The sequence below is a fragment of the Echinops telfairi genome, unplaced genomic scaffold (assembly GCF_000313985.2).
Source record: "Echinops telfairi isolate 266 unplaced genomic scaffold, ASM31398v2 ScPeMD7_9;HRSCAF=40, whole genome shotgun sequence".
Taxonomy (NCBI): Eukaryota; Metazoa; Chordata; class Mammalia; order Afrosoricida; family Tenrecidae; genus Echinops; species Echinops telfairi.
The window spans coordinates 91,055,973-91,128,061 of NW_022103906.1; the positions used below are offsets into that span (position 1 = coordinate 91,055,973).

Below are 72,089 nucleotides of genomic sequence, written 5' to 3' on the forward strand. Positions count from 1 at the left end.
CAATCCTCCCTCCAAAGGGTTTTTCTATGAACTCTGCTTTGGAATGGTAAAATAGCATCCCTCCCTTTCCTTCTTACACCACACTTTTCCCTTTTAACACTAGATAAACGTCACTTTTTTTTTTTTAATCTCTGGAAGTATTTTAGAAATTGTTCTCAACAAAAGGGGAATGAAAAAATTACCAAAATATATACTGATCTTCCCATTTTTTATTTAACTACACATTGTTCTTATTTTGTAAAACCCATTCAAACTGCAATAAAGCATAGATTCCTTTTAAGGCAGGGGAATAGGGGGGAAATGGGATTAAATGGTTTGGTCTATATGGTATCGGCTAGAAACCTTTTTTTTTAATTTGGCAGTTTTAGACACTGTCACATGCATGTCCACTTTTACAAAGAAACAAGTCTGGATCCTTTTTGATAATAATATGAAGGTGATAGAGGCAGGTAATTGTTGGACAGGGCGGGAGGGAAGGAGTCATGTGCTGAGTAGCCAGCACTAATTCACAGCCCACAGGAAACAGACGATATGACAACAAACTTCCTATCTACACGTGACATTGAAGTTTATAAAAGCATCATATGGAATCCTCCTATTATTAGTGTGACTGTCAACCGGTGCAATCCTTTCAAAAGCAATTTGGTGGTGACGACTCTTAAAAATGTTTGAACTCAGTAATCCCATTTTTAGGAATCCAGTCCAAGAAAACCATCCACAGATGTTCCTGGCCACATTATGTGTAACACAGGAAATATGTCAACAACCTGAATACAAAATAGAGAATGAGTGCCTACCACCTATTGGCCATTTTGCTAAATGTTTAACATAACCTTGAATGATCATCACCATTTTTATGAGCAAAACTCTTAAAAGAATTGAGGACATTGCTTTCTGTTAAGCTGCTAGTATGGATTAGTGCTGGGATTCAAGTTCAAGTTAAACACTGAAATTCAGTCTTTTCAATCCTCTTCAATGCTTTTGAGTTCAATGGCTACATAAACCACAGCACATTCAATGGACTACGCAGTCATTAAAGTATTTACAGTGAGAAAGATGCTGTGTTAAACAGACACAAATGTGTATATACAGTATGATCTTAAGTTATAGACCAAAACATCTGTAGAAAAAAAAAGGACCAAAATGTAAGCAATGAATTTCTCTGAAGCTTAAGAGTACAAAAAGTAGAAGGGGAAATTAATCAGAAGTTTCACACTCTGTGTAGGAGAGAGACCCATTACAAATGAGGGACCAAAGCAAAGACCATCCATCCAGCTTTCAAGCAAATGTCCCCAGGCATGAAAGCACTGGATGCTTTCATTGGGTTTCCTGTACTTTCTCAAGTGGGTCTGTCCCATGAAGGGGCTCAAAGTGTCTTCACATTAGCAACAGAGTGACTACAGCAAGCAAGAGTTGGAGCAGCAAGTTCATTAAAATCAGAAAAACAAAAACCCAGGTACAAAACTGTTCCTATTACTAGGAAAGGATAACTCTTTCATGTGAAAGCAAAGCTTGAGGGAGAGACCACGCAGAGAGGAATGAGCCGTGACTCACAGACCTCAGGCCTATTCCTGTTGAAGTTGGGGCAAGCCTCTGCACTTCTTTGAGCAAGGAAACGCCAACAGCATGCTAGACACGAGATGTGTGAGTACTTATAAACTCTTACACTATAGACTTAAGCTGAAGCTGTGGGTCAGAAACACCAACACTGGATAGTCAATATTCAACATTTTGGGGACTTATGGGGACCTCTTGAGCTCCCTATTAGTTAGCGTCTATGGTAACAAAGGGGCCTGAACATACAGTGGCTCAGGGAAGATCAAGCCACTGCACCTGGCAGTCCAGAGAGACGAGGCCTTTCTTTCACAAGGTTACCCAGGTTCCTTTGGTCTTGCTGTCAGTCCCTGGGGGGAAACTGGCTCGCAAATAACACCTCCAAGCTCTAGCTCCGGGCAAAGGGAAAGAAGGCAGGCGGGTCCAGCTCTTGTACTCAGACCCCACTCACTAGAACCATATCCCCAGCTGGGCAATCTTGTACCAGCTCAAACTCAGAAGTTGCTATGATGAAAGGCAGTCAGCATCTGTAATGGTTCAGTGACCACGTCTTAAGCAGAATTTAGCAAGTCTTCTCACCTTTAGCACTAACACAGAGACCTATAGGAATTAGGATCGTGACCCTTTCACAGGGGTCGCCTAAGATTCTATTTCTGATGGGTCTTACGGAGGAACCAAAGCACCACTCCTCTATCCATCTCCAGGAGGGTCCGCCCACATGCAGATACACCCACTTATGGGGTCACCACTACATGAGGAACTGTATTGAAGGGTACATGAGGAAGGTTGAGAACCACTGAATTAAGGGAAAGATTAACGGAAATGTGGGCAGAAAGGACAAATCTGGTGTTCTAAAGAACCCCTACCTTAAGTCTGTGGCTTCCTCTTTGGAAAATTGCCTTCTGGGTAGTAATTCCAGTTAGGCAGTCATTTGAAGAGGAAAAGCTCAATTTCCACCCAGCAGCCCTCTCTGGTCAACCCGTTTGAACTGAGACTCAGCCCCCAAAAGCAGAGCAGAGAGAAAAAGCAAGAAAACCCAAGCTCAATCTCCAGTTCTACCAACCATGCCATGGGAACCTGGATTTCCCTAAGTCAGCTTTGAGTAAGATAGTCATGAGGATCTTTTCCAGTCGGGTTGTAAAACGGTCTCAGTCAGTCAGTTTGCTATCAACAAAGAACTCACTTTTAAAGCCCCGAATGATGTCTGTGAATAGTGCTAAGTTCTGCCATCACTTTACCTTTAAGGACATCTCCAAATAAAGGGTTCTAGAGACAAGTGAAAGAATAGGGCCTTCAAAATTATATCCCCCAAACTATGAACTCAGTATTTGGTTGTTGTTTTTTCCCATGGTTGGTTTTTTTTTTTTTAATCATTTTGTTAGGGGCTCATACGACTCTTATCACAATCCATACATACATCAATGGTGTAAAGCGCATTTGTACATTCACTGCCCTCATCATTCTCAAAACACTTGCTCTCCACTTAAGCCCCTCGCATCAGGTCATTTTTCCCCCTCCCTCCCTGCTTCCTCATGAGCCCTTGATAATTTACAAATTATTTCGTCTTATCTTGCCCTGTCCGACGTCTCCCTTCACCCACTTTTCTGTTGTCCGTCTCCGAGGGAGGAGGTCACATATAGATCCTTGTAATCGGTTCCCCCTTTCTAACCCACCCTCCTCTACACTCCCAGTATCGCCACTCACACCACTGGTCCTGAAGGAATCATCCGCCGTGGATTCCCTGTTTCCAGTTCCTGTCTGTACCAGTGTACATCCTCTGGTCTAGCCAGACTTGCAATGTAGAATTGGGATCATGATAGTGGGGGGAAGCATTTAGGAACCAGAGGAAAGTTGTATTTTTCATCATTGCTACATTGCACCCTGTCTGGCTCGTCTCCTCCCCGAGACCTCTCTGCAAGGGGCTCTCCAGTGGCCTACAAATGGGCTTTGGGTCTCCACTCCACACTACCCCCTTCACTATGGTAAGATTTTTTGTTTTGATGATGCCTGATACCTGACCCCTTCGACACCTCATGATCACATAGGCTGCTGTGGTTGGCTTTTTTTTAAATGTTTGTATATTGAATTTCATTGAAATTGTGAAAAGGTTTGAAAATCACCTTGTAAGAAACTATATAATAATAAAACTATATTAAATAAAATAAAATTGTTACATAAATTATCAAGGGTTCATGAGGGACGGTGGGAGAGTGGGAGATGGGAGGGAGAAAAAATAAGCTGATACAAGGACTCAAGTAGGAAGAAAATGTTTTGAAAATGGGAACAAATGAACAAATGTGCTTGACACAATGAATGTATGTATAGATTGTGGTAAGAGTTGTATGAGCCCCCAATACAATGATTTAAAAAATAAACAAAAAGAAACTACATTATCATGTGTGCTTAAGGAAACTCTAGGAGAGGAATACTGTATATACTCATGTATAAGTTGAGTTTTTCAACACATTTTTTGGTGGTGGTGGTTGGGGGGGTGGGAGAGATCTGACATACTTTATTTAGTCCATAAAAAGACATTTTGATTTTAAAATTTCAAGAAGTCTTGACGCTACATTTTGCAGTAGCTTCATCCAGCACAATATCTCAATTGGTTTCTTGACTACTGCTTCCATAGACATTGGTTATGGACACAAGTTTTTTTTAAAAAGTTGACAATTTTAATCTTTTCTCAGTTTATCACGATGGCATGAATTGGGGTCCAGTAGTGAGGATTTTTGTATTCTTTATGTTTTCAACACGTTTTTAATGCAGTTTTTTGTGTGGTGAAATTAGGTGCTTCGGCTGAAATTCGGGTCAGCTTATACTCGAGTATATATGCATAGACGCTACTTTATGAATGAAGAGTGAAAAGGCACAAAAAAGGCTAATCTAAATGTATTTAAATTTTGCTTTTTTCCTCCTGGTATTTTAGGCATGAGTCACTAGAAATATATTCCAAGGAACTGAGCTCAACTTTGACCTTTTAAAGACCTATAGGAATAGCAGAGTATACATAGATGTGTTATCAACTAGAAAGAAAGGTTCTTATTAAGAAGATAATCCTTCAGAAATAAACCTTTACTATCACCATGCCAAATACATCAGTCAATCCACAGACCCAGAATCTTTTCTAACCCCCCTAAAAAACTCTTTGTGTTCTACTTTGGATCATTCACCTATCTTTCATGACATGATTTCCCACTGGTCTCAATATATCAGTCTATATGTTGGCCACCTTGACCTTCTCAAGATCTGTCTCCATGTAGGATGGCTGCTTGAGTCACCATAGAGCCAACGCAGATGCCCAGCAGAATGAGATGCTGTTTGACCCTGGACCACTGTCACAATTGTTGTATGTGCCAGTCTACTTCTCTGGACACTCAGAACTATCTCCTGTGAAAATGTCTACTCTCGGGATATTCACGAATTGTTTCACATAGGTCCTCTGCCAAATCTGTATTCCATAAATGCTACATCGTAAGTCCATACATTTTTAATTTAAATTTTATTGTGGTAAAATATAGGTAAGAAATGTTTCCATTTTAATCATGATTAAGGATACAATTCAGTGACATTTTAAAATTACATTCACCAAAAAAAAAAAAAATTCAAGGTTAACTTTGAAATAAGACACAAACTGTCATGAACATGTATTCATCATATTTATTGTCATTAGGCTGCCATTTAAAAAAAATTTTGTAAGACTAATGTTTCTCAACATGCAAGAGTTAACACTGACAGCTTAAGTAACTATCAATACTGCTGCTTGGAAGCAGTACAACTGTTTTAGAGTTTTGAAACTACAGAATTTTATTACGCAAACCTTACTTAGTGTATGTTAAAATCAGAAGGTTCTGAACAGCTGGTTAGGAAGGTAGCCAAGATGTAGGAAAGATGTCTGCGCCTCTTTTTCAAGGGCAGCCAACTCTTGAACGGTCGGTGCTAAAATGTCCACATGTCCTTTATAGTTTCCACCTGTATCACACACACAAATTACACAGCAATGTAAATGACAAGCTTGAAATAACTTGTCAGCAATACTTCAGCTCAATTATATTTAGGAAAATTTGCTTCCAGCAATGATGATAAACGATTAGTCACGTTGTGTCCATTTTTAAATGTTACACCAATTATTCAATATACATAAATTAGGTCACCCTAACCACAGCCTCTGTACATATACTCACCTTGTTCTCTATCCTCTTCTTTAGTCTGAAAACAAATTTAGCCAGAATTCTAAAAAAATTCCCAGAACAAGCTAAGAAATGGCTTCCTAGGGAAAGGTAAAAATAGTATGCGGGAGGGCCTAACCTACTTACGTCTTCTGATTCCTTGTTTCCAAGTACCTGCTGTGCTCACTTCCAAACAATTCCATAAAACATCCAACTATTACCTGACAACTTCAAGAAAAAAGCTATGTTGCTACTCTTCAGATAAAATCATGCAATGGAAATGATATACAACAGGTATGGACGAGGTGCTCAGAGAGTGAAAAGAAGGAAATGATAGGCTCATTATATACATTTAATATAATAAAGCAAAATTACACTTTGTAAACCAAATGTCTCATTCACACTTAGAGTTAAAAATAATTCAAAGCTTACCACCAGCAGCCCTTTTTTGACCATAGGTAACTTTCCCATCAAATTCATCCAGTGGTACTTTTATATCTGGCTCAACCTGAGAAATGGTACAGTTCAGGTGTTCTTCTATTTCGGATAGCAACTAAGAACGGGCGAGAAATTTTTATTTTAAAATTCACTTCAACAGAGTTGCCTTTTAATAGTATTAAACAAAATCAGACAAGCTATAATAGTAAACGTGGAAGGCAGATTTCTGCAGAGATGAACCCACAAGTTACAATTTACAACATTAAAACCAATTTACTACTTTCCACATAATTAACAAGTAGATGAAAGCTGCAATCTAACCTTTCCAGAAGTTCCTTCATTATCAGTCTATCTGACCAATTTCAGTAGTTTACCCCAAGCCTTACCTGCATCTCATTGTACCATATAGTACAACCGCCATCTTCCTTGAGTCTCGTGTTATAACACCCCTTCCCACGGCTGCTACACACATGGTACCAAACCTAAATTAAAGAGACAAAGAATATTACCATCTTAGGGAGGTAAACACATGCTATGTATCTTTACTCTAAATCTCTGGCTTTTCAAGGCAAAGGAAAATAGATGACACGCTTAGCACTCTATCCAACTGCCACTATTATTCAATGGTTCTTCTTGAGAATAATCTAAGCATTTTTGTATATTGAGTAGCAATTAAAAGAGGGAATTCTCAGGCAAAACTGGCATTAAAAAGTACACACTAGCCCCCCAAATCAAGCTTGAGGCAGGAAGAATGGAACTTGGGGAAGAAATAGAAGAATGCTGTTATATTGAGGGGCTTGCAGTTACAAAACAAAATGTAAACTAAAGATTGAATTGAAAACATTGTCCTGTAACAACAGAAACTGAGGAATGCTCCATCAAGATCCCTCGCATCATCACCAGTTGCCTTCAAGCCAATTCTGATCCCTCACGATCTCAGTGTGTTAGATTCTGATCCCTCAAGATCTCAGTGTGTTAGATTCTGATCCCTCAAGATCTCAGTGTGTTAGATTCTGATTCCTCACGATCTCACTGTGTTAGATTCTGATCCCTCACGATCTCAATGTGTTAGATTCTGATCCCTCGCGATCTCTGTGTGAGATTCTGATATCCCTCACGATCTCACTGTTAGATTCTGATCCCTCATGATCTCAGTGTGTGAGATTCTGATATCCCTCACGATCTCACTGTGTTAGATTCTGATATCCCTCACGATCTCACTGTGTTAGATTCTGATCCCTCATGATCTCAGTGTGTGAGAATACAACTGTGCCCACAGCTGAGCCGGCAGGAAGGAGACAGCTAGGCCTTTTTTGGGAAGGCATCTGTGAGTAGAGAACTGAATTTCTAAACTTTCGTGTATAGTCAAGTGTGTTATCATTTGTACCACCCCCAAGACATAGCACGGTTAATGTAAAAAACAGAGCTCAGATATCTTCTCTGAGAGAATAATTAAGCAAGTAGGGAAAGAATATAGGAACGAGTGTGAGGAGCACACAGGACTGAGCAGGGTTTCATCGTTAAGCATAAGGCCCCTGTGGGCCGGAACCGACTCAACAGCACCTAACAACAAGGCCAAGAGCACCCCGATAAGGGGAGAACTTAACCATAGATACAGGGGTATTCCTTATTCCTGCATCTTCTCAACACACCTGTATCAAAATAGTAAGTTATTCCCCTCCCTCACAATCAGGTAAAATATCATAACAGAGAGTTTATATAAGTTTTGGTGAACATGACTAGAACAAAAGCTCTTGAGAGGAAATTAAATTTTGCACTTTTCCTCTAAATTTCATTCTATTATTGGCTTATTCAATGACTATAAAGAAAAAAATGCCATTAAGAAGCATGCTTATATTCCATGCACAACCGTATTAAATAAAAGAGCCAAACTGCTTTTACTTCTCACACTTAAAATTACAACACGCCCATTGAATACAAGTGTTCTGAAAATATTACCTTTTCTTTTTCTGTTGCTACCAGAGAAATGGCCAGACCCATCCTAAAAGATGTTAAAAGTCTTTATTAGATTTTTTCCTTCAAATATATAAGCTTAAAATTTTTGAAAGAGGAAAAAAATTAAAGTAGTACCTTTCGGCTCTTCCTACTCTGCCAATCCGATGTACATAGTTCTGCTTTTCATCAGGCAGGGTGACATTGATAACTGGAAATAAAAACAATGACCACCAATTGCTCATAGTTCCTAAATATGTAAACATCCCAAAGATGATAGCTGGCTTTAGATTCCACAAAATCCATACTACAGACATAAGCAGCTGCTTTTACCATAAGGAACACCATGGATATCAATTCCTCTAGCAGCCACATCTGTGCAAATCAGGAATCTCACATCTCCTTTCTAAGAACAGAAGGGAAAGATTAAGGAATTTGTTAGTACATACAGTTAAATAAAAACAAATAGTCTACCTTTCAACCAAACAAGGCCCCTAATAACTAACATGTTACGATACGATTACAGGGATGAATACTTATAATTACCTGGGTCATATTCTCAGTACTTCCCCCCTTACTTTGAATTTTAGGAGCTTAAGAAAACTGTATTTGCATTATACACTGAGGTCAGCACCTCGTGGCAAACTGTGCTTCTGAGTAGCGGTTGCTGCTTCTGGGCTCCAAATGGCTCACGTCCCCACCCCCGACCCTGCGGCTCACCGGAAGCTAAGCTGCCTGCTCCGACTGACTGCAAGCACTTTACTGGGAAGGTCTGCCACGAAATGTGATAAAATGCTTTTTAATTCTACAAAACCATAGATTGATAGCTTGTTTAAATTAATCCGCAAATTAAGTTGTCTATAACTATCACTACAAGCTGTTTTTCATAAGTCTTCCAAACATGGTTCAAATATCCACTAATGCTTCTCCAAAAACTATCTACCTGAAAAATTTACTAAAACTGAGTGAAAAGGAAAATTCTTATTATAGTAGTGCTGTGCTTACAGGGAAGGTATAAGTCACCATTTGGGTGTCAAGCCTAACTTTTGTCAGGATAAAGATGTATCAGGAAAGGTCGGAATATTTTGAAATATCTAGAACAAGAATTGCTTTAATAACATTTAACCAATGGGATTGTTTAAAGCGAACTACAGAAATTTCCTTCTTAAACAGTAAGGAAATAAAGCTAATTAAATATCAGTACCTTAAATCTTTCCAAGTTTTGCTTTCTCTCATGAGGCTTTCTGTCACCATGAAGACAAACACAGGAGAACTGGTGCCCTTTTTTATCAGGTCCTAGTGAAAAGCATATTAACATTTAACCTTGGAAAATAATATACTTAAGACTTAAATCTAGTTAAAAAATTTTTAAGGTAATGTGGTAGTTACATTATTTCCTGTCAACTTGAAGATATAAAAGTGTAGGGGTGGAGTCTAGCCTGTCAATCAGGTCACAGCCTGACGGTACCTCCTTGTGGGCGTGACCTTCTCCTCATAAGGAAGGTTCTGGGAACCGCCCTCTCACTCTCTGCTTCACCTTCCTGCTGGTGAGCCATTTGGAGATCAGTTTGAGACCAGCCAGACCCCTGGAGATGTGGCCACTGCCACTGGATCCATAAGACTTTGCACCCACTGGCAATGACATGCCTGCATTCTGCATCATTGCATGCAGCTTTGTCAGTCTGAAGAGGGTCTTAGAGACTATATCCCTAAGACTTTGCACCCACTGGCAATGACATGCCTGCTTTCTGCATCACTGCATGCAGCTTTGTCAGTCTGCAGAGGGTCTTAGAGACTAGTATGGGCTTATGGGCTCAAATTGGACTGGGCTGGGGTGTTGTCTCAATATTTACGTCGTTCTTGATATAAAGCTCTTTCTTACACATATGAGTGTCACTGGATTTGTTTCTCTAGTCAACCCGGCCTAACACATGTAAAATATTTTCTAATTAAAAAATTTAAGAACCTAAAATTCAAGCAATATTAATTCTATTCCCTAACTTCCCATAAGCCATGGTTGACACATTTTCTTGCCATGGGAGGAATGTCATTACAATGAATTCCATGTAGAATTAAATGATTTATTTTTAAGAATATCTCAAAAGTCACCCATACCAATTTTCAGTAATGATAGAGCAATATGTAAGCTACAGTGCATTAATAAGAGAAAAATATATGAAGAAGGAAGTCTCCTATTCTGTTTAATGCTACGAATCAAAAAGTAGTCAAAGGAGATCATTCTTTCAAGAAACAAAATAGGCTTTTACTAAATGCCTATTGGCCACAACCAGCCTGTTGTGGGTCTTCTAAGCAACTTAGTTACCGGGTTCTCATGACCAAAACAGACTAGAAGCAGCAAAAGGATGTGGTAGTCAGCACCAAAAAGGAAACTCGTCAAGCCTACACAGTAACCAATCAACAGCCTTCTAAACCTCAACTGAACCTGTGGGCACCACTATGAAACCGCTTCGAAAAACAATTATGGCCACTTAACTATACTCCATAGTAAATTAAAATTAGTTCAATAAAATACACTTGAGCATTTAAAGAAACAGAATACTTTTTGAAATATATCCAACCCGACACTAATTATGCAGGAGTGAATAGCAAACTAGAACTTCCCAGAAATATATAGCTAATGTTTCCTTACATTCTGAATTCAAACGGTTTAGGGAAATATATGTATAATCCCAGAGCCTAAAAGTGGTGTAGTGGATTACCCACCAGCCTCTCAGAGGGAGACAAATGAAGCTTTCCGTAAAGATTTACAGCTTTGGAAACCCACAGGCGCAGTTCTAGCCCATCCTACAGGATCAATGTGAGTCTAACTGACTCAATGACAGTGATACACAATCCCAATTCCAGGTTGGAATTTCGGGGTAGAGGAGCAGTAGAGGGAGTGCGGATGCTTTATTCCTCTCTCAAATCCCTAGAATCTGTTATATATTGTGTTATTTTGGTTTTAGTGATGGTTAAGGACATGTGTTTTCTAGGCATAGTTAACCCAAATATTTAGGGAGGATGAAAACAATTAAGATTACAATTTCATCCTCATAACTTTTATGTATTTTTCTTTACCATTTTTCAAACATATAGAAAAACAAAGTATTTTTTAAAATACATACGACCATCAAGTTGATTCCAACTTACACTGGCCCTATACAGAGTTTCCAGGATTATAAATCTTTATAGAAACTAACAGCCTCTTCTTTCTCCCACAAAGCAACTAGTGGGTTTTCTGAAGTACCCATCTTCAGGTTCGGAGCCCAATGCCGAACCCACAGTGCCATCAAGACTCCCTGAAACTGTTGAATGTGCATCACCCAAATTCTACCATTAACATTAAAATATACCAGTTTTACCACATATACATCTCTCCGTCCTTCTATCCCTTCCATAAACTCACCTTTATATTCTGTACATTCCAATGTAAATTGCATACATCAGTATATAATCCAGTATGCATAGCAGTAACTAGAGGTGTTTTTATTTTTATTTGGTCTTTTTTAGTTATAATTCACATACAAGAAAATAGACAAATCCTAAGGGTACATTTACTGAGTTTTGACAAATGCAAACATATGTAGCACAAACCCCTACCAAGATACAGAGCATTAATATTATCCACAAAGTATCCTAATGACCTTTTTCAGTTAGGCTCTGTGCCCAACCTTCCATCAAAGATTAGTAGTAATTGTTCTAGAACATCATGCAAGTGGAATCATCTAGTACATACTCTTCTGTAGTGCTCCTCTCATACAGCGTAGTGTTTGAGATTCATCCAAAATTGCTGTATACATCAGAGCTAAATTCTTTCTTATGGCTGAGTTTTTTCACTGTATAAACATGTCAGTTTGTTTAGCCATTCTCCTACTGATGAGTCCCTAAGCTGTTCTCAGTTTGGGTTTATTGTAAATAAAGTTGCTATGAACATCCTAGCACACATCTTGTTGTCAATGCATATGCATTTATATCTTAGTGAATAGCTAGAATGGAAGTGGTTCCTCATTGGGCTGCTAACCACCAGCCACGTCGTAGGACATTGAAGGCGTTTGCAACTCCTGTAAAGAGTTATAGTCTCAGAAACTCACAAGGGCCGTTCTACCCTGTCCTATAGGGTCGCTATGAGTTGGCATTGACTCGATGTCAGAGAGTTTGTTTTAAGACAGAAGCCCTAGTGTCACAATGGTTAAAGCACTTAGCTGCTAGTCAAAAGGTTGGCAGTTTAAATTCATCCTCCAATCCACAAAGAAAAGTGTCAGTCAGTTTCTGTGAAGATTTACAGCCTTGGGAACCCTACTGGGCAGTTTTACTTGATCCTACAGGGTCACTACGAGTCAGGGTTGACTCGACCCAACTGTTTTTGTCTCAAGACAGGAGTATGTTTAATTTCATAAAAGTGACCTTTTCTGAACCAAAGTGGTCATATTTTACATTTGCATCAACAATATACGACCATTCTGGTTACTCCACACCCTCACCAAAATTTATTGTTGTCAGTCCTTTAAATTTAGCCATTGAATATACGATGGCACCCATTGTGGGTTTTTCTCTTCCAGTTCTTTAATGACTGATGATGATATATATATGTACAGTTATTATAGAGCATACAAATAGAATCATTATTATCTTCCCATAGATTAAATATTTTACCATATGCTGTTGTTAGGTGGCATCGAGTGGGCTCCCACTCATCATGGTCCTTTGGACAACAGAATGAATCAAGGTCCAGTCCAGAGCCGTCCTCACAACGGTTCTTACACAGCCACGGTGTCGTCCACTTTGCCAAGGGTCTTCTTTTCTGCTACCCTCTACTTTCGCAGGAAGCCCTGGTGAAGTGTCTGCATCAGCAGCAATGGGACAGCAGTGAGTTTGGTTTTTCTTGATTTCCATGTTACGAAGCATGAGATCCTTCACCAGGGAATGGCTGCTCCCTCCTCTCTTCTAAGGAACATTCTTCTTCCAAGACAGATGTCTGTGTTATTTCGATAATCCATGGTACTTACAATATTCTTCGCCAGCATCATAATTCAAAAGCACTGATTCTTCTGTGATCTTCCTTATTCATAATGTTCAACTTTCACATGTATATGAGGCGATTGAAAATACCACGGCTAAAGTTAGGCCCTCAATGCAACATCATTCCTCTTCAACACTTAAATGGTGAGTTTTTCTGTCTAGAAATGTTATCTTGTACTATGTTTCTTATGAAAACAGCTGCATACCAGCTCTTGGTTAATATGAGTTATCTAGGCTATCTAATCAAAAACCAAACTCACTGCCATCGAGTCAACTCCAACTCAGTGACTTTCCAGGGTGGAACTGAGCAGACCTGGCCCTGTGGCTGTCCACACTTACTCTTTATGGGGACGGAAAGTCTCGTGCTTCTCCCAAGATAGCTAAGGGAACTTGAAAAAGTTCCTAAGAACATGGAATGAAAGGATAACTGAATTTTTCCCTAAACTTTTAGAAGCCCAGTGTGTGAGCATCCCACCCCCCCACCTCAGCAACATTCCTGTGCCATTAGGTATTTTATGCATGTTTCTTGTAAATACATATAGCTACATTTTTCAGTCTGAACAACTATCTTTCACAGAAAATGTGTCTACTTATATTTATAGAGTAAATATACTGATCCACTCAGATTTTCCCACTTACCTCTAGGTCATATTCTCCTTTTTAAACTTCTTTTAATGCCTGTTTTCTTATCTATCTTCTAGATCAGTGGTTCTCAACCTTTCTAATGTCACGACCCTTCAATACAGTTCCTCATGTTGTGGGGCCCCCCCTACCATAAAATTATTTTCGTTGCTACTTCGTAACTGTAATTTTGCTATTGTTATGAATTACAATGTTATGAATTATTGTTATGAATTACAATGTTATGAATTACAATTACAATCTGATATCCACGATGTATTTTCATTGTTACAAATTGAACAAAATTAAAGCAGTGATTAATCACAAAAACAATATGTAAGTATATATTGTGAAATGTTTATTTCTAATTACAAATAAATGAAATTTTGTCTTGAAGCATGGTGTAGCATGGGTAACAGTCTTCACACCGGGTATTTGTATGTGGCGTATCTGCATATGGGCAGACCAGCAAGAAGACAGATAAAAGAGTGGTGTCTCAGTTCCTAAGACCATTGGAAATACATGTTTTCTGATGGTCTTAGGCAACCCGTGAAAGGGTGTTTCGACCCCCAAAGGGGTTGTTTGTGACCCACAGGTTGAAAACTGCTGTTCTAGATAAATATTCTATCATTTTAATCAATACTCTTGAATAATTAACATTATCAATAGTACTACATGTGGCAGTTGCATAATCTGTCAATTTGCGAAGGGGTGGAGTCTAGTCTGTCAATCAGGTCGCAGCTTGATGACCTCATTTGGAGGTGAGACAGAAAAAAATAGCTGACTGGAGGCAGACACAGCCACTCCCTGTGAGGCATTCCTGTAGACAAGGCACATGGAGCTACACTGACAGAGCCAGAGTCCTGAAGCTGGAGGAGCCACTTGGAGACCCACATCAACACTAAGATGCTTTCACCACCACAGGATCCACAAAACTTTCCACCCAGTGGCCTGTGATCTTCCTGCATTCGGCGTCATTGCATGGCTACGTGAGTCTAACGAGGAATTATAGACTAGTATCAACATATGGGCTAAAATCAGACTTATGGACTTGATCTGGACTGGGCTGGGATGTTTTCTTAACGTTTGATATAAAGTTCTCTCTTAACACACATAAGAGAGTCTATGAATTTGTTTCTCTAGTCAACCTGGACTAACACACTACACTTGATTCATTCTCACAGCAATGAAAACATGCCTATATGGAGAATCTTCTCATTGTTTTCCTAGGACTTCTCAAATGAAAAAGTACTGAATAAACCTACCATTAACCCTACAACTGCCCCTGGGATTTTCTGAGACTGTAACTCTTTACAGGAGTAGAAAGGCCAGTCTTTCTCCTGCAGAGCAGCTGGTGGTTTCAAACTGCTGATCTTGCAGTGAGCAGCCCAGCTGCTTCAGGGCTCCTGACTATATCCACTATTGGACTATTAAATGAGGAAATAAATCAATCTATTTAAGTCAAGAAAAAGTACCTCCTCCTTGTTGCATAAAATACTGCTCCAAGTTATCACAGTCGATTTTGGTTCTACAGAAGATAATTGCTTGATCCATCTTGTGTTCCTTGATTGCCCGGACAGCATACTCTCCCTTCAAGATCTTAATAGCTTCAGACCACATTTCTTGAATACAAGGGGTGGGGGGAGGGGAATCAAATCTCAGGTTGTCATGAACACTCAGAATTACTTATAGACTTAATATTTTAAATTTCTTAAAAAAAAAAACAAACAAAAATTTTAATATAGACAAGAGCAAAATGGAGTAAGAGCATGTGAGTTAATCCATTTGTTCATTGTTTTCTATTAATTTTTAAGCCATCTATGGAATCAACAAACACCCATACAGCACTTGGAGGGGAGGAATATACAAATACACAGAAAAACATATGTACACCAAAACAGTTTTACCTCTCATAGAGCACTAATCACATTCTGACTTACAATAACTATTTCTAATGCTCGTTTAAAATTAACTCTTCTAAAAATACATATGCTAAACAAAAAACGGTAGTATACTAAACACTGGTCAAGTTCAAATGTCACTCAATGGAATAAAAAAAAAAAGTACCTCAACACCAAGCCTCGTTAGTAAATCTTGAGTCATTATCCTCCTGTCTATTTTCTCGTGTACGTGACATTAGTTATTTCTTACCTACTTAGTTAAGGTGACCAGATTTTAACATTGGTAAAGCGGGACAAAAGCGGGCCACCATTGATAAAACTCATATCCTGGCGAAATAGCCACATGGCAGCCAAAAACCATATCCCCTAGCTTGTCGTGCATTCTTTCCAAAAATCAGGACTTTTTAAAAATGCTGCGGGATGCGGGAAAAATTGTTAAAAATCGGAACTGTCCCGCCAAAAGCAGGACGTCTGGTCACCTTATACTTAGTGCAAGATTTTAATTCTGTAATTCAACGTATTTCCAAGGTCTCTCTGGTCATCTCTAATTATAAAGATGCAAAAAGAACAAAACTTTAAAATATATATTTTTTATTATAAAATGCATTCCCAAGCAGTGAGCAATTATAGTGACACCTCAGTTGTCGGACTCATTTGTTCCAAATTTATGTTCAAACACTGAAAAGTTAAAGAACTGAACAGATTTCTCTCATAAGAAATAATGGAAAACAAAATTGGTTCTCAGACCAAAAAATTATACGTACAAATACCTTTTTTCCAGGACTTTAAACCACTACAGAGGCTTTTAGCCCTCTCGCCTATCACTGTCTCAGATACACCATTGCCATCGGGTTGTTTCTGATTTTATCCATATTAACACTAAATTTTTACCGCACCAATAGTCTGGGTTCTTGGTTTCATGGTTAACAACTTCACACCTTTCTCTACATTAGCCGTTTATATCACATTTCCCCCCCCAAAAATGTTGATAATGTTGATTTAGCTATGTTGTATCCAGCTGCCAAATCAGACAAGTGGCAACCAGACTCAAATTTCGTAATTTCTTTCTTTCTTTCTTTAACTCCATTGTGGTTCTCACAGATTTCCTCAGCTTTAACGCTGGTATCATAAATTTTCTTTGGAGCCAGGTCCTATTTTATGCAAATAAAGCATTAAAAAAAGCACCCAAGGACAAATGTTTTCATGCACAAGAAACTGTTGTAGGAGCGAGAGCCACACTGAGACGTGGTATGTGACTCACTCTCACCCCTTACAGGTCTTTTCAAGTTGTGTTTTGGCCCGACTATCAAGCAAAGTTATGAACATTGAGTAGAGTTTTTTGAACTTGGCTGTTTGAGTGCTGGAAAATTCAAGTGTGGAGCCATTTGATTACTGACGTATCACAGTGCGCACACATCTTGTAAATTTGGAGTTCATATAGAGCTCAGTTAAAAGGAAATCTTTAATCCAGATTTCATACAATTCACATTTTAGAAACCTATCAAAAAACTTGCCAAATAATTCAACCATTAACCAAAGGTAGTCTAACCCTTGCAAACAATTCCCTTTGAGACATATAATGTCAGTCATACAACTTAAACACCCATCCTCCTATGGTTTTCTAAGAACTCTGTGTACATTTCACCATATTATCTTCAAAGCCCTATGTATCTAAAACAAAGCGTTCACTCTACATAGAAATATCTTCACTACATCAAGATTTATTGTTAAGCATTTTCAAAATTGCATAAACTATTTGAAGATCATTTTGGTATATTTTGCAAAGTAGTATCTAAGTCATTTTTCATAAGTACTATACCCTATGTGAAAAGGCTATATAACACTCCGGGCCTGAAAAGTCTGTCTCTGCATAAATTTGCTGCTTTCCTACAACTACTGAGACTTACATAACCCCCAATAGTTGTGTTTTAGATGCCAGGAGACTAAGAAGTAAATAAGTGGTTAATTATAGTATAACGAATTCTTCTAAGTAAACTGATTTTTAATTGTTTTTGTCCTGCTTTTATATTCAATTTTCCTCATTTATAATTCTGTAAATCACCTCAGCTCTTTCATGAGAGTAGGGAGGGCAATAAATTCAATGAAACAAACCAATTCCTTCTCCAAATTTTTCGGTGCTTTTTTTTTTTTTTTAAACTCACCTGAACTATTAGCACCAGGTCTGGTATTATCCTTTGCATGAACTTCATCAGTCTACCAAAGAAAAGAATATAAAAGGTTATGAAATGATAATAATTCAGACCAGGCATCATCTTTCTTAAAAGCTAAGTACATCTTTAGCCTGCACACCAGACAAATGGCTTTATAGTCTGTGAATACTATCATTCTTCAAATGGAATAGAATCCTTCACTACGAAGATTGAAGATCAACCCATTCATCAGCTCAGTGGCACCTCAGAAGAAAGGCTTGGCAATCTACTTGCAAAGCCAGCCCAGGCAGCTCCCACGGGCACAGCCGGCGGGCACACAGGGGTCAAAGCAAAGAAATGACTGTTTGCTTGCTTTTAGTTACAGAAATGTAAATCTAGTAACGGTGGGAAAAATGACAAGACATCCAGATGAAAACAAGAAACATCAAGACGATGCAGCTAAGGGTTTTTACTATAATACTAAAAATGAAATAATGGTATATGAAATTAGGACTATAGTTAGACAATTCTATTTACTTGTTAAAATTATATGGAGGAAGCTAATCACAAAAGTACCTGTACACAGGGGCATCAAAAAGTTCGTGGGGGAAATTCCATTATCTTTTGAATCCATTTTTCCACAAACTTTTTGACACCCCCTAGTACACATAGGAGAAAAAGAAAGGACACAACTCATCACCTTTGCAGTAACTTAGAGGCCCACTGCTTTCCCTGTTAAGTGATGTTATGTACTTGTCTTTGGTATAGTGTTAGGTGGCATTAACCATCCCCAAGTTTATGAGTAGTGTCTATTCTACATAAATGCCAACCAAAGTACTTACTCTAATGTGGTTTTTGCCAAGCCTCTCCCAGAGTCTGTCAGCTTTGGGATTCACAGGCACGACAACATGATGTACAGTCTCTGGAACAGAATCTTCTCCTTTTAAATCGACCCAAGTGGGAAAGTGCATTATCTTCTCGGACAGTTTCTTTACATCAAAAGAATGCAAGGTAGCAGAGCAAACAATCACCTAAGAATAGGAAAATTAAAATAATTAAAACAAAAACTTTTACTTTAAAATAATTATATCCCATGAAACTGATATAACATGTGGGCACAAAGTATATAAAACTGGAGTTTATATACTGCTATTGCAATAGCTGGTTTTCTGCAGCAATAACCAGGATGGTGACCGTTGGCCAGTTAACCTCCTTGACGTTCAGTCCCCCATCACAGAAATCTTGCCAACTAATCCTATGAGGAACTCAAGTCTTGTAAGTGGACCTACAAAAACTATGTACAATAAAATGGTTTTGAAAATTCAAAACGCTGTTACTATTTATCTCCAGATCTCAATACCCTCTCCCTCTGTGAGCTCTTCCTAAGTGGGTGGAAATAAGAGTAATTATCATTACTAAAGACACAGCTGTGCTTAAGTTTCAGATTTTTGCTTCTTCTTTCAACATGAAGCAGTACTGATCACCTGAATATAATCTTTAAGTTCTGTGGAAAACAAGTTTTTTCCCTTATAGTTTTCTGCCACATCTAAGTAACATACAAATGTTTTTACTTTTAAAAGGAGCTTTAAACACTGTTTCTTCCCTGTGTACTATTTAATCAAGTGAAAAAGTAAACACCTTATACAGCAATTAATCAAGAGGCACCAAAACCCAAACTTTTGACCCTGTTTACAAGTACAGATATGTAAAAAATGACCACATGTATTTTAAGGTGTACCACTCATCACTTTATACCTGAAGTCTTTTCCCATCAGAGGTTATTTGGGGAATCTGATTATGGATCCTGTTTATAAAATCAGAATAGCCTTGAGAAAGAAGCCCATCCTGTACGAGAAGCAAAGAACACAATTTTGTACTTAGCATCTAGTCCTGTGCAAATCAAATGTCACACGTATAGAAAAAACGTACACCCCTGCATAGCCCATCTTTTCACATGGTATTTACAGAAAAGCTTGAAGTACAACTTTAGATTCCATGTTATTCAAATATGAAAAAGCTGACCATGATCTAAAAACTAAAGTTCTAGTGTTCTATAATGACACCCCCCCTTTCTACAGTTAATAGCTGCTGATACATGTCTTTAAAGATGATTTCAATTAAAATAAACAAACAAAAAACCCTCAGGGCTAGGAAACTAGTTCATCTTGAAAATAGTATTTATGAAAAGCCTGAGGCACATTAATTGCCCCCCAGTTTCTTCACATTTGCAACTGTGACAGAAATAATTCTAATATGGATCGAAAATATATGTACAAATAAAAACATAAAAACAAAACCTGTCTATCTACTCTCAGCAACAGTTCAATACGTCATGAAGTAAGTATCTTTATGGCAGACCACGAGGCAGCCTTTGAAAACGGTTTATGAAGAGTCTTCACCAGTGGCCATAAACACTTACATTAAAAAAAAAAAAAAAGGTTTTGCGATTCTTCAGTTTGATTTTAATCATAAAAAGAGTAACAGTTACATAAAAAGCTGGTGAAAATATACCAAACGGGTAACAATAATTCTCTAAGTAGTGAGGTCATGATTGATTTATATTTTTTTCTTTATCACCTGTCATGTTTTACCTAAAACATAAATGAGCTTTTTAAAAAAGCATAGTTATAGGACAACATACAGCTTCATCCAGGACCAGGAATCTAACTTGAGATAAGTTCAGCTTTCCAGTTGACACCAAATCATCTAGTCTTCCAGGAGTGCCGACAACTATATCCACCTGAAAAATACCAAACAAAAGCACCTTAAAAAAAACCAGTATTTAAATACCAGCCAACAGTTGGATACGTACAATAAAACATGCACACTAGTCACCAACCTAGGCCCGGCGTCATCCAGTCAATTCTGACTCGTGGCGGCCGACGTTTCAGAGAGCAGAGCTGCGCTCCACAGGCTCTCTGGTTACGGCGTTTCACAACAGCAGCTCTTCACGCCTTTTTACAAGTGCTGCTGGGGAGGTCTGAGCGACCAGCTTATCAGTTAATGATTATAGCATCTGAACTACTTGGGAACCAAATAGTCAACAGTAATTTATGAAGAATCATACAAATTCTTCATTGTAGATACTACAACACATTAAATTTGGTTTTGGTTTGAATGAATGTGAAGAATTTTCCAAGTAATTTGACATCTTAACTGTTATATATTTACCAAGATTGAAATCCCAGTTCCATCTTTAATCAGCTATGTGACCTTTTTTTAATGCCTCTTAAGTTCTCTTGTTGAAATGGAGTAATACCTTTACTGCAAGATGGTTGTGATAATTAGGAGACAAGATACATAAAACTCTTGATGTTTAGTGTGGGGTGCTGAATAAACTTGGTTATAATTAACAATAATGGTTATCTGACTATTCAGGAACACAAAAATTTCTATTTGCCAAGTGTTTATAATAAACAGGTACTATGCTAATTAAGCATTTTGCTGATAAAATATAATTTCACATTACATAAAAAAGTAAATATCATAAAGGTAAATACAAAAATTACTACTGTTATATATATACTCGTGTATAAGCCGAGTTTTTCAGTATTTTATGCAGTTTTTGTGGTAAAATTAGGAGCCTCGGCTGATATTCAAGTTATACTCGAGTATATACAGTATGCTATTAATTATTTGTACTGAACTAACAAGTCTCAGTACCACGTAGGAACACAGTCTTAAAATGTATGATAACAATTGCCTTTTTTCAATGTATTAGGCATTCACTGTATGTCAAGCACTGTGATAGGTGATGCACAGAGGAACAAAATACAGTTCTGGTTCTGCATTCAACCTCTTTTAACACACAGGATTCTAACCAATCGTGTTAAGACTTCTCGCTCCCCAATTTCAGTAAATTAAAGTCACGATGAAAGCAAACACAAGGCCCTTTGGTTTGGAAAACACAAAGTTCAGAGAAACATTTATATGACCCATACAGCACTATTCCATTTGCACATATTGCATAATACAGCACAAGACTGAAAAACCAAAATAGTTCTACTCCCTCACTCCAAAGCTGCTCTCTGTCCCAGTGTCAGGTTTCTCTGAATCCGAGAACAAGGGAAGATATTTGAATATAATGACAATAAAAGAGCAGGGAGACACATCATCTAAGTAGAATGGCATTCAATCCTGCAAGAACGTAATGCAATAGCACTGCCTTTCCTCTGTCACTGGGGTCATCTACCATTGTTAAGTTTTGAGATACAACTGAAGAATGCATATATAAGTCCCAAACAGCTTTACAACTAAACATTTTTTAAAAACTTAATATTCTTATATGAGAAATGGGTTTGAGGAACCGAAATTGGAAATAAACCCATTAAATCTATGGTGCAATCACTAAAATATCAAACACTAGATGGAAACACATTAAAGCAATATTTCTTACATTAGTGTCGACAAGTATAATAATTTGAAAGACTGATTAATATGCCCAGTCAGGCCAAATGTAAGTCTACGCAGCATGAAATCTTGTTGGACAGGGAGGAGAACCAAGGGAATGCAGGGGAAAGACACGGTTGCTGCCCCGACACAGTATCAGGTGGTTTAAATTAAAGAATAAAAATTTGGGAAAGAAAGTATAAAAGATAATTACTTCATATATGAGAAATATTTTGAGTCCTCCTTTTGTATAACCTGTACTTAGCTATACAACATGGTCAAGCATAGCCAAGTTAGAATTGCTTAGGCTTTCTCCCCAATAAAAGGGTCACACAAGGCTAGCTTTCCTTGCCAACTGCTTCCCTGACCTCAAGGCGCTCACATTGCTCCGAACCATCTCCCTCCTTACTGAAGCCACTGGTCACTGCCTTGCCATTCTTCACGCTTCCTGAAAATGACTGGAAAAACACCACTACCTGCTACTTCATCTTTATTTCGATTCTTTCCAGTTTCCTCTTTTTTAATTGTCTCCAAGAGTAACTCTTACTAGATGGAAATCCTCAACTCCTCAAAGAGTGAAAAAAAAGGAATGCATCTGTCTACTTCTGAAGGAAAAGGGGAACTTGCAAGACATCTGAAAAAGCAAACCAACAACCCAACAACTCACTGCCACTGGGCCGATTCTGCCTCACAGCGACGCTACAGAACAGCAGAATTGCCCCTGCGGCTCCAAGGTTGGAAAGCTTCATGAGAACATGCTCCTGTGGAGCGGCTGGTGCTCTCAAACTGCTGACCTTGTGGTTCGTAGTCCAACTCCTAACCCAGTAGGTTACCAAGGCTCTTTTCATGATATAGTTGAACAAACACCTACTCTTCCAAGCTTGCACTAATTTTAGCCTCGTTTGGCTTTTCTTGAACAAAACAGAAATGCATTACCTAAGCACAACGCTGTAACAAAAAGTTCAACTTACCCCATTATCCAAAACAGAAAGCTGATCCCGGGCTGCAACCCCTCCAATTATCAGAAGCTCCCTGAAATGCGTATCAGAGTGATAAAGTAGAAAAATAAGTTCTCCTTTACATCCTTTGATCTGTATCGAACTGATAAACAACACTAAGAATAAACTGAATGTATCAATTATTTCACTCTATTTGGATCAATAATCAAGGTTCATGGAGGCAGCAGTCAAGATATCAAATGACGTACTATCCTGGGTTGAGTGCAGCGAAAGCATCCATTGAGAAAAGTTTTTATTTTTTTAATTTTTTAATCGTTTTATTAGGGGCTCATACAACTCTTATCACAATCCATACATACATCAATTGTATAAAGCACATTTGTACATTCATTGCCCTCCTCATTCTCAAAACATTTGCTCTCCACTTAAGCCCCTGGCATCAGCTCCTCATTTTACCCCCTCCCTCCCTGCTCCCCCTTCCCTCATGAACCACTGATAATTTATAAATTATTATTTTGTTATATCTTGCCCTGTCCGACGTCTCGCTTCACCCACTTTTGTTGTCCGTCCCCCAGGGAGGAGGTCACATGTAGATCCTTGTAATCGGTTCCCTCTTTCCAACTCACCCTCCCTCTATCCTCCCAGTATCGCCACTCACACCACTGGTCCTGAAGGGATCATCCGCCCTGGAGTCCCTGTGTTTCCAGTTCCTATCTGTACCAGTGTACATCCTCTGGTCTGGCCAGACTTGCAAGGCAGAATTGGGATCATGATAGTGGGGGGGGGGGGCAGTTTTTAAAGGCAAAGATGTCATTTTGATGACTAGAGTGCACCAGGCTCAAATCTTTTCAACCTCCTCAGAGTCCTGCAATGAGGATGGAAGAAAAGAGAATTGATCTATTTGAACTATAGTGGTGGCAAGGAATACTGAATACCATGGACTGAAGAAATAATGAACAAATTAGTCTTAGAAGAAATATTAGAAGAATGTTCCTTAAAAGCAAGGATGGTGAGAGTTGTGCTCGCTTAGTCTGAACCCATCATCAGGAAAAGAACTGCTAAAAGCACAACCTGTTATATAGAACAGGAGGTCAGCAAAAATAAGGGAAACAATGAGATGGAATGCCACAGTAGCTTCCACAAGGAACTCCAGCCTATCCCCATGAAGAAGACACAGGACCAGGTAACATTTTATTGTTACACACAAGGTCTCCATGAGAAGCACTGATTCAATGCCAACGAACAACAAAGTATTGACAAGAGAATCCACAATAAGTTTGAAGCCTAATGAAAATAAGCTCTTTATTCCCACAGCCACATGGCCGAACACAATGCCAAAATTAGGGAACCTAACTAAACAGAATGTGGAATTTGGAACACAAAGAAAACTACTCCTGCTCAATATACTCCTTCGTATTAGGATATATTTATAACTTCAAAAACCTGCCTTCAGCCTACCCTTACAGACATGTATTCTTGAATTTTTACATATTACTTCTGCAAAACAATTTTCTTTGGGAAGATCATCGGAAACTGGGGGAGACAAGTTGGAAAAGCCTTATTTTTCACAAAATATTCTTCTCTATTTGAATTTTGCTTATTCCAAATACTTCAAAAAAATTTTAGATGAAAAAAGATTGCTTCAGGTTAAAACATTCAATGGGAGAAAATAGTGTTTTCAATAAATGATACAGGAAAAAATGGGCTTGCACATGTTAATAAATCAAGTTAGATAAACTCCTGTACAAAAATTAATTCTAGCAGATCATAGACCTAAATCTAATACCTGAAAATTTTAAATCGTACAATGAAATATTCATGATATACCACCCAAAGCACCACTAACAGCACACACATTGAACTTCATCAAACTTTAAAACTTACATGCTTCAAATATCACCAAGAAAATGAAAGGACAACTCATATAACAGGAAAAAAAATACAGGCACATGAAAAATATTCACCACAATTCGCTATTAAAACTCCAAGCTGGTTGTCATGAAGTAGGTTCCAAAGTACGGCCCGCCTCCATCAGGGCAGAACTATGCTCCCGAGCTGTTCACCGGCTGCTTTGTGGATGCAGGTCACTAGGCCTTTCTTTAGCGGTGCCTCTGGATGGACTCACCTGCCAATCGCTTAGCTGGCAGCTGAAAGCATTAGGCGTTTGCACCACCAAATAGCAGAGAGAGCCCCCTAAAACTTGACAGTGACCCATCTGAAAACCCACACGGAAGAAAGTCACCACGTGAGACAGTCTGGAATCATCCTTGTCAGTACCAACACTCTCAAACACACACAAAAACCCTCAAACTCATTGTCATTGTGCCGATTCCAACTCATAGCTAGCCTACAGTTGAGAGTTGAACTGCTCTTGTGGTTTCTTAAACTGTTCACTCTTTGTAGGAATAAAAAGCCTTATCTTTCTCCCATGGAGCAGCTGGTGGTTTTGAACTGTTCATCTTGAGGTTAGCAGCCAACATGTAACCCAATATACCACTTACCAATATTCTAGATGTACAGAAATGCATCTTCTATGTAGATGAACTGATAAAATGAATCTAGTATTGAATAAAATGTTTCCTTCAGGAAAGTAACTTTCACTGATAATGTTTTGTACACTCTTAACAAGAACAGACACTATTCTATTTGCTCTTCTCCAATTAAATTTATCACTTACCAGATAAACTGGAAATCTATATAAAAATGAACTGTTTCCATTAAAGTGTAAATTCACACAATCATGTCTGTGTGTACACATATTAAATTTATTTTTTCCACTTAACTCCTTTAAAACATCTCAAACCTAAACAACAGATATTTAAGCACAGAAAGAACTTTACCTACCTTAATTTAGGATTATCGATGTATTTCTTAAACTGCTTGACGTTATTCAAAGTTTGCTCAGCTAACTCTCGGGAGGGCTCAATGATGAGAGCTTTTGGAGCGTTGGGGAGAAACTTTGTTTGTGTCACCTGTGCACTGCCTTAGGGAGAAAAAAAAAGCTTTCAAATCACACCGCAAAATACCATTATAATGAAAACTTTAGTACAAATATCCCAACACAAAATTTTTAGTAACAATTATTTAAAACTATAGAAGAGACTCAAACAAAATGAAATAAAGGTAAGATTCCTTAAATGGACCAAGTCTTCTTTAAATTATATCTACCAGGAATAATTGCAATTGACAATCTCTGGAAATCACCTTGTTTGGTGATAAAGCAAGCAAGTTATGAGATGTCGTGTCTCTAAGTAACTTAAACATACTAGACACTATAAAGGTTAACAGTAAGAGCTTCAGAGCCAGAGTGCCTGAATTTGAATTCAGCTCTCCTAACTTGTTTTGTGACCTTGAACAACTTAACTTCAAATCCCTACTCTTCAGTTCTCTGTGTAAAATGGGAAGCCTGCCTTACACGGTTGTGAAGATTAGATAAAATAATCCATGCACAGCAAGGCCAGAGCACAGTGCACCAGGAATTCATAAGCACAGACTTCATGACAGAACCCAAAATGGAAAAGTAAATAATTAAGAATTTAAGCATCAAGTTTTGAAACCTAATTTTATTGATGTGTTAAACAAAAATGCGTACCATGCCAGTAGATGGAGTATATGTAACTAACACCAAGCAGTCTTACTGAGAATTCTCATCAATATCTCATTCCAGAAATCCTGCTCATCCGTGGCATACCTGTGTGCGGTGATTTCGTAATGTAACTATCCGGTGCCTTGGAAAGAGCAGCAAAACCATCTTTTGGGGGAAACTTAAATTCTTCTTCACCAAAGTTGAATTTTAGTTCTGCATTCTAGCAATGAATAAAGGAGAAAATTAAAATCTGTATCCCTAGCAATACACTAAGAGAAAACGAAACATTATAAAGTAATGCAAGTCACGGTAGCTTCTAATTGCAGCACAATTTTCAACTAGATTACCTTCAAGACACAGGCAGGAAAGAGGGCTTGATTCTTCACATGTGCTGGTATTTCAAATGCTAATCCAAGGTCTTTTCCTGTTAAAATAAGAGGCGATTTTAAAAATCAATAAAGAATGTTTGTATGCTCACACCACATCTGCATTCCCTCCGTTAGCACTGATACACACTGTGCTGCCATTCCTCCAAGACCTACCTCATTATTTCTAAAATCGCCCCCTCCACTTCTACATGTAAAAATTTCTTGTCTGAAGAGCCTTGGCCAAGTGCTCCACTTGGTCAAGTGGCTCAGCAGCTAACTGAAAAACTGACGGTTGGGGCGCTTCTACTCCGCTTTTATGAAGAAGCCTAGAATACCACCTGGGGCAATTTTGTCATAGGAGACTGCTATGAGCCACAAATCTGAAAACCAAAACCCTGACAGCACCTGACAACTGGGTCGCTTCAATGAGCATTCAGGGATATAGTATATAATATATGATACTATAATAGCTCCCCTGAAACAGAAAGACCTCCCTTGAGCTCCCATTGACTCCCGGAGTTTTCCATGTGACTGGAAGCATTTCCTCTCACTCCACTCTTGAAATGACTCCTAATCAGGCCTCCATGCCCACTCTTCATGCTACCAAAGAGTTCCCTCTCAAGCTTGACAGTGGTCTCCACTTGCCAATCTAGTGGTAACGTCTCAGTATTCATCTCTCTAGACTGACCCATCGTGGCATTGTAAACAATTTGTTCATTTCTTCTTCCTTGAAACACTTTCACCTAATTTCAGGAGCCTTCTCTTTTATTTCTACTTCAACACATTCCACCTTAATTTGCTATCTAGTAGCCAACAGGCAACCCAGGCCCCTGATCTCCTCTGTTCTTTGTGTGCTCCCATTCTCTAGGAGTGTACTTACTGGTTATGTAGTGGGCTGCCCAAACCACCGGCTGCTCCATGGAAGAAAGACAGGACTTTCTGTCCCATAAACAGTCGGAAACTCAAAGGAGCAGTTCTACCTGTTCTGTAAGGTCGCTATGAGTCTGAACTGCCTCGGTGGCAGTGGGTTATTTTCTAGGTGAGCCTACCTAGTCCGTAGGCTTCATATCTCATCCACAACTGATGGGTTCCAAAGATCTATCTCCAGCCTTGATTGTTCCCCTGAATTCTTGACTTCTTATGCCATCTTATGTGAGAAGATAGAGAGAAACACACTTCCAGAGGAATCTCACCCTCCACTTCCTTCCCTCCTTTAATCCTTAGCACTCTCACCTGACATGTTTCTGTCTGCTACTCCCACCAGTGTGTAAGTGTTGGAGAAGTAATGCGGTGTTGTCTACTGTGTTTTCTCCAGCCCCACATGTCTGACTCACAACAAATGTTCAACAATAATATTTGTTCAAAAGTAAATCAGGGAAAGGAGGAGAAAGGACTTAAGAAGGGGGAGAAGGGATTAAAAATGAAGACATACCAAATACCACTTATCATTTATCTACTAAGACAACCCATGGAAAGCTTACCATTTTTCGAAAACTTGACATGTCCTTTATCTATATCAAGGTAGCATCCAATGGTATCATGCATAGTGAATTCCTAGGAAACCAGAGTGTCAAATGCTGTTAATAAGAAGCACAATCTTAAATAAGAGTAAAAGCTCAAAAGAAAGTTGTGTAGCATTGAGTCCATCCTGACTCATAACTGTTAATAGTAAGCCTATATGTCAGGGTAGAAACATACTAGGGTTTTGAGGCTATAATCTTCAGTTTTAAAATAATTCCTTGTGGCGTTAGTATAAACCAAGACGCACTCCTATCAAGTCGATTTTGACTCACAGTGACCTAGAGGACAGAGCAGAACTGCCTGTGTGGCTTTATGAGGCGGTAACGCTTTACATGAGTAGAAAGCTTCTTCTTTCTCCCTCAGAGCAGCTGGTGGTTTCAAATTGCTGACCTTGGAGTTAGCAGCCCAAAGAGTAACCACTGTGCGCCACCAGGGGTCCTTGATTAAGTATAGGTAAGCAACAACGTTTATTATAACATATACATAATAGAAGGATTCAACAGGCTACTTAGAATCAGAGTGGTTTGAGCTCGTCCCACATACTAGATATTTAAGCTTACCAGAATAATTACAATTTGATCAAAAAATTTGAAATGAGTTCTGGGGCAAAAAAATTCCCATATCCAAAAGAATAAAGTTGGCTCTCTAACTCAGATCATACATAAAAGTTACCTAAAAATGAATTAAAGGCCTAGATAGAAGAGCTAAAGCCATAAAGCTTTAAAAAGGAAAGCCAATCCCACTGTGGTTAAGAGTAGAGACTCCAACTCATGATTATTCCATCTCTGTAAGAGCACTGGACCCAGAGTTGGCAATGGCTGGTTTTTCCGAGATTGCCACGCCTCCGAAGTGCCCCCCAACCTTCAGTAAACAGTCCACGCATCACCCAGGCACTTCTTCGAAGGGAACCCTGAGATAAACCTTGTATTTAGCACTGGAGTTTTACCTATGACTCCAAAAGCATGAGCAATCAAAGAAAAGCTCATGTATCAAAGGATAGTATCAAGAAAGTGAAAAGAAAACCGTCAGAATGAGAAAATATTTGAAAATCCTACATATGGTAAAGGTTTTATACCAGTATATATATTTTAAAGCTACGAATAAACAACAAAAAGACAAACACTGTATCTTTGTTTCTGAGGTTGTCAATCTTTATGAGAGCAGAGGGCCTTCCCTTTCTCCCAAGGAATGAACAGATGGGAGTCAAACTACTGATCTAAGGTTAGCAAACCAACACATAACCCACTATGTTACACCAGGGTTCCCAGCTCCATATTCAAATCCAACACCAAACTTGCTGGCATCAGGTCGAGTCTGACCACCCCACTAGGATAATTTTTTTTAAAAAGGAAAACAACAAATGTTGGCAAAGGCATATATTGGAACTTTCATCCACTGAAGATTGATACATAAAATAATGTAGCTGCTATGGAAGTTTGATAGTTCCTCAAAGAGTTAAGCATAGAATTATAAGATAATTCCACACCAAAATATATACCAAAAAGAATGGAAAACTGGGGCTCTAAGGTATATTTGTCCACCAAGGTTCACAACAGCAAGAGCCACAACAGTCAAATAGTAGAGAACAACCCAAGTGTCCATCAACACAAGAATGGATAAACACATGAATGTACACAATAGTTATTATCCTACCATAAAAGGGAGTAATGTTCTAAGATGTGCTACAATATGAACTTTGAAATCACGATGTTAAATGACATAAGCCAGACACAAAAGAAATATTCTATGATTGCATTTATAAAAAAAGAACACACAAACAATTCAACTGTAAGCTACTGTTAACTGGGTTGATTGTGATTGCCATCCCGTGGGTATAAAGTGAGTCACCTCAGAAGCAGGAGGGGATTTCATTGCCAGCAAAAGAGGAGTCCGTTATCAGGCATCAAAGAACAAAAATTTTATCACTGTGTGCTCATCTCCCTGATACGATCGCTGAAGACAAAGCAGGTGAATAAGCAAATGTGAAGAAAGCTGATGGTGCCGAGCTATCAAAAGATACAGCGTCTGGGGTCTTAAAGGTTTCAAGATAAACAAGCTGCCATCTGGCTCAGAAGCAAGTCCACATGGAAGAAGCACATCAGCCTGTGTGATCATGAAGTGTCGAAAGGATCAGGTATCAGGCATCATCAGAACAAAAAATCATAGTGAATGAGGGGGGGAGTGCGGAGTGGAGACCCAAAGCCCATTTGTGGGCCACTGGACATCCCCTTACAGAAGGGTCTCGGGGAGGAGACGAGCCAGTCAGGGTGCAATGTAGCACCGATGAAACATACAACGTTCCTCTAGTTCCTAAATGCTTCCTTCCCCCCACTATCATGATCCCAATTCTACCTTACAAATCTGGCTAGACCAGAGGATGTACACTGGTATAGATAGGAACTGGAAACACAGGGAACCCACAGCTGATGATCCCTTCAGGACCAGTGGAATGAGTGGTGATACTGGGAGGGTAGAGGGAGGGTGGGCTGGAAAGGGGGAACCGATTACAAGGATCTACATGTGACCTCCTCCCTGGGGGATGGATAACAGAAAAGTGGGTGAAGGGAGACGTCGGACAGGGCAATATATGACAAGATAATAATTTATAAAATATCAAGGGTTCATGAGGGAGGAAGTAGCGGGGAGGGGGAAAATGAGGAGCTGATGCCAGGGGCTTAGGTGGAGAGCAGATGTTTAGAGAATGATGAGGGCAATGAATGTACAAATAGGGTAAAAAAAAAAAAAAAAAAAAAAGGCCCCGGGTTGGCGGATTGGTTTTTTTTTTAAAAGAGGCGTTTTGTCGTGGAGAGCAAATGTTTTGAGAATTATGAGGGTAACGAATGTACAAATGTGCTTTATACAATTGATGTACGTATGGATTGTGGTAAGGGTTGTATGAGCCCCCAATAAAATGATTTTTAAAAAAGAGGAGTCAGTAGTGTAGTGTTCCCTCTGCACCACAAGATCCCTGCACAGTGAACTTCCTTCCAGCGCAAGACAGCTCTGGCACTCGAGAACAGCAGCAGAACCAAAAGGCAGGACATTGACACAGCAGAGGACTTTCCAATCCACAGAGCAACTAACGCTCAGGGCCTTCAGGCACTTAACTGGCCAAGCTAGGATTGCTAACTCAGAGATGGAGCCGAGTGCTCTCAGGCTGACACTGGGTGAAGTGCCCTTTCAACATTTACTGATAGGCCTTAAAGAGCTTTGTAACATTGCCCAAGCAGGGCAAAGGCTAATGAGTCCTACGGCTGAGAACCCTAAGACCAGAGGCGTAAGACTAAGAGGGGTCCTGTCTGAATAACTGTATCCTGAGCATTTTAAACCTGTTAATTTCCTAATAAGCCCCATAATCATGAGTGCTGTCTGAATTCTGTGTGCCATTGCAATGAATGATTGAACCCAGCTGAGAAGTAGCGTGCTTGTGGGAGTGCAGTTGGGTGTCAGAACTGGCAGGGCCGGGCATGCCTTGTGTAGCTGAAGGAAGTTAGACAACCCCCCCCATGTCATTTCTTTTTTATAGGCTAGTCATGAGTGACAAGAAAACTGTAACCAATACACATTCATCTCATTTTATAGTATTTCTTCATCATCCAAATCTGAACAGTCTGTGGGGAATACACAAAAAATCCACTTGTAACTGAGAAATCATTTCTCTATCTTCAGGTTAAATCATGATTGAATAAATACACAAGAAAGTTTACGAAAGCTATGTTGAAGGAAACACTATAGTTAGCTTACCTCTCCATAATTATCAAACTGTTTATTATGGGATTTCTTTCCTGTTCCACCAAAGCCAAAGCCAAACTTGTCAGTACCTGGATTTAAAATGTGACAAGAGTAAATATAACAAATATGAACCCAAAAGCCTTCTAAAAGAAGTGATTTAATTGGCACTAGACTACAGTCACTCATTTTAAATAACACCAGGCAATCCTTGTTTAAGTTTCCAAATGTTGCAAAGTGAAGTGTTGCTGGCCTGGGAGACTAGGTGACACTGGACTTATTGACACTGCGTGCCTCTGTGCTCTGGCCAGTTAAGAAATTCGGTGACTGAATTTATACTAACCGCAAGCCTCTATGCAGTACTCTGCAGCACACATTCACAACTACTCACTTCAGGCTGGCCTCATATTCTTCACTTATTCCACCTGATGTTACACTATTTTAAGATTTATGCATTTGGGAAATTTGCTTCAAGTATTTTTGGAATAGAGTAGGGTATACATAAGTAGCTTTATTCTCATATCCCTCAAATATAACTTTTGTATGGTTAAGCTTGCATTGCCTTTGGAAATAAAATAAAATGCTAACAACCCACACCAAATTCAGTTACTTTAGAAATGCTTACCCAGGTCTAAGGAAGCCTGCGTGGTAGACCACCCAACTCTGCATAACCCTTGGTCATGACAGGAGACTTCGTAGTAGTGTTTCCCTATAAGGGCAAACAAAATACTGTGAAATTTAAATAAGTTACCTCACACACAATTCATTTAGCCTGTAACCATTTTTGTATTGTTTCTCAATGACCATTTTCTATGTTCCATACGGAAAACATTACAAAGTCTTTTTGTACCAACAAAAATCTGTTCAAGTCCTCAAGTTACAGCTACGTACGGAAAGTCCGTGTCAATAATCCATCGACTCCAAGTGTACAAGCACACATGCTATGGAATACCTTTCACCAGTCCTTTAGTTGCTCTACATCCATGCCATTCCTTTGGCTCCCTGCTCTGACAACAAAGACCATCAGATCCAATTGCTGGATTTGAGAGAAAGACAAAGCACATACACAGTAAAACGTATTAGTACAGACTGTATAAATCAGGTATTCTGAAATAAGTTTAGAAAGGAATCAACATTGCCCCAGCCTGATTTACACTAGCGGCAGTGACATCACCAACACAGATGGGCTTACACAACTGTTCTCTAAAGTCCCATATAGGAGGAGGATACAGCCATACAAGTATTTATTGCTTTGATAGTAAGCCTAAGTTAGAGCTTGGGTGAATACTACCCTAAAAAAATTTAACAGGAACTGTTTCTGATCTGTTCCCCAATCCACAGATCCAGAAACCATATGGGGAAAAAAAAAGTATGCTTAAATATATACTTATTTGTCACTGGCTAATACCTAAAACAAAAGAAAACTCACTGCCCTGGAGCTGACCCTACAGGACAGAGTAGAACTGTTCTGTCAGTTTCCAGGCTGTAACCTAGGAAGCCTCATCTTTCTCCAGAGGAGCCACTGGGGGTTTCAATCTGCTGACCTTGTGGTTAACAGCCCAATAGGTAACCAGTATACCACCAGAGCTCACTACTGACCACTGTAAGAACCTTCAGAGAGGTTTATTATACATCACTGTAAATCAGTGACCGTCACCAAGTGGGCGTTTTACTGGCAAGCTTTTAGCTTTCGTCTGTAATGAAAAGAAACAGCAACTGCTACCCTCATTTTCAGCACCTCGATGTAAAAAAGCCTTTAGAAATCATTTCCTAATGTTTAAAAGCACCTCATCAGGAGGGTGAGGGAAGGAGGGGAAAAAGAGGATCTGATACTAAGGGCTCAAATAAAACGTAAATGCTTAGAAAATGATGATGCAACATATATACAAATATGCTTGATACAACTGATGTATGGATTGTTATAAGAGCTGTAAGAGTCTCCAATACAATGATCTTTAAAAATTAAAAACTATCTCACTTTCTAAATTAAAAAAAAAAGCACCTCATCCCTTACCAGCAATCAAATTTATATTTGAGTATAAAGCAGAGTATCAATTCTTATACATTTGGGTACTGCATTACATAAAACTTCGAACTTTTGAAATTATCTATCAATGACAAATTCTTATAATTGTTATATTTGAAATTCTTTTATACAGATAAAAATCATATATCTTATAGTGGAGGGCAAGTCTTTGGGGGGCAGGGGAAGGAGTTTGATTCTTCAGGTTCTGTCGTAACTATTCTCTGCAGTGGGACTTCTCCATCAACACCTGGGGAAAATTCCCCGTCAGCCAGACAGGCCTCATCTATTCTTTGTAATGGCCGCACAGTAGCCTTTGAAAATAATCTAACATTTGTTACGCATGCTCCTAGCGATAGCATTCAGCTTGTTGGCAGGTATCTCTACAAATAATACTGCAACAAGCATCCTTTATGTAAATATATCTTGCACACCGCTTTTATTTCAATAGGATAGACCAGGGCCTGCAAACTGCAGTTCCTGAATTAATAGTTGCTCTTTCAATACATACGTATGGCTCAGAAGTAAAATTTAAAGGCTATTTTTCAGATAATGGTGATTTCATTTGTTTGTAAAAATATCGGTACAGATAGGAATTGGAAACACAGGGAATCCAGAATGGATGATCCCTCCAGGACCAGTGGTGAGAGTGGCAATACTGGGAGGGTGAAGGGAGGGTAGGTTGGAAAGGGGGAACCGATTACAAGGATCTACATGTGACCTTCTCCCTGGGGGACGGACAGCAGAAGAGTGGGTGAGGGGAGACATCAGACAGGGCAAGGTATGACAAAATAATAATTTATAAATTATCAAGGGTTCATGAGGGAGTGGGGAGCGGGGAGGGAGCCGGAAAGAGGAGATGATATCAGGGGCTCAAGTAGAAAGCAAATGTTTTGAGAATGATGAAGGCAACAAATGTACAAATGTGCTTGACACAATGAATGTATGTCTGGATTGTGATAAGAGTTGTATAAGCCCCCAATAAAATGATTTTTTAAAATTAATTTAAAAGATTTAAAAAAAAAGAATAGTAAGTTAGTTGCCTAAAGTGAGACTATTAATAATTAGAAACCCAACATTTGTAACCAGATTGACTAGTTGTAGGAAAAAAAAAAATATATATATATATATATATATATATATATATATATGCTTATGGCATTCTTATAAATTTGTATGTGTTTTGAGGGACAATATTAGCTCTCCCATCTCAAAAGTTTTGCCAACCCCTGGGGTATACCCTCCAGGAGGGTCTAACAGGGAATGCTAAACTGCTTACCAGAAAGGCAACAATAATTCATATTTCTACCAAGAAAATGTGCTACCGTTTTTGAGTTCTTGCAAACCAGGGGCAAATAGCAACATCTGGATTTCTATCTCTTCACTTTCTGGCGAGTTAAATCTTTGCATGTTGATTGACAATTTGGATTTGCTCTTATTGGTAATCTCTAGTACATTAATCAGTTATCTACATGAATCTATTAGTTAAGGATTCTCTATACTTCATCCACATGACAAATATTCTTCTATCTCAAGTATTTGTCTATTATATTTTAATCTTTTGATAACTTCTTACGCAAATATTCTGAGCTTTTCTTTCATAATTTCTAGTTCCCAATTTTTAGTGGTTTCTCTATCCCTGAGATGCTTTTTTTATTAAGTGTTATGACATATAATTCACAATGGTTTAAATACATTAAAGAGACCTGTACACTCATCACCACAATCAATTTTAAAACATTTTCCTCATTCTTGTACACATTATTAGCACCCCATTTCCCCCAACCTCCTCTGCCATAACCCAAAGGAACTACATAACTATTAATCTAGTTACTATCGCTACAGATTTACCTACAAAGTAAATCAGATCAAATACCCCAATGACGACACAATAACACATAGAAAAACCTATGAGAAGTCGAAAATAATAGAAACTAAAGCAAATTTAAAATGTCTACTCATTAATTGTATATGTGCCTCTCCATGTTAAAATTTGTTTTATATAAATGAATCCTAAACATAGAATTTATTTTTAATTTTAAAATGATAGCAGTTAACTATATATTGTTACAGATGGAATGCTAATATGCCAGCATTCTTTAGTGAATAAATCATAATTTTCCTACTTTGAAGAAATACTTTGTTTATTCCTGCACACCACTTTCTCCTATTTACTGAGATTTATTTCCATTATTTTCCTCTAACCTATTTGTCTACTCCTATAATAGTGTCAATACTACACTATTTTATTGCAGCGACTATATGTAACGTCCACTAAATTAAATCTCTCTTGACAGTTTTGTCACAATTGTCTTGGTATTAAGCATTAGTAAAGACAAACTGCCTGAATTACAAAATCATCTATTAAAATCTACCTACTTACCGAAAGCTGACCCTCTATCATATGGGTTCATCTGCCATTTGTTGAGCACTAAACAAATTAAAAGGAGAAAAATTACCAACATAAATGTGAAATTAAAAATCATCAAACATAAAGCAAATATATTTTATGAGACTTAATTCCTCTAATATTTAATATGGCTTTACACATATTTGTAATATACAAATAGGAAAGTCATGCTGATTTTTTTAATCATTTTATTAGGGGCTCATACAACTCTTATCACAATCCATACAAACATCAATTGTGTAAAGCACATTTGTACATTCATTACCCTCATCATTCTCAAAACATTTGTTCTCCACTTAAGCCCCCTGCATCAGGTCCTCATTTGTCCCCTCTCAGCTACCCCCTCCCTCATGAGCCCTTGATAATTTATAAATTATTATTTCGTCATATCTTGCCCTGTCCGATGTCTCCCTTCACTCACTTTTCTGTTGTCTGTTTTCTGTCTGTCCCCCAGGGAGGAGGTCACATGTAGATCCTTGTAATCAGTTCCCCCTTTCCAACCCCCCTCCATACACCCAGTATCGTCACTCACACCACTGGTCCTGAAGGGATCATCGGCCCTGGGTTCCCTGTGTTTCCAGTTCCTATCTGTACCAGTGTACATCCTCTGGTCTAGCCAGATTTGTAAGGTAGAAATGGGATCATGATAATGGGGAAGGAAGCATTTAGGGACTAGAGGAACGTTGTATGTTTCATCGTTGCTACATTGCACTGACTGGCTCGTCTCCTCCCCGAGACCATTCTGTAAGGGGATGTCCAGTGGCCTACAAATGGGCTTTGGGTCTCCACTCCGCACTCCCCACCTCATTCACTATGATTTTTTGTTCTGATGATGCCTGATACCTGATCCTTTCGACACTTCATGATCACACAGGCTGGTGTGCTTCTTCCATGTGGGCTTTGTTGCTTCTGAGCTAGATGGCAGCTTGTTTATCTTGAAGCCTTTAAGACCCCAGACGCTGTATCTTTTGATAGCTCGGCACCATCAGCTCTTTACATTTGCTTATTCACCCGCTTTGTCTTCAGAGGTTATATCGAGAAGGTGAGCATCACAGAATGCCAATTTAATAGAAGAAAGTATTCTTGCATTGAGGAGTACTTGAGTGGAGGCCCAATGTCCTTCTGTTACCTTAATACTAAACCTATAAATATATGCACGCAGATCTATTTCCCCATCCTCATAGATATATTTTCATATGTATATGCCTTTCTTTAGACCTCTATAAATGCCCTTTGCCTCCTAGCTCTTTCCTCTATTTCCTTTGACTTTCCTCTTGTCCCACTATCATGCTCAGTCTTCATTTGGGTTTCAGTAATTCCTCTTGGTTACATTACTCTTGATCACGCCCTACCAGGCCTACACCTCATGCTGATTTTATTCTATCAATATGAGGAAGATGAGCCCCTATCTCCTCACTTGCTTCAATGTACTTTGAAATTGATTAGATGACAGCAATCTTTGTCATAACCACTAGGGCCCTGAAAAATAAGTTCAGATGGCTAATCAAACTTTAATCATATTGGCAATAACCAACTTTCATTATTTCTGGACCAATTAGTTACCTTACTATCATTAAAAGAAAAGCAAGTCCTTTATCATAATCCAAAAGTCCCACTTCATTTATATGGAGTCTGAAGCTACAGATTATCACAGCCTTGTAAGACCTAAAGAGACTACCAGTTGTCATGAACTACAATTAATATCAGCTCAGAAGTTGCAAAGTAGAACGATGTTCCACCAGGTTTATTTTTGACTTTTAAATTGTTTTGATTTGGGTTGTATTCTACAAGGTTTTCACGTCTGTGACCTTTTGGAAGTAGATCATCAGTTAATAGTTCATTTAGAATTGAAAACTTCTTTTATCTAATCTCATATTCATTCACAAATGAATTCATTCATTTCTGTTTAACATTATTACTTTTTGATATGCCAGTTCACACCACTGAAACTTGTTTCGTCACAACCCAGATCTGTATCCTGAAACAGAAGTGACTTACAATGTGGAACACACTGTATTAAAGTGAGAGTCCTAGATGAAGAGAGCATGGAATTTAGAAGTCATTTAACAGAAACAGCACCATTTACAGATAAAAGAAACTGTGGTATGATTACTCAGGGCAGAGATAAAACCAAAAACCCTAATCAAATGGAACACTCTCTAGGGTGAAAAATATAAATCTGCGTTTTAAATCTTTACTTTTTAACCTCCTGGGCTCCTACTCACTTCTCTGACAAAAAAAAGACAGTATGCTTCTCTTTCCTGTGTAGGGAACACCCAAGGGTCCTTCAAAGCCAAAAAACCAAATTCCCTGCCACTGAATCAATTCCGACTCACAGCAGCCCTGCGGGGCAGGGTAGGACAGCCTGCCCTACTGCTTTCCAAGACCGTAAACTCTTGGGGGAACAGAAAGCCCTATCTTTCTCCCACAGAGTGGCTGGTGGTTTTGAACTGCTGACCTTATGGTTAGCAGCCCAATGTGTAACTAATAATTTAGAATTCCTGGGCGGGGAGGGAGGGGAAAATGAGGACCTAATGCCGGGGGCTTAAGTGGAGAGGAAATGTTTTGAGAATGATGAGGGCAACGAATGTACAAATGTGGTTTACACAACTGATGTTTGTATGGACTGTGATAAGAGTTGTATGAGCCCCTAATAAAGTGATTAAAAAAAAAAAAAAAGAATTCCTGGTTTCTAGTACAAAGTCAAAAGTATCCTGAAATCTTGGCAATAAAAATGCACAAACATCTTACATTTCTAAAGGCCACAAACGTAAGATTCACTGGCTTACACCAAAAAAAGAAAACATAAAAATTACCTGAAGCACCAGTCTTAATTGTTGTTTTTCCTTTCTTGCCTTCCTGTTGATCTTTTAGAGTTTCATAAACTATCTGAATAACTGGAATACTGAAAGCCTATTAAAGAAACAAATACTTTCTATATTAATACTCAGAAATTAAACAGCAGTTTCATAATTTATGCAGATGACAAAATATTACACCTGAGCTTAATTACACCTATCTACAACATTGCTGCTCTCATTTAATTTGTTGATACACAAAATACCAGTTAGATAACTTCAATGATAAAGGAGACGGCTCAACACAATATGCCATGAGCACCTCCTGAATGAACCTCAACTAAAGAGAAACAGTATCCATTCTGACAGATCTCCATTTGCAACCTTTTTATTTATCACACCCAGTTTATTAATATTGTAGAAGTGAGTATAAATACTTAAGATACGATGGTCCTTTCTCCAAGACTAATTTAAAACTAGATTCTTAATGCCATATTTCCTTTTGGATCTTATGTCAGAATCAGAAGACAACTACCACCATTCACTGTAAGCAATAAATCCCATACAGTTTGCAGGTGATTGTTTTATTATATATTTCAAAGTAATAGCTACTCTGAAAAGAAAACAAACACTGCCTTAGAGGTGATCCAACTCGTAGGGACCCTAAGGAGTATTACTTCCCCTAGGCTTTCTAGAGCTGTCAGTCTTTATAGAGACTGACTGCCACATCTTTCTCCAGCAGGGAGGTTGATGGATTGGAAATGCTGAGCTTTCAGTTAGCACCTAAGCATTCAGTCATTGCACTATCTGCGCTCCAGGTTTAAAGCTATTTTAAAATTCAATTGTTTTACAAAGTCAATTTAAGTGTAGCACTTACACCTGTTTTTCCACTTCCTGTTTCTGCAGCCTGTAAGAAAAGAAAGTTGAAAGTGCAGTTTATGTAGAAATCTTCAATATTTAACTAAGTATCTCCATGTTACTCAGGTCACTGCTGTCAACCCTATCACTTTCTCCCCACCGCCTCAGCTCTCCCCTCCCTTTTTCCATCACCACCTTCCAAGTATAGGATCTCGTCATTCCAACCTAATTATTACAAAAGCAGCCAATCCTCCAGAGCCATACTACACGTTGCTGCTAAATTAATTTTCATAAAAATGCAATTCAAAAAAAACCAAAAACAATTGTAACCATGTAACCCCCAGGTTTAAAAACTTCCAATTCTCCCCACCGCCAACAAATATAAAATTATTTAATATAACACTCAAGAAAAAATATATATAGCACTCAAGAATCCAAATAATCTGACTCAATACATGAGGGGGCATCAAAAAGTTTGCCGGAAAATAGAAAATTGAGCTCTTCCACAAACTTTTTTAATTCCCCCCATAAATTCCAATGTCAGAATTATGTGCTTGCTTTACCACTTGGATAATCCTATACTTATATGTATTTTCAACTCCTATAGATTTTCCATCTTCTATCAAGTTATACCTTGATAGCTGAGCACTTACCCTAAATTGAGTCCTTTGCCTTAAACCCGTGTATTTTATGGAATAACAATCTCACAGAATTCCTCTCGGATCATGTCCTACATTCTCCCAGTCCCTATTTTACTTGATGCTCTACCTGGAGAGCATTTCTCTTTCACCTTCCCATGTCAAAAATCTATTTCCTCGAGGAAGTTCCTTATAATTTCTTAATAAAGTTAACTAAACACCAGGCTCCCACTTGCTCCCACACTTGAATCCTGCAGCACTTCGACTCTTTCGCAGGGGTCACATTCTCTCTTACGTGAGACCTAGCTTTGTACACATCAAAATGCCCTATGAGGTTTACGCCTCTCAAGTGAATCTCATCCACTGTTGTATTTCCCCACAGTTTCTACCCAGCACCTTGAATAGAGTAATGTATCATGAATGCTTGTGAATGAATACAATTTGGGGAAAATATTTTTAAACCTACAATTCTTAAAGTAGGCCACAGATGGCCAGAGGATTATGTCCCCAGCTCCTAATCACCTCACCAAATTTCAACATACCATAAGTACATCACCTCCTCCAAGGATCAATGGGATAGATTCAGCCTGGATATCAGTGGGGAGACTAAAATGAAGAGATTTTGAAGAAGTTTAGTTCACAATGCATGCATCACTAAAATAAATCACTTAAGCTGGCTCAGTCATACAAAACAACAAGCCTGCTGCTCGTCGCCACCAGGTTGATTCCAACTCAGGTGTGCAAAGCAGATCTGTGATGGAGGTGGTTTCAAGGCTATGGCCCTTTAAAAGCAAGGCCCCTCGAGCCGGGTCTGAAACCCACTCACCTGCTGGTGAAATGCCCGGTACTTGATACTGTGTGCCACCCAGGAACTCACACCCTAAGCTTGAACAATAATTTTATCGGAAACATGTAATCTTTTTTTTTTTTAGCTAGAAATATATCAAAGTCTAAAAAACCAACTTTCTCTAATTTAATAAATCACAAGAAAAAACACAATTTATTTACCCAACTAGTTCCCCCAAATCTTTGATAATAGTAACTGTTTAGCACAGTTGTTGTAAGTACATTTAAGATTCATCTACTTACAGCCAATCCATCTCTTCCACAGCTTGTGCAATTTCAGGCATAACACCCATCTCTGAAAATAAAGTCATTTAAAAGCCACACACATTACACTTGGCATATTATCATACTCCTCCTAAAATTATAGTTCATCGGGGAAAAGGTTTTAGAGCATAAGCTCAACCATATAGTATATACTTGGTACTGGTGAAAAGTATAAGTTTCGGAGTTTAACGGGTTTAAATTCAAGCTCTCAATTACTAGCCTATTTTCTTGCACAACATGGAATTAATACAAGGTGGTGCTAAGAAGTTCATTAAAAACTTAATTAAAAGATAATAGAATTCTTTCACATTTTTGAAGTCCTCTTGTATTACCTTATTGGAATATACAATTAGAGATAACATCTACTGCATTTGGCACTTCAATCCAAGTGCTTGCTACTGAGTGTCTACCTGCTGTGATGAGTAAGAATTATGCGACTTACAGAGGAACCTTCACTAAGGTTTTTTATCAAAAGACAGAGACGTGTTTCTGGGTCATTCAAGAAGGAAGCGAGTATCTCAGCGGGCTGAGCTAAATGAACAGACATGCAGGGAAAGCTCACACTAGCTGGCAGCAGTAACACAACTGTGATTACTAAGAGAGTACTGGTGCTGAAAAAGTTGGGAAATTGCAAATGAAGAACTGGTGTTTTTAATTGTGCACATATTTAAATAATTGTACTTCAAGGTCAGTCCTAAATGAGCGAGCTAAGTTGTTCCTGGTTGGTTCTGTCATTATCATTGCTCAAATGAGCCATCCAAAATCCAAACCCTCTGCTGTCAAGTCAATTTGGCCCATAGCGACCCTGTCAAACTCAGTACCATGAAGTCAATTCCAAGGCGCAGCCCTGTAGACAGACATGAATTGCTCCATTGGGTTTCCAAGGCTATAAATCTTTACCACCAGCCTCTCCGTGGGAGAAAGGTGCGGCTTTCTCATCCCATGGAGAGACCGTCTCAGAAGCAGTTCTATCCTGTTCTGTAGGGGCCACATGAGTCAGCATTGATTCAATGGCAGCGTCTACTTTAGATTTGTTTTTTGATTTCTAATTCTAATGACGAGTACACACTACTATGAAAATACGTATTACTATTAAAATAATTTAAATATTCCCAAACCCCAAAGATAACCAGTTTCGGAATTTTGTATTTCTTGTGATTGTCAAGACAGACAGTTCTGCAAACTGAAAACAGCATATATCCCTTTTCAAGTAACTTTCTTTGCACCAGGCGAGAAGAATCACCTTAGCAATTACCATAGCAATTAGCTGCAACACTAAACGTATAGATAGTACACTAAGTCATATAAACTTGAAGAACGGGAAAGTATGCATTATTTCAAGAAAAAGAAGACTCTCCTACTTCTAAATCTTTGCAGGAAAAACCCAGATAGAGAAATCTGAATGGGAAGTTGTATATCCATGCAGCCCTTTCTAAGAATTCTGGCCAGTAGCGTTTACCTATACTCTCCGAAAATGCAAACGGCTTGAAAATGATGATGCTCTCAAATAGTTTACTCCCCCGACTCTCATAGGACATACAGGAACCACGCACTGCTCTGAATACATTTCACACCGTTTTTGTTCTGGGCATGGTTACCAGTGTTTTAAGAACAGCACTTTCAGCACGCACCGTTAGGGGAAAATAAGAACATTCACTTTTAAAAAACTCGCATTCTTCACGGAATTCTCCTTTTATCTTTATTTCACCATATCACAAACGCTTCTTCCAGCCCGTTGTCTTGGCATTCCTGAACTTTAAGCTGAATTCTCAAAGACATGAGCCTATAAAAATGACAGCCTGGAATTCCTCTATGCCATAGAGGCTACGGAATTTGGCTTTCAAACCCTGCTTTCGGAGGGATCGAGGGAAAACAACAAACTCAGCAATCCCTCTGGGCAGGTTCGATTTCCGCTGGACTTTCTCTGGTGAGAAAACGGACCCACGTACTACACGCTGCTGCATCCCAAGCTGGCTCAGGAGGTCAGAGCATGAAAAGTCTACCCTGACATCCCCACTGCTCTCTACATTTATTAACTTATCTAATGCAGATTACAACTCAGTCAAACGATGGCCACTGGACGGAAGATGATAAAACGAGGACGACTGGGTGGAAGAAGTCACCTTAACTCCTGGGTGGAAGAACACAGAGTAGGGGACGCGGCCAATAAAAGGACAATTCGTTCGCCTGCTGGGCCGGGCCACTGCGTACGCACACATCCACACGCTGTGGCGAGCGCGTTCATTAATGTTGGTGCAGCAGAGCTTAATTCACAGAGGAGGAGGAGGGCGTTTCCATCGGGACCTCTCGGTGCGGGAGCGTTGGGGGCGGGGCAGCGAGCGCTGTCCCCCGCCAGGCCCGCCGCTCCCCAGCCGGGCCGAGCCCCCGGCGGCGGCCAGAAGGGGGTCTCCCAGGGCCATCCGGAGGCTTCCGGCGCAGCCAGGACCACGCCGCCCCGGCGAGGACGGACGGGGGACGCAGTCTGGACAGACAAACGCACCGGGCCGACCCCGACCCGCGCGGAGCGGGCCTCTCGCCGCCGCCGCCACGGCTCCAGAGGCACAGGCAGATACAACGGACAGCGCCCTTCGGCACCGCGGGGGACCTCTGTCCCCCTGTCCACTCCCACCTCCAGGGTCCCCGGCCGGCCGCCTAAGGCTAAAGCGTGGCTCCCGCCCCCCAGCCCGCCCCAGTTCCCTCGCACGCACCGGAGAAGGCCGCCATCTTCGCGCTTGGGCCCCCGCGGCTTCGTCCGCCCGCTCGCTCGCTGCGCGCTCCCTCCCCCACCGGTGACACGCTGCCGCTGCGGCGGGGCGCTTCCGGTCACGCGGTGCTCGGCTTCCCAAGTCCGGGCGCGGCTCCGCCCCCGGCAGACGGTTCCGCCGCCGAAAACGGTCCCGCGCTCAAAGCAAGACCAAACGGCCATGTAGTGGATTCTGACGCCTAACCAGCCCTGTCCTGTGCGTCTCCGAGGCGGCGACTCTGGCCAGGAGTAGAGAGCCAAGTCTTTCTCCCGCAGAGCGGCTGGTGGGTTCACACTGCTGACCTTGTGGTGTGCAGCCTCCGCCAAACCCCTGAACCGCGCACCCCCCACTCCCCCCCAAAAAAACACTGCCACCACATGGGTTTCGACTCATTGTGACCCTCTGAATCAGCAGGACTCCTATTTCCAGAAGTAAGGAAGCAGCAATTTGATGATTGGGTGATTGGTAATTGGGTGTTAATTGATCAGCCCTCCAAACTGCTACCTCATTGGGTTTCTCCATCTCACAACTATAAAGCAGTGCTGTGTGTGCTATGACTGCTTTCACTGTCCACAGAAGCAACATAATGGGGTGCCTCGGTTGTGAATCCCTGAGCTGCTAACCTCAAGGTCAGCAGTTCAAAACCATCAACTGCTGCAGGGGCGAATAGACGAGGCTTTCTACTCCTGCAAAGAGTCACAGTCTCGGAAACTCAGGGGCAGTTCTACCCTGTCCTGTTGGGTGCCCATGAGTCATAGGGACTCGATGGCAATGAGATCAACCACTAGGAGACCCTTGGTAGGCAGCGAGTTACGTGCATGCCCTGGGCTGCTAAGGCCCAGGTTGGGAAGCCCCCACTGTGAAGGCGAGGCTGTCTACTCGAATAACGACTTAGTCTCAGAGGCTGTTCTACTCTGCACCAAAGAGTCGCTATGAGTCGGCATCGACTGGAGGTAAGTGAGTTCGGTTTTGAATTTTGGTTTCACCAACTCAACATTGACTAGTCGCATTGATGTAAGTAATTACTTAGGTCTGGTTTCTCTTTCCCTGATGATGTAGCACTGACTCAGTTTTATTTGGCTGCTGTACTTTTTTTTTTACCTGCTTTCTCTTTGCAGTGAGAGGAAAAGTAAGTGGGAAAAGTCCCCCAACAACTGTGTGTGGTGGATATTTTAACCATCTTACAGGCGAGCATACTAAGGTTCAGGAAAGTTAAATACTTTTCTTGCAGCCGATTGGAACTAAGCCCACGGTCACCATTCATTCTTCCCCCTTCTCCCACTCTCAACGCCTTCAGGTCAGTCAGACTCAGAGACCCTACAGGACAGAGTAGAACTGTCCCAGTGGGTTTCTGAAAGTTTTAATCTTTCCAGCAGTAACAGCCTCATCTTTCTCTCCCAGAGCAACTAGGGGGTTTGAACCTCTAACCTCGCCGTTTGCAGTCCAGTGCTTACCAGACAGCACCACCAGGGTTCCTTCCACCTGAACCGCCTACTGCAATTGAGTACATTCATATTCACAGTGATCTTTACAGGTTTTACCAGACTCTAAATCTTTATAGGAGCAAAGACTAATACATCCTATTATATGTAATAGAATAGCTTAAGCACCAAAGATCAAAGACAGTAGTAATACATCCAGCCCTGCAGCATTGCACAAGTCCAGGAGACACGATTCACAGTGCACTCGTTATTCTCATTATATTTTATAGGAATGCTATCCATCACAATGACACAATCTAGCAGCTCTGGATAGATGTTAAGTCTTTTGGAACCACATTCTAAAGAGAGGTTCAAGACTGTGCCGATTTAGGGTTGACTTTTGTCAACTCTTAGGGAGGTCTGAAATCTAATGTGGGGCCCTCAGTCAGTTCCCACCTCAGAAGCAGGAAAGGATTGAAGGTGCAAGTGAAGGGAAGCGCTGTGGAAGCTCTGGCACTTCCCTCTCTGAAGGAAGAGAGGCATCCAGCACTCCAGGCATACCCAAAGAGTATCTGATCGCTGGCCCTTGGGAAGGGTAAGGAGTGGTACAAAAGCTATGACTAGAGGAAGACTGAATTACCAGAGGCCACCGCCTTGACAACAACGGACCACAGCTGCAGCCTTCTGTCTTGGGACAGGCCAAGCTGGAGACAGAGTGAAATAGTTTATTGTGCCAGCCTGGCCGATAAACACAAGTGGGATTAACTGAAGGGCAGAGAGATAAATGCCTTGGTGAGTCTCGCCTTTCTTGTCTCTCACTCTTTGATCATCGGACCCGTGTGCAGCTGCCTTGCTTGTCCTGTGCCTCAATTTAAAGGCTACACTACCTGTGGGACCCCTAGCCTGTGGACTGTGTCGCTGTAAGTTGAGGTCCCTTTAAGACATCGCTGGAGCTGGGGACTGGCAGTTGGTGACCTGGCTGGCAGTTGGTGACCTGCCTTCTGATTGGCTGCTGTGCTGACATAGCCTAGCTCTCTCTATAAATAGAGGAAGATCTGGCAGCAGATCGGACTGGAAGGACTGCTAGTCTCTAATATCTCTCTCACGGCAGTGAGTTGATTTGAGCCATTTGTAGTGTTTTATAACTTAACTGTTTCTTTCTTGTATATTTAACTGTATATGATTTAACAGTTCATTCCTTGTTATATATCTACTTATCTTTATAAATAAATATATTAAATTATCAGCAATTTGCTTTTATCTCTCTAGAGAACCCTGTCTAACACACAGAGGAAGTTGTAAAAATAATGAAAATGATGGATATTGATAGTTACCTTGGATACAATGATTCGGAAATTACAAAGAAATGTGAAGTTATGATTGTGACCACAGCACCTTATCAACTTTTCATCACCAAAAAAGCTCTGACATGGGCCTGAGACCTCATCTAGGACAGGGAAAGAAATAGCCCATAAAGGGTTGCCAGATAAGGAGTATTATTTTCTGCTGGGCCTTATCAAGTTCAGCTCATTTAATGTACTGCTTTAGTAAATATAAATGTGCGTGTGTTAGGAGTCCTGGTGGCACCACAGGGGAAAGACGAGGCCTTTTCTGCTCTCATACAGAGTTCCTCTCAGAAGCCCAGAGGAACAGTTCTACTCTGCCCTATAGGGTAGCTATGAGTTGGAATCCACTTCTTGGATGAGTTTGGTGTGTGTGTTGTAAGATTCTCAGAAATGTGATTGGCTGCTCTCCTTGGGTAGCATGCAAGGCCAGATAGAGAAATGACAGGTAACGTCTCCACACCACCAAACCAGAGCCATGAAGATGGGTGCAGCCCAGTTCAGTCTCTTCCTGGTACAACCTACCTAGACCAGGATGAGGATTCCTGGAATCCCTTGCCTTTGTACCAGAAACCCAGTTACATAGGTACCAGGGGTTACCCCAAAACAAAAACAAATTTTTCAAAGTTATGTATTTAATTTATAAACTTCAAAATACTCTCCATTACATTTAATACATTTGTCAAATCTGTGATTCCATTCTTGGAAACATTTCTCAAACTCATCTGTTTGGATGTCTGATAGCACCTCCCCCCCCCCCCCTTTTTTTTTTTTACCACGTCTATGTCCTGAAATTGCTGCCCTTTCCTGTCCCTCTTCATTCATGGAAACAAAAAGAAGTTGCACAGAGCAAGGTCTGGTGAATAAGGTGCATGGGGCATGCTGTTTTTTTGGCCAAAAACTTGTGCACTGAGATGGCTGTATGAGCAGGTGCATTGTCGTGGTGGCAAAACCAGTCCTCTGTCTGCCACAAATCAGGCCTTTTTTGTTGCATGCTGTTATACAATCTTTTCAGAACCTCTACATAGAAAGCTTGATTAACAGTGTGACCTGGTGGAATGAACTCCAAATGCACTATGAGTCAACATTTTTATCTGTTTGGGAAGTTGACAGATGTCCAGAATGAAGTTTGTCATCAATGGACATTTCACCTTTTTTGAAACAAGAAAACGCTTGTGTTTTTCCCATAGCACTGCCCTTGTCAGCTGTGTTCAACATCACAACAGTTTCTGAGGCATTTTTCCCCGAGCAGGAAACAGCATTTCACAGCCACTCGCTGTTCTCTGAAATGAGCCATCACAAAAAACAAGGTTCAAGTGGAACTGCTTTGACGGAAAAAATCTCTCCGACCTGAGAGAATCTGCCCAGGTGACTCCACCGGGTGCTCTAACTCAGAGCAAGTTGCCTGATGCTCGCCCAGTGGGGAAAATACGCACTCAGAAAGCTCAGCTGTGCCAGCGCACTGCCGGTCTGGGCTGTGGTCCCCCTGCATTTACGTATGGGCACAGTGACCACCGGGGGGGGGGGGGGGGGGGGGCATCATCTTGCACCTGAGCTCGATGCTTGGCCTGGATTCAAACACGTCCAGCAAGCCCCTGGACACCAACTTTTCATTAACTTCACAGGAACCGTACATTTTATGCAACTTAATCCTTTGGAGCCTACTTACCATGTTACGGTGCGATTTTCTTTATCATTCATGCAGCAGAGAGACTGCTTAGGACTGTCAAGTCAGCTTTGTAAAAATGTTGCTGCTGCCAAACGCAGCTCAGGAAAAACTCCCTGCGGGCGTTCAGGAAGCCGTGGGAAAGATACTCTGCGGAGGGATGTGTACGGGCGGCAAAAGTTCAGAGGCTCGTCCCTTTCTTTTGTTATAGAGGTTAGAGGAGTGAGAAATGACCACCTGTCTAGACTTCCTGTAGATGTAGAGAGAGTTTGCCAAAGGACATGTTAAAGGAAGTGGGGGCATGAGACTTCCAAGATTTCCCTTTAAAGGAGAAAGACGTGACTGGCATGCACTCTTCCCGGAAAGGCAGCAATTAGCGAACAGCAACGAAGATGAAAGCTTCATGCTGAGATTGAAGCAGCAAATTAGGAGGTGGAACCTTGATGATGAGCATGACGATTATTTAAATTGCTAACCTATGTCTGCTGAGCCCTAGATTTCTGGTCGCCTGCAGATGGCTTAGAAAACCACCCAAGGTCGCTAAGTTGATTTCCCTCAGCCCACCGGTGAACTGCAGTGTAGAACTGTACATCACAGGGGTTTTACGGCTGACACCCTTAGGAGGCAGGTTGCCAGGACTTTATTCAAGGAACTTCTGAGTGGATTTGAACTGTCAACCTTTAGGTTAATCGTCAAGCTTTTAACCACTTGGGTCAACCAGGAACTCTTAATTAAGTCACCCAACATCCTCTGTTGGCACAAAAAAGAAATATAATGAAACGCTCAGTAAGGATTTTGTGTATTGAATCAATCAGAAAAAATGCCTTCACGTGCTCTTCCAGGACAATAAGAACCCATTGGGCTGTAAGAAACAGGAGACACTAGGCCTGGGTCTTGAAGCCAACATCAAAACCAAACTGTGATGATGCCTGACGATCATTACTGAACATTTCGATCGAAGATTCTGATCCAGATGGAGAAATACCTTACAGAATTTATATTCCCTCAGACTTGAGACTTTCTGGCGCCCAAGAGACTGAATGAACCCCTGAAACAATTGCACTGATTAAATCTTTAAACTAAACATATCCTGTGACATCTTCCTAAAATCAAATCTAGCATCTGCCTTGAGCACTAGCTATATGGGATCTGCGAGGTACCAGCCCCCCAATCGAATAGGTCCAAGGGGCAGTAGTGTAATTTAGGGGTAAAATTAAAGAGACTTGAGACAAGATAAGGTATGCAAGTGCTCACCTCTGTGACTGCCATGACTTCAGGAGCCAGGTTCCATACAGAGAGAGAGAATGTATTTCCAACCAAGGCTTATATACACATGGGGCTGTGAAATCCCCCCCTAGTTACAGGTAACAAAGTGGGCTGTACCCTAACCCTAAACCTGAGTATATTGGAGGAGTAACCGAACACCAGTGCCCAGAGAAGATAGGGGGAGTGGCTGTCTTCCGAGCCTGGAGAACAACAGCGCACGTCTACTTCTATAGCTAAAGCTGCCGGCTGCATGGCAGTCAGCCACGTGCTTGTACGAGGTAACCTTCAGGTAGCACTAGTATGGGAGAATATAGTGGGGAACTATATTAATTATGAGAATGTGATTGGGACTCACCTCGAACTCACAAGGGTGAAGGCCTCCTTCTAACCCAGAAACCCAGCCTGCCAGGTTTCTTAATGTATGAGAATAAAGGATTCTTCCATATACACTCTCTTCCCATTCTCTGTTCCCCACAGGGATCAAATTGACAACTTCACTGATTATTTGGGAAACTTTGGGGGGCAGTAGAGGTATGTTAGTGGGGGAGGAACAACTCAGAAAGGAGGATGAGAAGGGTCGTACAACTCAAAGATTGCAGCCAATGACACGCAATTGTACCCAGAGAAAGTGTGGAACCAGCGTGCATTTTGTTCTTTGGATTCTAAACAACGAAAGCAGATTTAAAAAATATATTTATTTACTTAAAATGAAATTCATTTCGAATTCCATTCTGGAAAAGCAAAGACAAAACATGCCGTATCCAATGAGAGATGTGTCTCTGGATCAAGCTAGCATAGTACAAGTCAGATGATCTGCTTTGTCCTTTTGTTAACACCCATCTTCCTCCTCAGTCCCTAACCAACCACTTCTAATACCAGATAAAGTAGACTGCCTAGTTCCTGAAGGCCTAGCCACCAAGAAGAAGAAAACAGCAGTTTTTCCCTAAAACAAATTGCTTATAAAATATATTAACTTTACTATGTGAGCCACCAAAAGTCCTTCCCTCCAAACACATGATAAAAACACACCAATCACCCTACACTGGCAGTTATCACATTCAATTCAACTCCCCGCCATTGGGTGGATGCCAACTCACTGAGGACCTGTGGGTCAGGGTAGGAGTGCCCCCTGTATAACTCTTTACAGGAGTAAAAAGTCTCATTTTTCTCCCCTGGAGCCGCTGGTGGTTTGGAACTGCTGACCTTGTGGTTAGCAGCCCAACATGTAACCATTATCTATCCCGCCACAAATTCTGACCATGAAGTTTCCTTAACCTGATGCCTTTCTTATCTACAGGCCAGGGAAAGAGAGGGTTCAGGAGGATGGATGGGCCTGATATAATACACTTTCCATCAGTAAATATGCTTCTCTGTTATATAGTTCTTAGGTGGAAAGGCTTCTGAATTCACCTTCCTTGGGATGGCATATTAGGTTTGCATTGACTGACCTTTACAAGTGGCTAGCAGGTGTTCTCCCAGTTTGCAAGCTTCCCTGCAACCTGTTCACCTTAGGAAAATAATACCAGTGGCATAGGTCCTGACGTCACAGTAACACTCAAGTCACCACGGTACAATAGATAGATTCAGAAGCAGATGTGGACTAAGCGATATCGTTGCTGATGTCAGATGGATCATGACTGAAATCAGAGAACACCAGAAGTCAGGTTCCCTGTGTTTTACTATCTGAAAGCACTCGACTATACAGATTATACAAATTACCAGTATCATTGTGAAAAATGAGGATTTCAAAATCCTCCAGTGTGCTCATTCAGGACCGATTATGTAGGTCCAGAGGCAGATGTTCAAACAGAACAGGGGCATACTGTGCTGTTCAAAGTCAGGGAAAGTGTGTGACAGGGTCACGTCCCTTCACCTTACTCCCAATGTGTACACTGAAGACATCGTCTGAGAAGCTGGACTCTGTGAAGGATGTGACATCAAGGTTGCAGGGAGGCTCGTTGTGAACCACCTGTGATCTGCCAGAGGCCCAATCGCATTTGCAGAAAGGAAGATAACGTGAAGTGCTTACTGAGAACCGAAGCCCTTGGTGTGGATTACACCTGAATGTAAGAATGACATAAATCCTCATGTATGGGCCAAGAAACAATATCACAACAAAGAGGGAATACACTGAAGCTGTCACGGCTTTCATTTCTACTGGAATCAACAATCAGTGTCTGTCTGCGGAAGCAGCAGTTAAGTAAACAAGTGGACTGCAGAAAACCTTGACAAAGTTTTTTAAAAGCTCAAATGTCACTTAGATGACTTAATTGCACGGTCTTTTCAGTTGCCTGGTAGACATGGAAAGGGAAGGCTGAGTAAAAATGGATGCCTTCAAATTGTGTGGCCATCAAAGGGCACTGACACAGACTACCGGAAGAAGGGACACATCCGTCCTGGAAGAAGTTTAGCCAGCATGCTCCCTCGAAGTCACAATGAGCCTTCATCCTTATCACTTTGCACCTGCCGTCAGTGTTGAAGCTGACGTGACATAAGGAACACCATTTACGATGTTTAAAGCCTCCCCTGGGCCCCTCCCCTGCCGATGTCTCAGAATAGACTGCCTTGTCACAATAGCCTGCAGAATGGGCTGTATGATCAGAATGGCCTGGACAATCCCGGCTGTTCCCAGGATGTGCTCCACTCAGGTTCGCTTCTGTGACTCCAGCTATAACCACAGCTGTATAGAAAAACCCAGACCCACCACTTGGTCATCCAAGTTTTTACATTTATAAGCTGACCCCTTGCAGCGGTGAGGGGAGGCTGGGGTTTGAGAGATGTTTAGTCCTCCCTCAGCCACCGACGCCAGCTAATAAAGGCTCCACATTGGAACTGTGGGAGCTATGGTGGTCTTTCAATCTGTTAGTTTACAACAATCTGGAAAGGCAGGTGCCGGGAAAGGAAATCACGATTGGTAGAGAGTCTGAACACGCAGGAGGCCTTGAATGAGCTGCCAGGACACGGGAGCTGCAGCGGCTCCAGCGGAGCAGAGTGTGTGAAAATGGCACAGAACTAGCACTCTTTTGTCTTCTTATGTGTGTTTTCACGATGACGCCGAGCTGACCCCACAGCAACTAACAACAGGAGGGAGCCCATACTAGGCTTGCCGGGAACGGGCACCTGCCCATGTCCAGCTTCACCACCTGCCAACCTCTCCCCTATGATTTACAAGCCACCCACTGAAAACACTGCCCCCGAGTCGATTCTGACTCATAGCCACCCTCTAGCACAGACCTATAGACCCTATAGCATTACTCTTGAGGGTTTCTGATAGTGTGTAAATTTTTTAGAGGAGCCAACAGCCTCATCTTTTGCTAGTGAATCTGAACCACTCACCTTGCTGTTGGCAGGCCCCACACTTAAACACTGCACCTCCAGGCCTCGCTACACTGCAGTGAACCCCCCCCTGTCCTGGAGTGCATTCCAAGTCACAGTGACCCTGTGTAAGGTTCCAAAGGCTCTACACCTCTATGGGAGGAGATAACCTCGTCTTTCCCCCTCAGAGTAGCTTGTGGGCTTGAACTGCCAAGAACTGCCCAAGCTACCAGAAGCTGAAAGAGAAGAGGTGGTGAAGGGTGACAGAGGATGGTGTACGATATGAGAATAATAATTTGTAACTTATCAAGAACTCATGAGGGAGGGAGGCTGGGGGAGGGAGGAGGGAAAATGTGCTGATACCAAGGGCTCAAGTAGAAAGAAAATGCTTTGAAAATGATGATGGCAGCATATGTACAAATGACACAATGGATGAATGTATGGATTGTGATAAGAGATGCGAGTCCCCAGTAAAAGTATTTACAAAAAAAGAGAGAGAGAGGTGTGGGCTCTTGTCCAGAGAGCATAGCTTGGCCCATGCCTTGAACCCAGACCATTAGCATCCAGAGCTCTGAGACAATTCATCTCTATGTTCAAAACCCACTCGCTTTGCAGTAGTTTGTTTTGGCCACTCTGGGAAGCTGAACGAGGCAGCGATTCAGGGCTGCCACACAAGGTTTCTCTCTCACCACTGGATGGCAGAGAAGGTAGACCGCTTACGTAGCAGCTAGGTCCTAGGGGAAGCCTGGTGGTATAGTGTGCTATGCATGAAGTGCTAACTGCAAGTTCAGCAGTTTGAAACCACCAGCCATCTGAGGGAGAAAGATCAGGTATCTCCTCCCATAAGCCTGTAAAGTCTTGGAAACCTGCCTCTGCCACGCAGGGTCTCTGAGTTGGAACTGACTCAATGGCAGTGAATGGTCTGTCTGTTTTTATAGCTGGGTTCTAAAAGAGTCTGTTCTACAAAACGAAGGCAGGCACTACATATCTCTGAAACCGGTACGGCAAGTTGTACACTGTCACTTCTGCCACATTCTGTTGATTAAAATAAGTCATAGGCATAGCCCAGATTCATGTGGGGGGTGGGCTGAGGCGGTGGAGAGGAAATGGATTCTACATCTTGATACGAAGAGTGGCAAAGAGTTTGCTCAAACCAAATCCACTGCCATCAAGTCAATCCCAACTCATAGCAACCCTATATAGGATTTCTGAGATTGTAAATATTTATGGAAGCAGACAGCCTCATTTTTCTCTCAAGGAGTGGCTGATGGGTTTGAACCACTTACCTTGTGATTGGCAGCCCAATGCCTAACAAACTGTGCTACCAGTGCTTCTATGTAAAATATACTACAAGTATCTTCTTGGCAAACTCCTTAACAAACATACTGCTACACAGAATAAAGAATCTATTTCCCAGTTCCCTGGCTAGCCAGGTATGGCCTTATGCCCGTTTCTGACCAACCGCAGGCAAGCAGAGCCATCATTGTAACTTTTGGGAAGTATCTTCATGGGAGTTGGGGCATCTCTCTTGTTCTTTGCTGCTGGTTGGCATGGGGATCTGATGGCTGCAGTTTTATGAGTCATGCTGATCATGAGAAGAAAGCCCCACAGTGTGGGTGGCAGAACAACACGAGAGAAGGGACTTGAGTGCCTGCTATCTTCAAAGACCTTGTTTCCTTTGTTGCTGTCGTGGTTAGGTGCCACCAAGTCAGTTCTGACTCGTAGCGACCTTATGAACAACAGAACGAAACACTGCCAGGTCCAGCACATCCTCACACTTGTTCTTATGCTTGTGAGCCCATTGCTGCAGCCACGGTGTCAACCTATCTTGTTGAAGCCCTTCCTCTTTTTCACGACCCCTCCACTTTAGCAAGCATGATGTCCTTTTCCAGGGACTGGTCTCTCCTGACACTATGTCCAAATATGTGAGATGAAGTCTCACCGTCCTTGCCTCTAAGGAGTGCTCTGGTCGTACTTCTTCCAAGACTGGTCAGTTTGTTTGTTTGTTTGTTTGTTTGGACTGTCCAGGGTCCTTTTCATATTCTTCACCAGCAACATAATCCAAATGCACCCATTCTTCTTTGGTCGATCAAAAACAGTGACTCTCAGTTTCTTACACACGAGAACAACGGTCTTCTCTTGTTTGGGTTTTTCTGTCCCGCAGAACTGAGACACATTTTTTATTCATATACCCCAATTAGTTATCTTTTTCTCTACAAAACCAGTTACCTCCGGATGGAGTGACTTAAAACAATAAGCTCTCCCCACCCCCTGTGGAAATTCTATTTATTCAAATACATTTAGTATTTCTATTCCCCGCTTCACCCCTACCCCCTATTCCCTTATAATTTCTGTAATCTAAAAAAAAATCATTTTATTGGGGACTCAAACAACTCTTATCACAATCCATCCATCCATTCATTATGTCAAGCACAATTGTACATTTATTGCCATCATTCTCAAAACATTTTCTTTCTACTTGAGTCCTCGGTATCAGTTTCTCATTTTCCCCCTCCCTCCCTACCCCACCCTTGATAATTTATAAATTATTATTTTTTCATGTCTTACACTGTTCAATGTGTCCCCTAACCTACTTTTCTGTTGTCCATCCCCCAGGGAGGGGGTTATATGTAGATCCTGTGATCTGTTCCCCCTTTCTCCCCCACATTCCACTTACCCTCCTAGTATTGCTACTCTCATTGTTGGTCCTGAGGGGTTATCTGTCCTGGATTCCCTGTGTTTCCAGCTTTTATCTGTACCAGTGTACATGCTCTGGTCTAGCCAGATTTGCAAGGTAGAATTGGGATCATGATAGTGGGGGGTGGGAGGAGGAAGCATTAAAGAACTAGAGGAAAATTATATGTTTCATCGGTGTTGTTATCCTACACCGACTGACTCATCTCCTCCCTGTGACCCTTCTGTAATGGGATATCCAGTTGCCTACAGATGCCGCACTCCCCCTCATTCACAATGATAATGATTTTTTTTTTTTTGATGCCTGATACCTGATCCTATCAACATCTTGTGATCACACAGCCTGGTGTACTTTTTCCATGTGGGCTTTGTTGCTTCTCAGCTAGATGGCCGCTTGTTTATCTTCAAGCCTTTAAAACCCCAGACTCTATATTTTTAGATAGCCGGGCACCATCAACTTTCTTCACCACATTTGCTTATGCATTTGCTTTGTCTTCAGTGATTGTGTCAGGAAAAATTCATCTCAGAGGACAGCACTGAAGGTACAGCGCAGGCAGAGAGGCATGTCATATCAGAGCACATGAGCAAATGAAGGGGGAGAAAGAGAGAGTGGACACATCCTGCCCCACCAAGCCCTGAGAATGTTATTCCCGCTCAGAGCACCCAAAGCACAGAGAGGACCATAGGGCTGGCCCCACTATGAGACACAACATCCCTCACTGGCCCATAGTGCTACTGGGGACAACACTGGAGACACAGTGTGGGAATTGTGCCCTATCTCACCCCACCACATTGAGGCGAAACACTAAGGGTGTGCAACAGAACAGCAAGGAGAACAGAGCACAGAAGTCCCCAGGGAGTACCAAAAATAGACTTTGGGGCCAGGGCGGGGCATCCCATCAGACTCTATGGGAAATCACTCCTAAAGGTCAACCAACAGACCTTGAACTATTTACAGGCCCTTCTTTTTTTTGTCGCTGTTTTTTGTGTGTGTTGTTTTTTGGAGGGTGGTGGTGGTGGTGGTGGTTGCTTTGTTTTGCTCTGTCTTGTTTTTTGTGCATATTATTTTCTCTGCTGGTTTATCTAGATAAGATAGGTGGGGTAAACAATCCAGAGGAGAAAACAGCAGGATTGACGGTTCCGGGGGACATAGAAGAGGGGGAAAGGAAGTGGGTGTCAACAAACCCAGGGACAAGGGAACAACAAGTGATACAAAATTGATGGCAAGGAGAGTGTAGGAGGTCTGGAGAGCTTGATTAAGGGCAATGTAACAAGGGAACAACAAGTGATCCAAAATTGATGGCAAGGAGGGTGTAGGAGGTCTGGAGGGCTTGATTAAGGGCAGTGTAACTGAGAGGAATTAATGAAACACAAATGAAGGCTGAAAAAGGTAGTGGGACAAGAGGAAAGTAAACGGAAATAGAGGAAGGAACTAGGAGGCAAAGAGCATTTGTAGAGGTCTAAATAAAGGCATGTACATATGTAAATATATTTATATATGACGATGAGGAAATAGATCTAGGTGCATATATGTATAGGTTTAGTATTAAGGTAGCAGATGGACATTGGGCCTCTACTCAAATACCCTCTCAATGCAAGGACACTTTGTTCTATTAAACAATAAGCTCTTATCATCACAGTTTATGTGGGACAGGATTTCAGGAGCAGCTTGGCTGGGCAGTTCTACTCAGAATCTTCACGTCTCAGCCAAGCTGCTGGTCATGTTTCCAGTAATCCTGGGCTGGATCATCAGGTTGGAAGGTAGCTCACTCACATGAGTAGCAAGCCAGTGCGGGCAGTTAGTGGGAGGCATCTGCCTTTCTCCACTTGAACGGCTTTCAAGACTGCTGGAAGGTATTTACGAAACCAGCAGCCGGCACCACCATGCACACCATCCTGGAGGACGAAGCAGAATGAGTGCTGGTCTACACACACACACACACACACACACACACCTGCCTGCAATCTCTTATTAGTCACCCAGGTCAATCCAATGAACATGGAGGGAGACTGTACTCCATTCAGCAGGGTGAATATCAGTAGAGGAAGATTGTTTGTGGGCTATTTCAGAGGCTGCCTGTCCCACCTCTCTTCTTCCCTAACAGGTTCCTTATTTGGCAAGTAGGCACAGTGGCCCCTTGCTCTCAGGAGAATGCCCAGCATACAGGAGAGCCCCTGGGACACATTATGTTTCTTCTGGACCTGTCGCCACTGTCATTAAATTTGTTAGCTTAGTTTCCCCAGTCTATTACAATCTACCTGACTCAGAGAGCCATTTGGAGACAAGAAGGCTCACATGTAAATCTCCTCTTTTTCCTCAGGATTTCCTACAGCTTCTGAGCTGAGCAACAATCATTGAATTTTATGCCTTTGTCAAAATAAGCTGTCAGAAACTGGCCCAGATCTATTAGAATGCAACATCATTCTCCCTGCCCCGGCATTCACCCCCTGGTGCAGGGACCTGAGGGGGCCCAGCAAACAGACATAAATCCAGAAATCTATAATTCTGTATCCCCCGAAGAAGTGGTCATAAAGTTCATCACTCCAGATATATGGGTAGAGGGAGACAAAGGGCAAATTGAATGAGTTTCAGAGGGACTGTAAAGCAGAAAAAGAGATCTCGCTAACTGTGTCTGTCTCATTATAAGCAAGCCAGGCAGGGGCAGATTTATGGCAGGGTGTTCAGTGGCTGGCGGGCACGAGTGTTAGCCTCTCTTCCATGCCCGCCATGTTGAGTACTCATCAGCCCCTGTGAGTGATGGCGATGGCCCTCGGGGAATTGGCACTGCCCTCGTAGCCTGAGCAAAAGAGCATGGCCTGGGGGTTGTGGGTGTCTCAGAACAGACTGTGCCCTAGACACACGTTCTGCGCCCAGGTGCCAGGTGTCGTGGGACAGAGTCATTTCGCGTCTGCTCACAGGGGTCAGGCCTGCTTTCCCAGTGTCCCTCCTGGTGTGCTTGCTTCGCCATGCCTCCTTCCTGACCCTTGTTTCCTTGTTAACAAAGTCTGTCCTTTCTGGAGCAAGCTGAAGCCAGGCAACGTGGCACAATAAAAAAGGGTGGAGGTGGCGATGGGAAGGATGGGCCCTGCCCACAGGAAAGAGTTCTGAATGTGGAACTGTACACTCCTTGGCCATTCAGTATTCAAACCCACCTGCGGCTCTGTGGGAGGAGGATTTCAGAAACACCCTGAGTCAGAGTCAACTCAATGGCAGCAGACGTTAGGGGTCTTAATGCTTGGTCACAAGTTCCTATGATGTTATAATTCAGAGACTGGGAGTTTTCAAAGGCTGCTGCACAGGTAGCTTTGAATGGTGATGCTCTAGTTACTCTGGCTATGTAACAAGTCACAAAATGCCATGACATGAAGCGTGCATTGATGATGTTTGCTGATTCTGGAGGTGAGGAATGTGGAGGAGCACAGCAGGGATGGCTGATCCCTGTTTTATCAGCCCCCGCCAAACAGTGGCACAGGGTAGGCACATCGGGACCTGGCCTAACATGCCAGAGGAAGACCAGATTAAGAAAATTGGCTTAAGCTTATAGAACACTCATTCTCAAACTTCAGAGTGCATCCTATTACCTTAGGATACCTGTTAGAAACAGAGACACGGGGCCTACTTCCAAAGTTTCTGATTGAGTGGACTTGGGGATTACCGCAGTTGTTTTACACTTCTCTCAAGTTCTCAGGTGCCATTGCTGTGGGTGGTCTGAACCATCATTCTGGGTGATGAATGCTCGCATAAGACTAATGAGGAATGTGCTTGGCTCCCAACCAAAAGGCTGAAGGTCTGAGCCCATTCATGGGCATCTCACAAGAAAATCGTAGCTATCTACTTCTTGAAAAACAGCCACTGAAAGCCACGGAGCACAGTTCTACCCTGACTCACATGGTGGTCACAAGTCAGAATTGACTCCATAGAAACCAATGAGTTTGCTTGCAAGTGAGGCAGATTTTAAGCCAGACCGTGAGATGATCATCTTAATTTTGTAAATAGAATTAGCTGGTGTGTGAAGGATGGGCCTGCAAAGACTCTTATCAACAGGTTTTCACAGCAGTACCAGAAAGAAGAAACTCCACAGGGCAAAGAAAGTAGGTCCGGCAGAAGAATGATAAATGGTATTGAACTGGCAGGGTGTGGCGGGTCATGGATTTGGATAGGGGAGAGGCAGTGGAGCTGGGATGAATGAGAAGAAGAGAGATGGTAGTTCAACGCCCAGGTTCCTGGTAGTGATAGCTGGGTGAGCGGTGTCAATAGAGAAGACAAGACTGAAGAAGGGACATCAGTTCGGCAAGGGTTGGGGTGTGCAATGTCCTGTGAGTGCAGGGCATGCACATGGGGGTGGTTAGGAAATTGTTGTCTTTGTAAGTGCAAAGACTGAAGAAGAGATGTGGGTTCTGTTGGGTGCTCTCAAGTCATGTCCTACCAATAATGACCCTATGTACAAGAGGAAACACTGTCTGGTTCTGCCCCATCCTTACAACCATTCCCAGGCCTGAGCCCATTGGTGCAGCCATGGTGTCAGTCCACCTCTTTGAGGCCCTTCCTCTTTTCTCCGGGCCCTGCACTTTATCAAGTGCGCTGTCTTTCTCCAGGGACTGGTTTTTCCTGACATTATGTCCGAAGTGTGTAAGATGAAGTCTTGCCATCCTTGCTTCTAAGAAGCACTCTGGACATAACTCTTCCAATTCAAGTTGGTTTGCCCTTTTAACAGTCCATAGTATTTTCAATATTCTTCTTCAGCACCTCAATTCAAATGCAACAATTCTTCTATGGTCTTCCTTATTCAATGGCCAACTTTCACAAGCATAAGAGGCAATGGAGAATACCATGACTTGCCTGAGTTGAGGGTGATGGTGTGGCTCTCGCTGGCAGAGGCCGTGAGGCCAGACATGGACTCAGGGGAGCTATGCAGAGGGAAATGATCACCCTCCAGTTGGGCCAGTGGGGCAATCAGATAGGGTTCAAGTTCTGGAAACAGCTGTGCACTGCTGAGCATGGTATCAGCTCCAAGGGCATCTGAAGTTATGGTCTTTGTTTTGCCGCATCAATCTTGTAAGACCTGCATATGATCATTTGTATAATTAAGAACATTTGATGCATGATATAATTAAGAACATTTGATGCGTGATATAATTAAGAACATTTGATGCGTGAAAGGTACCGACCACATGGATGTCTTTTCTACCAGGCAGACGGTGAGTCCTGCTTCTGCATCTGGAGCCCCAGGTGATCCACTCCATCCTCAGACCCCCTATGCTGCCAAACTCTACAACACGGAGAACATCTACCTGTCCATGGTGGCCGGATGGGCAACAACTGGGCCATCGGATTCTGCCAGGCCATCTGCTGGTCTGGGGGCTTACAGGAGCAGAGGTTAAGCGCCTGGCTGTTTTCTGAAAGATTAGAGGTTAAGCAGGAACGGGGAGGGAGCATTAGAACTGATTGTGATGATGTTTATACAATTCCTTTACAAAATGATTTAACTATGGAAATGTATGATATGTGAATATATCAAGAAAATGACTGAAAATAAAAGAAAGAAACCAAACCTTTGTCAACTTTGGGTGAAGCAGGAAGAGTTTTTGCTTAGGGGGCATTGAGCTTATGTTAATGATGGTACAATTTGGAAAAGGATATCAGTAATGGTTATACAACACAAAGAGTATAATCAATGGCACTGAATTATACATGTAGAAGTTGTTGAATTGGCAAATGTTTTGTTGTGTATAATTTTTCCACAATTAAAAAAAATAATTATGTGAATAGCAATGAGTACAAGGAAGAAGAAAATGTTCTAGAATTGATTGTAGTGATAATTGTACCACTCTTCTTGAATTGTATGACATGTGGATGAAGTGCCAATAAAACTGTTAGACAAAAGCATCAGTCGAGAAGAAAGCAGAAAATATTAAACACTAGAACAAATTTAAATGCATCATACAGGGTGCTAAATTTTAACTGTATCTGCAACAATCCACTTCCCAATGCAGTCTGCATGTTAACAAGGCTCGTCACATCCCTAGTTCATTGTCAGAGGGAATTCACCACGTGGATCTCTTCTTCATTTAAAAAACAAAACAAACTAAAACAGTTTTAAAATGGATCAAAAGAGAGATCAATATCAAATAATATTAAACTTTGACTTAACTACATCTGCCATAATCAACTACAATGCTCTCTGTCTGACAACAGGTATTCACAATTTAAGCTCTGATGCCATTCCCTCCTTCAATTTCAGATTATATTTTTTTTACAATCTTCGGATCACACAGGCTGGTGTCCTTCTTCCTTGTGGACTTAGTAGACATCTCCCCTAGATGGCTGCCTTGAGACCCCAGATGCTATTCTTTCTGATAGCTGGGCACCATCTAGTTTCTTCACCACACTTTGCTATAGCACCCATACTTCTGTGATCTCTTCATGAGGTCAAGCATCAAGCAGGGCCATGTCTTAAGAAAAAATTGTTCTTAGATTGGGGCTAGAATTAAGTGCAAGCCCCAAATCCATTCATGTAACTATGGTTCATATATATCTCTGGTTCACCTTAAAGACATCATTGTCACCTTATGTTAGAGAACACCAATACTGACTCATAGTGACCTCATGGGGCAGGGTAGAACTTCTCCTGTGAGTCTCCTACCCTGCAAATGTTCACAGGAGTAAACAGCTTCATCCTTCCCCATTTGGAGCTGGCTGGTGGTTTTAAACTGCTGATCTTGCATTTAACAGCCCAAAATATAACCACTATATATTGACAATGTCATCAGTTTAGTCAATTGTGTAGAATTCAAAACACTGTTGAGAAAAGGAAATTATATGAGTATAGGACAGCTATGCACTACAATACATGAATTGTTGATTTGTACAGATATATGATTACTTTTTGGTATAAAGCTCTTTCTTATACATAGATGAGTGTCACTGGTTTGTTTCTCTAGACAACCTTACCTAACATTCACTTTGTTAGTTTATCACAATCCTACTTACAGACCTGGCGAAACAGAAACTTGCCTGGGGTCAGTATTCCAGGATAATCAGGTCCATATGGAACTGGCAAGGATGACTGGTGGTGCACAGATTGACTACTTAGCCACCAACATAAAGGTTGGCAATTCAAAACCACCCGCAACTCCATAGGAGAGATATATTTTAGTCTGCATCCTTAAAGATTACAGCCTTCTACTCTGTCCTAGGAGTTGGAACTGACTTGACAACAATAAGTTTTGGTTTAAATTAATTATTAAACCCATTAGAGTGTGAGGGTCACTTGTTTAAACAATAAATTATAAACCTACTGCTGAAAAGTGTCATCCAAACAAATGATAATCTGGATATAATATTTTGTCCGTTAGAAGATACTGAACTTGAGCAAGAACAGTGGTTTTAACATGGAAAGACAATAAAATTTCAAGAGGACAATAAAATTTCAAGAGGAAAATGCTTCATCTAGATTTTTGGACGGCATTCCAGATTTAATAAATCTAAATCTCTGAGGGCATTAAGATGGCCTGTGGGGCGTGGGGTGGGGAGGCTGACTTGTTTGTGGCTAGCTGCAGAGTTTGTCCACCACATGGAATTGCGCCCTCACAGAGGGACTGAGAACACTGTGCTGGCTTCCCCCTCCAGTCTCCTGTTTTTATGAGGCACTTTGCCTAACATCTGCTAAAGCAGATGCTAAAGATGTTACGCCCTTACCATTTGTTGGAGAGGAACTTTTCAGCTGCATGTTTGTACTGAATTCTGGTGTCTAGTGATCCTCAAACTCACCAAAATCCAACCCATTGCCACTGCCTGTATTCTCACTCACAGCAATCCTACATGACAGGGTAGAACTGCCTCAGTTTTGTTTTATTTTATTTTGAAGGCTGTAATCTTCACAAAAGCAGAATGCTATTTCATTTTCCCCAAAGAGCAGCTAGTGGGTTTGAAAACTTTGACTCAAATAGATAGGACTTACTTCAGGAAACCCTTTCAAATGCAAATTCCCAGGCTTAGCCTCCAGAAAATGTGGAGCCCTTGTGAGCAAACCGACAACACTTGTCTTGGAAGAAGTACTACCAAGAACGCGCCCTAGAACTGAGGATGGCAAGACGTGCCCGCACATACTTTGGACATGTTATCAGAAGAGGTAGGTCCCTGGGAAAGGACATTGTGCTCGGTCAAGTGAAAGTCACTGAAAAGAGTGACATAGTGAGGCTTTGACCAGGGGCTCAAACATAATAACAGGGCGGGTGGTGCCGGACCGGGCAGTGTTTGCTTCTGTTGTGCACAGGGTCGCTGTGAGTTGGAACTGACTCACTGGCATCTAACAACTAGAGCAAATGGTTTAAGTGCTGGGATGCTGCAGATTGGTAAGAAGGCATTCAATGTCTCTAAAGACCTGGCGAGGTCTTCCATGAAGATTACAGCAAGAAACCCCGACGAGGCAGTCTACTTGGTGCCTTGGCTTTGCTAGGAGTAGAAATGGACTCTACAGCAGCTGTGGGGAACAGAAAGATTTCTCCCAAGTTGTCCCCCCAAATCTGTTAGACTTAGGACACTGCTTGCAGCTAGTGATGGTCAAGTTAACTCCCTGAAGGCAGTCAGTTGCTAAACAGCTGTCTGGACTGATAGGGCCCCTCCCTGCTGTTAAAGGCAATGGACTACTTCTCCCTAAAGGCTTACAGTCATCGATTTAGTGCCTGTAGGTGGAGTTTTACATCACACTGATAATGGTTTCCATGGTCAGAGAACAGGGCAAACCAGCTCAGTGACCCCCAAAGTTAGGCTGTCATCCTGAATCTGGGATCCACCCATCTTATCACATGTATACCCCCAATACCTCCTACGTGGATACCCCTAGATCACCCTCCTCCCATTACCGTATTATCTATAGCACAACCCTTTCCTGTGACATATGTCTTTACCAGTAATTAGGGGGATTGTATGTCCCCAGAGAATATATAGGCCTGGGTTAGCAATAAAGAGCTCTCTTTCGGGCTCCCCTCTTGGCCTCTTGTAGTTCCCCCTCTCCTCTCCCGTCCTCACTCCCCTATTCTCTTTCCCCTTGTCCTCCTTCCCTTCCCCCTCTCTCCACATGGACCACCAAGCGGGGATGAGGTGAGCATGCTACCATGAAATGTGTCTGACTCCATTATTTCAATCTCTTTTATCTCTCATGCTCTCTGACTTTAATAAAATATTTAAATATCTCAACTGTACAACTGTGCCTAACAAACCCGTGATTAGTGGTGGGGAGCTTGACCTTCCCCTGCAAGCAGCTAGCAATAACAAAGCTGGATGGGAATCTAGATATAAAACAAGTCCCCCTGGTGATTCGGATGTAGGCAGGCCTCCATGAACCACATTGTTAGGAACATTATTTTAGAATTTATTATTCTCTTTAGGGCATGCCAATTTGAACATGTTAATTTCATGGTTTTAGTCTTAGATGACCATGTTATTTCCTACTTTCGAACAATGCCATGCTTTATCTCCCCAAACTCCATTTTTAGATTTGGAAGCCAAAGCACTGATAGATTGAGTGATTTTTTTCTTTCTTTCACATTTCAAATGCATTTATTGAAATACATGGGCATGTCACCAGCAGTAACAGAACTCAGCTTTAAATAAACATGACTGTTGAAGGGTTCTCTGGTGACCTGTACTTAAAACATCAAGGTGCGATTATAATTCCCATCCCTCCATATTGTAATGACACATTTCCATCTCTTTAATGGAGCCTGAACCATCCTAGCTCACAGAAAAGCTAATTGAAGAGCATCTAAAGAATTCACAACTGAAGGACAAGATCTGTGAATCTCACCAGATGTGTTAGAAAGGATTCTCTAGAGAAACAAAACCAGGTCACTTATGATTTTATATAGATAGATACAGCATGAAGGAATATAACAGCTAATTAGTCCACAGAGCAGTACAGAGGGCTCAGTTCAACTCACTTCCATGGAAGTTAATATGCTAGAATTCCTTCTTCAACTCATGAGGGCTGCTGGGTCAAGGAAGCAGACAGCTGAGTCTTCCCTACACTCTATCTCTTTTCTCTTGCTCGAAGATTTGATGCTGCCAGTTTTCAGCTGTGGTTTTGATGGCTTGTGAGTAAGCCTTGCAGGGTCTTGGCAAGGAAGAGTTGTCTTATCTTCATGCTGGGGAAAGGTTTCTATAGGGCTACCAGAGAAGTCAGATTGAGTGATTTCTACAAACCAATAGAGCTTGTCAGTAAGAGAGCTGTCATTCACACTAAGGTCTTCCAGATTCTGGAATTTGTGTCCAGGACAGAAGTTGAACGGAGAATGTAGCAGTTCCATAATCTCCTGTCAACGTGTGAAGGGGTGGAGTCTAGCCTGTCAATTAGGTCAGAGCCAATGAGGCCTCTGTGTGGGCATGGCCTTCTTCTGGGGATTCTGGGAACTCTGGTCTTCCTTCCTGGTGGTGGGAGACATTCTCTTTCTTCTTCACATTCCTGTTCACAAGCCACATGGAGCTACACTGATGGAACCAAAGCCCTGGAGCTGGAGGAGCCTTGTGGAGACCCCTGCCACCACTGAGATGCTTCCACCACCACTGGATCCACAAGACTTCCCACCCACTGGCCTGTGATCTTCCTGCATTTGGCATCATTGCATGTGTTGCATGAGTCTGAAGAGGCATTTATAGACTGGTATCAGATATATAGGCTAATATTGAACTTATGGACTTGATCTGGACTGGGCTGGGATGTGTTCTTTCTATACAATTACTCTTTCATATAAAAATCTTTCTTGTACATATGCATGCCTTTGGGTTTGTTTCTCTAGTCAACCTGGACTAACACAGAGAGGATTGTCCATGTCAAGACCTGTGGGGTTGAAAAAAAATGACATTCTAGAAATGAGTAGCCTGAGTGAAAAACCGTTGAATTCTATCGTTCAGGTTCTACATGGAGAACAATTTCTAGCATAGCAGTATACTTGACTTTACTATTTTCTCACTTGGTTACTTACGCTTGGGAAAGATTTGGGTCTTCCCTGTAATTTTGTTTAGTTTGATGAGGTCTTAATTAGATTGTATCACTTCTCACCTCATAGTTTATCTCATGTTTATAGCAGCATATAACAATTAAAAAATTATTAATATTAAAAAACCCTTTTAAAATCTTCTATTGTGAATTACATGGGCATTTATATTTCAGATCATTATTTCTGTGTTCAGCAAGGCAACTTCTCTATCTAACCTATCTATTGGCTTGGCCAGTCCCTCTCCTTTTTTCTTCCACTAGGATATTATCTCGCCCTAGTGGCGTAGTGGTTACACGTTGAACTGGGATCGAAATGGTTGACAGTTCAAAGCCAACAGCTGCTCCTGTAAACAGTTACTGACTCGGAAACCTCCACAGGGTCACTCTGAGTCAGCACTGACCCCCGGCAGGGCGAGTGAGTCACCCAGGTCAGCACATGCCTGCACGCTAGCCTATCGTTTCCCTTCCCTCCTTTTCCTTCTTCACTCGGTAACCACCAAAGTCGGTTTCGTTTGGTATGAACCACTTTCTTTTGATTATTTCTGTCTTTTATAACAGGGGTCTCATATAACATTTTTCCTCTTATGATTCAATTACTTCACTTCTCTTCATGGCCTCCAAATCCATATATGCCTTGAGGTGTTTTTCACAGTCTCACCATCATTGTTTAGCCTCGCGGAATTGTCTGGTGGTGTGTCCCAAAGTTCACTTACCCATTCTTTTCCACTGATGGGCATCTAGCTTACTTTCATCTTCTTGCCATTGCGCATGGTGCTGCAATGAACATGTGTGTGCACAGATCTGCACATGCTTTGTCCTTTATTTCTTTCAGATACGTACGAGGAAGGATTGCTCAAGCATGTCGTATTTCTATTCCCGGTTGTTTGAGGACGCACCATATTGCTTTCCACAGTGGTTGTACAGTTTATAGTCCCACCCGCCCTGTATGAAGGTCCCTTCTCTCACACCCTTTCCAGCATATTACTTTCTTTTGTTGTATACTTTTAACTTCGCTAGCCATGCACGTGTGAGGTGGTATCTCATCGTTGTTTTGATTTGCCTCTCTCAAATGGCAAGCGATTGTGACCAGCTCTTCTTTAGTTTTTTGGCTGCCTGGATGTCTTCTGTGGTGAGCTTTCTAGTCATATCCTCTGCCTATTTTATTATTATTATTATTTATTAATCATCAATTTTTAAATTATTATTATTTTTATTTTTATTAATCATCAATTTTTTTTCATTTTTTTTTTATTTTAACATTTTATTAGGGGCTCATACAACTGTTATCCCAGTCCATACACACATCAATTGTGTAAAGCGCATTTGTACATTGTTTCTCAAAACATTTTCCTCTGCCTATTTTTAAATTGGGTTCGTATTTGCGTTTCTCTTGTTGAAGTCTTGCAGTTCTCTGATGGACAGATTGGTCCCTTGATTGATGTATCATTGCCAGTTTTCCACCATCTGTGGATTCTCTTTATGAACCTCTTTGGATGAAGTCTTTTGAATACATTCAGTGCTCTATTTTTAGGGGTTCTAGTCATCTATGTTTGTCTTCTGCTGCATGTGGTTTTTATTATGTCTCATCACGTGGTTATGCCATGCATTATGACCTTTAAGTCTCTGACTCTTCCATTGATGACCTTTATAGTACTAGGCTTTCTTTACATTTCCATCTTTAATCCATCTTGATTTTTTTTAGTCCCATAGAACACTTTTAAAAATGTATTTTGAAATTTAAGAAATGTAACAGTAAGTGTACTTTCTTATCTAAGTGGAAACCTAGAAAGAGAAGACTTCAATTGGAAACGGTTTCCTGCATGAAATTTCACTGATGAGCGAAGACCATTAAAACTGAGAGATTTAATAATGACTCCACATATGGTTCTTAATCCTTTGTGTTTGATTTTTTTTTCATGTAAAAGAGCATGTCTGATCTTGATGTGTTAATAGCTTCTATAGTTTCAGTTAGTCCTTGGCTCTTGAAAAACACATTCATTGCTAATTACTTGGCAGCTTCATTGAACACTTATTCTCCCAGTTAATATTTCCATGGTGGTTTTTATTAGACAAAACTGAAGGACAAGTATGAAGGCATGACTGTAATTTCAATATAAAAAAGAAAAAAATCAATCATAAATAGTTTACTTAAAAAACATTTTCTTTGACGCTCTAGCATTTTTCTTCTTCTTCTTCTTTTTTAATAGATAACAAAGTTTATTAGTGGTTACTAGGGCCAGTACAGAGAAAGTGGGGGTGGAGGTTAGGGGTGATGAAAAAACTACTTGGATCATAGAATGTTAGCTTGCAAACAGATTCTTGTAATTGCTGTCAATAAGGCATAAGCCTGTAAATAACTGAACAGGCAAAAGTTGTGTGATAGATATACAAGGGGGCTTCAAGAAGGTTGTGGGACACTTCCATTATGTTCTAATTTATTTGCAGCCATCACTGGGGCTATTTCTGGCTGCTGGTTTCTTTGCTGGCCTGCTCTTCCACCTGCATGACCAGGACCAAGGCCTTCCTGAAAGCTTGCAGGACTGAGAGGTAGTTGGGATGCATGGCTACGGTGGGTTCTGCTTTGTTCTCAATTTTCTCGAGGCCGTAGTCTGGCTGCTTGGCCATCTCGGAGCGCTTAAGTCAGGTTGGCCCTGGCTTTGTGCTGAAGAGGTGCGAGGAGTCTCCGGGAGGAGGCACTGCTGGTGCGCCACTACACAGTGCTCTTTCTGGTGCGGGCGCTTCTCTGTCTTCTTCGTTTTTTAAAAGGTTAAGATTTTTATCTTCAAAGCTTCCTTGTCATGCAGAAAGGGAAAATGTGGTGACAATCTCAGTGTAACTTGCAGCCACGAACGATTCCGACTCCTCGATCACAGCTACCCAGGCTATGGTGAAGTCTCCCACAGAAAGCTAACAATGCTTACAATTCTGCTGGGGCCACGTCCCCAGGCTTGGTGGTGGATTTCCAAGAGGGACTGACAAGAGAAAGCTGGAATGTCTCAGGAACTATTCTTTGACTCTTTGGGTGGGCGGCTGTCCTGGGGTTTTGAATCACAGCTGTTAAAAACAAACAAACAAAAACCTTTAACAGCTACCAAATCCATATGAGCGTCCCAACCAATACCGAACAGTTCTTTTTTTTGCAAGTTATTTGTGGTCTTAATCATCTTCTCCTTCATCATCTGTTTCACTCTTCTGCTTTACGCCTTTCCCACTTTCTTCCTCTTCATCCTCATCCTCAGATATAATGAAATAAAAGATAAGAAAGACTTGACGAAAAGATAAAGCTGAAGAGGGAGTTAAGGGACTGCAAGGTGTAGCTGAAGAGATTACCGTATATACTCGAGTATAAGCCAACCCGAATATCAGCCTAGGCACCTAATTTTACCACAAAACTGCATAAAACATGTGCTGAAAAACTTGGCTTATACACGAGTATGTATGGTACAACAAATCCAAATCAGGAAGACAAAGAGGTGTGAACGGGACAGGCTGACATATGGAAGATTACAGGGTCCACTGCATGTCTGAAAAGAGTAGTGCACATGTGAGACAGGTGCACTTGAAATTCGAATTTAAATCCTTCTTCACCACACAAACAATGCAAATGTCAGCCCCAGCCACCCTAAGGTGTCAGACTGTGCGGCACAAGCACTCAAATGGAACCTTACACATCTTCCTAGAGTCAAGGCTTAGCAGCCCCATGTACTCACTGTCTACCTCTGCTATAGGGGAAAAGGGGGCTAGGGTGCAGCGCCGGTCTCACTTCCGCCGCCCTCTACTGTTTTACCTGGAGAAAATAAGTGCTGTTAGAAATTGTGATTTCTCTTGTGAGCAAAAAGGATTCATTAACAATAGCATCAGCATCATCGTGAATAATTCACACAGTGAATAAAACTTTATTCAGGGCCTATCTTCAAACTGATTACAGAGATTTAAAAAAAAACCTGTCCCAGTCTACAAAGAATTCATACAAGCTGGTTTTATAGCTGTCTTCTGAATTTTGGAGTTTTGGGTGTTATTCAAGGCTCCTCAGGCCCTCTCCAACCCTGGGCATGAGTGGTCGTCAACACAATACACTGTGCTTCCCCGGGACCTTGCTCCCACTGGGCGACATAGGACCATCAGTCATGTGTAAGCCTCCCTTCGGAATAGTCTGGGGAGCCCCAGAGGCCCCCTGTACATGCCGCCAAACCAGCCCTTCCCTTTCACACCCCCAGTCTTTTCCTGTTGGCTGTCTGGGCAAAGCTGGAGAGGATGCCCTCGCCCTCTGTGTTCCCCTCTGTTCCCCTCGGAGTGTTTCATGGCAGCCAATTTGTCAAGAGACTCCACAAACACCGGAGGTGCTAGCTAAAATATGTGCTAGCTAAAATATGAAAATTAAAACCACAACTCCTTACAGGAGCAGATTGTAAGGGAGAGGGACAAAAAGGAAAGAAAAAATCCTGGGAC

At 41.3% G+C, this 72,089-nt stretch overlaps 1 protein-coding gene across 2 annotated transcripts; it reads right to left on the reverse strand.

Moving 5' to 3' along the window:
• Positions 1 to 5,196: 5,196 nt before the first annotated feature.
• Positions 5,197 to 44,950, reverse strand: DDX1 (DEAD-box helicase 1). 2 transcript variants are annotated; one of them, XM_045286667.1, is made up of 26 exons: positions 44,903 to 44,950; positions 42,174 to 42,225; positions 41,627 to 41,690; positions 40,466 to 40,495; positions 39,607 to 39,703; positions 36,764 to 36,811; positions 33,310 to 33,393; positions 32,983 to 33,066; positions 32,373 to 32,449; positions 28,589 to 28,661; positions 27,087 to 27,163; positions 26,845 to 26,959; positions 25,998 to 26,136; positions 23,166 to 23,226; positions 20,447 to 20,545; positions 19,561 to 19,650; positions 18,648 to 18,836; positions 17,818 to 17,869; positions 15,230 to 15,376; positions 9,319 to 9,410; positions 8,448 to 8,520; positions 8,253 to 8,325; positions 8,121 to 8,163; positions 6,548 to 6,643; positions 6,156 to 6,276; positions 5,197 to 5,526 (listed from the first exon to the last, which is right to left on the reverse strand). In XM_045286667.1, exons 1-26 carry the CDS (start codon positions 44,916 to 44,918, stop codon positions 5,396 to 5,398), a joined length of 2,223 nt encoding a protein of 740 aa, XP_045142602.1. In that variant the 5' UTR covers positions 44,919 to 44,950; the 3' UTR covers positions 5,197 to 5,395. The 2 variants fall into 2 exon arrangements, with proteins under 2 accessions (XP_045142602.1, XP_004696103.1); XM_004696046.2 differs by lacking the exon at positions 44,903 to 44,950 and having other exon boundaries at positions 42,174 to 42,256.
• Positions 44,951 to 72,089: the final 27,139 nt, after the last annotated feature.

What these genes read in the sequence shown, in the direction of transcription:
- DDX1 (XM_045286667.1), bottom strand. An exon ending in TGTCAAGTTTTCGAAAAATG is followed by an intron (nt 27,164 to 28,588) that starts GTAAGCTTTCCA and finishes TTATTTTAACAG; the next exon opens with GAAAAGACCTTGGATTAGCA. An exon ending in AGAGTAGGAAGAGCCGAAAG is followed by an intron (nt 8,164 to 8,252) that starts GTACTACTTTAA and finishes AACATCTTTTAG; the next exon opens with GATGGGTCTGGCCATTTCTC.